Genomic DNA, 69,674 nt, shown 5'->3' with positions numbered 1-69,674 from the left:
TAAAATTCCACAGAAAGATACAAATAATTAGGTGTAAACAGGGAAAGACCTTCAGGGGATCCTCCAGAGAGGACAAAATCATCGATATGATCCAACTCCACCATCTCCACACTTATACCTGACAACCCCCGCATCCCCACTTTCTACCTCCTCCCGAAAATTCACAAACCGAACAATCCCGAGAGACCCATTGTGTCCAGCTACAATTCACCCACTGAACGCATGTCAGCCTTTCTAGACTCTCACCTCCAAGCCCTGCCCCCTTACCTCCGTGACATCACCCACAATTTACAATCTCCACCACCAAACACCATCCTCACCACAATTGATGTCACCTCCCTCTACACAAATATCCCCCATGCCACGGAATCATTCCTTAACAGCCGACACAAACCCCACAATCCCAGCACTCACTTCCTGATACAACTAGCCAACCTTGTACTTAACTGCAACAACTTCTGCTTCGGTGTCCAACATTACCTGCAGATACATGGCACAGCTATGGGTACCCGAATGGCCCCCCTCTTATGCCAACCTGTTCATGGGCAGGCTGGAACAGGAATTCCTTGACTCTCAACACTTGAAACCACTCCTCTGGCTAAGATTCATTGATGACATTTTCCTCCTCTGGAAACATGACAAGCCCTTCCTCACTACATTCCTAAACCAACTGAATGACTTCACTACCCTCAAATTCACCTGGTTCCACTCCAAAGACCAAGTGGCCTTCCTAGATGTGGACATCCACATCGCGGGAGACCACTTGGAAACTTCTATACACATCAAACCAACCAACCACCTCCAGTATCTCCACTATTCCAGCTTGCATCCCTACCACACCAAAAAAGCCATCCTATTTTCCCTAGCTCTCAGAGGCCAACGCCTCAACTCATCCTGCCAAAACTACAACCTACGCCTGCACCAAACCCTAACCAACCGTGGCTACCCCTCCACCCTCATCAACAAACAAAATCACAAGAGCCACCTCCCACAATTGCACCAAACAACCCAAAACCAACCCTCCAGCTCTGATCACCCAATCCCACCCTCGCTTACGAAAATCAAACGTTCCCTCCTTCCCATCCTGCACAGTGATCTTGACACCTGTCTGGATAAACATAGGGTCGTCTTTCATCGTCCCCCCAACATCAAGAACATCTTGGTCCAAGACACTCCCACCCCTTCCACACCACTCCCCCCAGCTCTCAGGTGCAATAAACCCAGGTGCAAGACCTGCCCCATACTCATCACCTCCCCACCCTCCTGATTCCCACCACTGCAGGGGAGTTCACCCTTCACCCCATGGGCACCTGCCACTCATCCAACCTCATCTTCACCCTCATCTCCCAAATCTCATCTTGTACCCCCCCCCCCCCCCACTCAGATACGTCTTTCCGCAGGCGATGGGAAAGGATCTATATATCAGGCATGCATGCCACTATACCCCCCGGATAACACTGGTGAAAGTACATTTGTCAACTATCAACTGTTTCTGGCAACACTATACGACGCTACAGTCAGTATTCTGTGCCCCTGCACTTCATGACGTGGTTTCATTCTTCTCTGATGACAGTGCGGACAATACCGCAAAATATCAAACTATTTCTTTTCATGTGTCAAGTGTTTACTGTCTCCTTCATCATTTGCCAGACCCTGTGGCCGAGTGGTTAGCACATCGTGCTGCGATGCCATGGGTCCTTGGTTCGAATCCTGCTTGGGCTTGGTTGTTTGTGAATGTCCATTCATCATTTCATCACTCATCCCCATCTTCGCAAATTAGCCAAGAGGCACCAAATGCGAAGTAAAATAAACTCAATCAATCATTCATCATTTGTGTTAGGAATTTGCCGATACCGATACAGTACCGATATAAAATTTGCCGATACCGATATTCTACCGATCAGATATAAAATTAGAAATGGTCCTTGAAGACCCTGAAATTTTCATTTATCTCTGTAATAAATGTATGTTTCGATCTGATTGCAATGCAAAAGAAATTGAATATTTAGACATTTACTTTTTCAGAAAGTAGGGCATGGAGATTATCCATAAAAAATACAACAAAATGGCAGAATTTTGCACTAAATTAGAAGATATTTATCGATATATCGGATCGGTAAAATAATCGGTAATTTTACCAATACACCGATATGCCTATATCAACCAATACCAATAGAGTACTGATTAATCGGTCCCATCCCTAATTTGTGTTTATCCTCTCTCTTGGCACTTTTTCTCATCCTATTCCTGTGTTTATTAAAATATAATATGATATATCAGTTCAAAATTGTAATTGGAATGAATATTAACATACATGATGTTTCAGTCGCTCTAGGCCCTGATGTTCCCTTATAATAGCTTTCAAACTAATGAAGGTAATTCAGTTTAATTTGATATGGACATACATGCCTTGCTGTGTGAGAAGCATGTCAACCTCGTAGCGAGCATTGAAAGTAGTTGCCATCAGCATCGAGGCATGCCTCTCCATGTTGCGGAAGGTATTCGTAATCGGCCTTTGATTCGCACAGGCATCACGTGAGTTGCACTATAGAGTAGGCCCGCCACACCTATAAACTTTCATAACGGTGTTTCTTATATACCAAGGCATGTCCATGTCAATTTTCGCTAAATTGCATCCATTAATTTGTAAGTTATAAGGGAAAAATCAGGGCAGAGAGAAAGTTAAACACCCGGTATAATCCATATGACCTGTGGTGCAACCACAAGGAAAAGAACCTTCTGCCAAAATCCTTTCTGCAACTTCCCCTCCATCAGTTCAACTCAGGCCTTACGGAAGCATCCTCCACTCTACCCCTTCCCTTCATGCAGGAGTCGTAGGTCTGCACAAGCTCTTTTGCCTGTGGTTCCACTATAGTTTATCTCATTACACATCAAAACCCATTGTAATTACCTGGTTAATTGGAGTGAACCAGTCATGTTCTTCAGGATTGGCAGAATACAGTGTGTCAGTAAATTTTACATCGGTATCTACAACATTATTTCACATATGCATAGCTGTAGTTAGGACTAAAATTAAATGGTGTGACTCAGTTGTTAGCATATGCAGATGATGTAGACTTACTGGGGGATGATGTGAATACAATTAAGAATAATGCTAAAATATTTTTCAAAACTGCTAAAGAGATAGGTTTGGAAGTTAACAAAGAGAAAACTAAATATATGCTTACAGGCCGAAACCAAGTGTTAGGTAATAATCAAAATCTAATTATTGATAACAACTCGTTTGAACCAATTTCCAAATTCAAATACTTAGGAGTAATATTAACAAATGAAAATTATATTAAAGAGGAAATAAAAAGTAGGCTTAATTCAGGAAATGCATGTTACTTCTCTCTTCATAAACTTTTGTCTTCTCGTTTAATATCTAAGAAACTAAAAGTTAAAATATACAAAACAGTAATTTTGCCTGTAGTATTATATGGATGTGAAACTTGGTCCCTTACATTGAAAGAGGAACATAAATTTAGAGTATTTGAAAATAAGATCCTTAGGAAAATCTTTGGACCTAAAAGGGATGAGGAGACAGGTGAGTGGAGAAGGTTACATAATTTAGAACTACATAATTTGTATTCATGTCCGGATATTATTAGAATAATTAAATCAAGAAGACTTAGGTGGGCAGGCCATGTGGCACGAATGGGAGAGGAAAGAGGAGTTTACAGGATTCTTGTTGGGAAAGCTGATGGTAAGAGACCTATAGGAAGGCCAAGACGAAGATGGAGGGACAACGTTGAGATGGACCTAAGGGAAATCAGTAGGGATGGAAAAGAGTATATAGAACTTGCTCAAGATAGGGAAAGATGGAAGGCCTGTGTTAAGAAGGCTAGGGAGTTAGTTAGTTATGCATAGCTGTAGTTAGGGGTATGAGGTTGCTAAATATTGTTCTTGCTCTGGGCCTAGAAATCAGTACTTTTTGTTCTGAAACTTATGAAAGGTAAGCAATATTGTATAACCTCATTCTTAAGGTGCAACTTCATGGTTTTGGCCATCACAACAATCTACTTCAGTGTTTTCTGTACTGGTTTTATTCTTGTCCTTTTTGGCATCTCTAAATATATGCGACTTTTTAGCACTTGACATTTTTTACAGTGCTAGGCAGCTGGCGAAATCTCCATCTCCAATCTCCATTTTTTTTTTTTGGAGAACCATGGGTAATATCGGTGGAGCCAGGGTCCATTCTTCCCAGGTCCTTGGTTATTTAGCAAAGCGTTATTTGCAGCTGGAGCATTGTAATGATTTAAGTAAATTACCTTAATTTATTTTATTTAATTTACCTTAAGGCGATCTCCTACCCCGGCGAAGGTTTGAGCAATTTTCCATGTAAGCTTATGGGCGTAACTTTAGTCACGATTATCTCGAGAACCAGTAGACAGATAATTTTCAAATTTTAACTGAACGCTGAGAAAGGATGTTTCTAGAGAACCACTGATCGATATTTTCATTTTCTGCATCAACGTCCCCATAATTAATTAATTCATTTTATTTGTGAAATATCAGACTTTTTTTCACTTTTCTTGCCAGGGCAACCCTGTTGCCGGCCGGCAGGTTCACTGCAGCTTCTCGCGGTCGCCTAATGACCTTGTAGAAAGAGGGTTTGGAACACGGCGGGTGGTTTCGCCCCAACACACAACAGGTTTAGAAGATGAAAAGAAAGCAACATGTCTTTTGGCTTTTAACTGGGTAGCTTTTAAATTATGGACTGGAAGTGGTGGCATGAAATTGGTGAAGTGTGTTCCGGACCAAGAAAAATATGAAGTTGGAATTTGGTCCGAGAGTTTGAGTCTGAGAGACAAATATGTTTCTAAAGCAGTGGCGTTTCCGTAACAGGGCTGGTTACTACATTATTTTTATTATTGTAAAACACACTATTCTTCCATTATAAATGTAGATAACGGACCATACTATATATGCATAAATAAATGTAGAGTTTGTTTTTAAATTTGTTTTATGCACAGAAAGGCTAGCCAGGGCTGGACCTACAGTTTAAAGTGGACTCCGAACCACAATGTGCCTGCACCGGGTATCGACCTCTGGATTCCTTGATTACAAGACGACGACGTAACCACTACGGCATCGGGAAGATCCGCGTATAAATAATACATGATTACATACGTATATACTAGAGATGGCAAACAATATAAAGTTCGGATTAACTGGAACCTGGATCTGATCCTAGAACCGAGTGTCCGTTGATTGACTGATTAATTTTGTTATTATTCGTTGCTTTCTGATACTTGGATAATTGCAACAATAATGAAGAATGCGTATTAGATGAAATTGTTGAACGGCAACTCACAAAAAAAACTTCTACGCCGTGGCCAGGATTCGAACCTAGGACACCCGGCATTTTAGCACGCTATGCTAATCACTTCGCACGCAGGTCGGCCCGACTGTCCGGATTTCGGGTTGTGGATGTATGAATTTTACATAATGGCTACATTAGAACCAATTAACTATTAAATCAATCATTTCGAAAGCTCTTATCACTAATGCAATGAAACATTTCATGCACAAAATACAAGTAGCCTATTTATGCCAGTATAATATTTTAATATTTCAATTCCATTGCAAACACTATAAAAAGATAAAGTTACCTGTGCGTACCACTGTGGCATGAAGGCACATTTAGAGGATGTGGGGATAGGGCCCCACACATTCTCGAACTGGACCATTTTGGAGGTGGTGATCAGCCCCATACTACTGCAGCTTTTAGCCCCCCCCCCCCCCAGGTACCCATTGATTTGAGGCTGGGGCAGCCCTAGAGCCACTTTATACGGGTACAAGGCTGGAAAAACTCCAACCTTAGATCACCTACCCGGAAATCAAACCCGGGTCTTTCGCATGGCAGTCAGATCCTTTTTATTTTCTTTTTATTAAAGTGAAGCCCCTAAGGGGCAGCTTTCCTCACACAAAACTCATCTCAATTGATGTCAAATCTCGACTTGTTCATTGAGTACAAACAATCACAAACATCCATGTCCGAACTGGGATTTGAACCCGGGACTCTGGCGTCACAGCGCGCTGCATTCACAGGTTCGCGACGGGGGTAGACAAAATAGACCACTTCGGCTCTTGCAAGACTTTAAAACATCAGAAATCCTTTTTCTCAACCTCGATCTGTTTTCTGCAGCTATTATTGTTTACTTCTGGCATTTTCCCTCCTACCACCAGATCGCCGGTTTCCAGCGGTGGAGAAACTGGAAGGGCCTGCCAGCTGGGGTCAAATTCCGAGAATCACCACCGAAGTATCATGTTTCTCCCGCCGAGTGCTTTCCAAAGGTTTGGAAGATGAATAAACGTAATCCGACACACACACAGAAACTAAAACTACAGACATATGTAAACTCGATGGTGCGACAGCTATGGGCCAGGGCCTGCCACATTGCCTTTTTAATTGGGTAACGCATGATCAGCCAGACCATCAAATTCATCGCCTCTGTTTTCTGGTTCCGACACCCATAAATATGTGTGTCACAGCCTACATGACATAGTTCGGTTGGAATTGAACAGTTTGTGTAATCTATAAAATTCGTTTTCAATTATTTACTTCATATAAATGTTCGTAAAATGGCAAAGGACAGTTTCATGGCTCTTTCCATACAATTCATTACACACTATAATACACAAATAAACAAACAAACACAATATACATATTGCAGACTACATGTCATAGTTCTGAGGGAACGAGTATGTGTAGTCTATAGAATTAATTTAATTCAGATAAAGGTTCGTAAAATGGCAAGAGTCAGTTTCATGGCTCTTTTTGAATAATTCATTACATACTATAACACAAATAAACACAAGCAAACACAAATATACATATTGCAGACTACATGTCATAGTTCTGATGGAATTTAACAGTTTGTGTAGTCTATAAAATTCATTTTAAATTATTTACTTCATATAGCTAAATGTTCGTAAAATGGCAATAGGCAGTTTCATGGCCCTTTCCGAACAATTTATTACACACTATAACACACAAATAAACATATTGAAGACTATATGTCCTAGTTCTGATGGAATTTAACAGCTTGTGTAGTCTATAAAATTCATTTTAAATTATTTACTTCATATAAATGTTCGTGAAATGGCAATAGGCAGTTCCGTGGGTCTTTCCGAACAATTCATTACACACTATAACACACAAACAAACACAAATATACATATTGCAGACTACATGTCATAGTTCTGATGGAATTTAACAGTTTGTGTAGTCTATAAAATTCATTTAAATTATTTACTTCATATAAATGTTCGTAAAATGGCAGTGGACCATGCCGTGAAATATGATCGCTCAACAGGACAGCGCATCTGGTATGGCCTCTAGGCCTAAACTATTTTTGGCGTGAATGACCGGCCGGGAATAAATGGTAGATGTCGATCTTTCCAAGAGAAAAAGCTCGGATTATCCTCATAAATTTTGTAGTATCAAATGAAAATATCGGTAGCAGTTGCTATATTGAGAGCGGCATGTTTGTCATGAACGTGGAAGACTAGGAAAGTGTTACATGGAATCTCGGTACATATCATAGTCACACGGAAAATCAGACCGAAGAGCGATCAATAGAGGGAAATCGTGATGAAAAGATTAGTATTAAAAGGGCTTCCAATTTGCATTTCAATACTAGATCTTTTCATCACAACTGCAGAACTATTATACCTATGCAGAATTAATCACTACGAAAATCTGTTTCAAATTTAAATCCTTCGAAATCATTCTTGCTACTTGTAATCAAATTCTACTATTCTTGAACCATGACCTTTTCTACTACAATCTAATAGTGTGTTTCTGTCATACACATATATTCAAGGTTCCAAGAGAAAATTGATAGCTGGGGGGTGTTGGTTGTGCCTTACGATAGCTGGTGCTATGTTTTAGCATAGGGACAACCGGACAGACATAACCATGGCCATAACGGTTAGGTACGTTACGTACATCGCTGTTATATATGTATTTCATGCGCAATAGGACATTCTGCTTGTCTTGACAAGACAGAAAACGCAATAAAAACAAATGCTACGACTTTTGGCGAGTAAAAATCATGTTGTACGACAGTTTGTTCGGACATAGTGAGATGTGTAAGAAGATGTACGTACTCCAGATTAGCTACTCGACGGAAGAACAGTGCTTCACGGAAAAACAACAACATGAAAACCCAATTTTACATCTTCTGAGAGAAGAAAATCTCGTAAATAATGATATTTCCTCGGGGTATATTGTATAATGCCTTACGTAATAAATAGAATTGTCGTATTCGTAGATAAACGTATTCTTGCATAGACATGGACTAGGGCAAAAAACTTCCAGGGGGTGAAAAATGAAGGTTACCAGTACGTCCTGAAGCATGAAACATATTTACGGATCATTTTGATTTCTTGTTATTTCGCGTCGCTTTTAATCCAGTTTTGGCTAATCGCGAAAATGAGGATGAGTGATGATATTGTGAAATTGATGAAGGCACAATCACAAAGTACATCCATGCTCAGGCCGGGATTCGAACCCAGGACCCATGGCGTCGTAGAGCACTGTGCCAACCACTCCGCCACGGTTGCAGGCCAATAACAGAAATATAAGTTAACACAGACATGCAGATACATAATACATAACACACTTATGGAGGTGTATGTATGTATGTGGAGTTAAAATAAATACAATTTCCGTATTTTATTTTCCACTTTACTGCTATTGTGTGATTATGCATACACGCGTATGTAATATTATTGTTAGTACGATATTTGGGGCATGAAAAGCTGCTTTTAAACAAATTTTTCAGTGTACCTCTTTTGAGAGTAATTTTTTTTAATTTAGTAAAACTATTTAGGTTTTGGCCTAAAGTTGGAATGTGTAACGAAACCATGCATATGCCATTTCTATTTAAATGCTTTGAGAATGTAACACTGTTAATTCAAGCTAAACGTTATATTATATGTGACTCAGATGTTTTACACTCTTGCAACCATGAAACATTGATTTAATTGCATTTTATGCATAGTAAAGCTAATCGGGACTGGGCCTACAGCTTAAAGTGGGATCCGAACTACTATGTGTCTCCACCGGTTATTAAACCAGGGACGCCTTGATTACAAGGCGATGAAGATAACAATGTGCCATCGGGGAGAATCCTCCACCACGGAACAAAACAATATATTGGTCGTTGTTGAAATATTTTTGAAATTGAAATTGATTTAGCGCAATTGATCTGTATTCTTGGGAATATGCCGCCGCCCGCAGCCCCTCCTTGCCGGAAGCACTGTTTGCAGCACAGTAATTTCATATTCCACACTAAACGAATATACACTATCTGCGATTATTCTGTTTCTATTCATCAAACGTTTGCTCCGAAACTTCCCGTCCACAATTTAGAAAAAGAAATACCAAGATTGATCTTGAGGGGTCTTTCCCCTGTTACATATACCCGAAACCGGTTGCATGCAGGTTGAATGCATCTGGGTTTTATTCTCTTGGGTCTCCCCCTCCTCCCGGATTATTAGGCGCTTCGCGCGTGAGGGGATAATGACGCAGACCGCCCCATCTAAATTCTTGGTGAGGAATATTTTTCCTTTCACTATCATAAAATTCAATATATTTTTCTAAAATATATGTATAAAAAGGACATCGTTGTGCAATGTGTGCGATGAGGCGGAGAGGAACATACTTGATTAGTAATTAATTCAACTCACTATAATTGGTTCCAAGATGAAGAAAAGGAATAATTTGGAGAAGGGGCAGATCAAGTAAATTATTCAGTAAATCTTAAAAAATGACTTTCAGTAATAGGAGAGTGTCGCAATAAAATACTTTATGGGAATTATGGCATGATCTAAGGGGGGGACGTGCTATTGGTCATGGATGGGGTGGGAGACTGATGTATACAATTGTTAGAAGTTCATTATCCAGATATTCATGAACTACTTAACCTGCGCTTTATTTTTGCCGAAATATTCTTGAAATGGACATTGTGTAATTTATTTCTCTTCTTGACATCTGAGATACTGGGGAATATGCTGCCCTCAACCCCTCCTTGAGAACAGCAATGCTTTACAGCATACTTTCGCCATCCCGGTACTTCGAGAAATTTCATACTCCAGACTAAGTGAATATATATCTGTGCTGATTCTATTCACATTCCTGAACACTTTCTTTCGTCCATTTTCAAGTTAGCCCTATAATTTCAAAAATACTCAGTTAAATCTTCCGAGAGCTTTCCTCCCCGGATATTTATACCTGAAGCAGATTTCTACAGCTCGAAAACATCTGGTGAGTTATCCTCGGGCCTCCCTCCCTTCTCCTCCCGGCTCATTAGTCGTGAACGAGGGTCCGTGAAGAGCCAGGCGACTGGGCTCTGCAGGGTTGCTGTGTCAAGAAAAGTGAAAATAGAGTAAAATGAATTAATTAATTTTCGGGACGTTGATGCAAAAAATGAAAATATTAATCAGTGGGTCTCTAGAAACATCCTTTCTCAGTGTTCAATCAAAATTTGGAAATTTTTTGTCGACTGGTTCTCGAGATAATCGTGACCAAAATACCGAAAACATCCCATAAGCTTACATAGAAAATGCTCAGACCTTCGCCGGGGTAGGAGATCGCCTTAAGTAAATTATATTTATTTCCCTTTGTAAGGGGTGCATCCAGAAAGTAAGTTCCGATTAGGCATAAAATAAAACTAGCATCTGTAGTAATTAGTATTTATTGCTTTAATAACAGTGACTCTCAACCTACTGTCCTCCGTGGCCATGCGGACTAAAGCGCTGTGCTTTGAACTCCCGACTGCAGGATGGCATGGGTTCGAGTATGCCTGGGTTCAGTCTCAGTGTTCTCAGCCTGTGTATAGGACCGGTGGCAACCCACCATCATGAGGATATTGGGGAGCTACGAGTGAGTAGCATAACCCAGTGACAGAAATCTCCTATAACGGCTGAGGGTTCGACGTGCTGACCCTACGTCACCACATTACTGGTTGAAGATCTCCACACCTCCACGTAGGATTGTGGTAGGCAGATGGGCCTAGGCCCTTCAAGGGCTGTCGAGCCACAGGTTTTTACATGGGTGAATCAAAAAGTAAGTTACCCCTCCTGTAAAAGACAAAAAAACACATTAGAGAGAAAAAAATATTGGATGAAAACGGATGAAGTTTTTTCGATGAGGTGTTTGAAGCACTTTTTGTATCGTGTGACCAGTTTTTCGATTCCTTGTGTGTAAAAATTTCATCCAATTTCTTTGAACCACTTTGAGACTGCTTTCTGCACTTCCTCATCTGACACGAAACACTGACCCCCTAGGTCTTGTTTGAGAGTAACAAAAAGGTGGTAATCACAGGGTGCCAAATCGAGGATATAGGGAGGGTGAGACCACACTTCCCACTTGGATTTCTGCAGTAAATCCTGCGAGACACCAGCTGTATGGGGGCAAGCGTAATGAAGAACAACAACCCCATCACTCAATCTTCCGGGCCTTCAATCTTTAATGTCTTTTCTCAGCTTCTTTAAAGTCTCACAGTATGTTGCAGCATTGATTGTTGTTCCTCGGAAACAACGCCTTCAGAATCTAAGAAAATCGTCAGCATGACCTTTCGAACCGTTAGATAGGTTTTGGCTTTTCTTGGTGGTGGCGAATCCTTGTCTCTCAATTCCATGGATGCCCTCTTTGTCTCGGAAGTGTATTGGTGCACCCAGGACTCATCTCCTGTGATGATTTTGCTGAGGTACAGCGGACCATCCATGGAATAACGCCGAAGAAATGACTGCAGCATCAAAACGTTTATTTTTGTGCCCGTCGGTTAACGAGCTTGGCACCCAGCGAGAGCACAGTTTACGATAACCCATCTGATTATGAATCAGCATAGATGCACTACCGTAGGATATGTTCAGTTGCAATATCTTCATGCGGCGGTTAGCAACAATAATTCCATTCACATGCTCCCACGTTGTCGATAGTGTTCACAGTTGAAGGCTGCCCGACATGTGGTTCGTCGTTCATGTTCGATCTTCCCTCTTCGAACATCTGGCACCATTTTGCGATCATTGGCTTGACATCTCATTCTCACCATACACCTCGACAATTTGGCGATGGATTTCACTCTAATTATTACTTTATGCCCACAAAAATCGGACAACAGAGCGCACCTCAATGTTGGATGCCACCTCAATACGATGCACCATACTCACACTGTGACTACTCGCATACTAAACCAGCTGAAGCACGGCTGCTTCTGGTGTGTGAAGAAAACATTCCAGACAGTGTTGCCACCAAGCGTGATTATTTTATCTCTCAGTACAGGAACACGGATCAGGTCTAACTTACTTTTTGATTCACCCTAGTATTTATTGTTATTTATTATCATAACCTACTTTTCTACATATTCACCACCATTGCTCAGGTACAGCGAGGAAGTCAATTTTGTATGTCTTGTGTTATAAGTAGGGAAACTTTAGGTAAATAAATGTTTTTTCTGCGATAAGATAGAGACCCTAATTTTTGCCAAAATTCTAATCATAGCCTTATATGTCAACACAGCAAATTTTATTTTACATAAAAACACATATTTTCCAGTTTTCCATATGTAAATACATATTTTGCGAATTTTCATTTTAAATACATAAAATCGCTCATTTACTTCAGCTACCTTGAAAGGAAAAATGTTTATTCTCCACACCTCTTTGATATCGCGAGTGCTAGGTTTCTTTTGTTTTTGAACACTTTCGCTGGCAGACTTCTGGCACCTCGCCTACGATCCTATTGGGAGAAAATAGCTGTAAGTAGCATGGGGCTGGCTACACGTAAGGATAGCGAGGCTTTTTAACGAAGCAATGCAGCTATTGTGGCCGGAAGGCATAAAATTTGACAATGTTCTTCTCGTGACAGATGCTGTAGTAGGCATGCAGTTAGCTACCCCAAAATGGTGCACGTTACATGTGTGGCTCATGCGTTGCATAGAATATGTGAAAACATAAGAGCTCTTTATCCCAATTTTGATAAACTGGTTTCAAATGGGAAGAAAGTTTTTATCAAGTCACCTAGAAGAATAGACATTTTTAAACAAAAATGTCCTGAGATTCCCCTTTCCCCTACTCCTGTAGTTACATGATGGGCCACTTGGTTGGATGCAGCTGTATATTATGCCCAGAACTTTCAAAAAATTGTATCTGTTGTAAATTAACTCGACAAAGAAGAATTCTGCAAGAACACTTGATGGACCCCTCCTTAAAAGTCAAATTGGCATACATCTGAACAAACATGTTCTTTCTCTCTAATTTCATATGAAAGCTTGAATCGTCTGCGAACACTTTTGCAGCTTCCGTGGGTGAAGTTCGTATAGTAGAAACGAAACTGAAAGAACTCACTGGATCTAACACACAATTCTAAATGTACAGAATATTTTGGAAAAAACCAAGGTTTTCAAACTTTGTGCCAAATTGCACGTGTTTTGGAAGGTGAAGTAGAGGAAGCTTTGGAAAACTTCAGCGTTAGTGATATTTCGTGCTTCAAATATGCAAGAATTTTTTCTTGTGATGTGGAGCGATCTTTCTCACAATATAAGATGCTTTTTAGAGATAATCGTCACAGATTTACAATGGAGAATTTGGGAAAAACTATGGTGATCCACTGCAATTCTTCCAAAAATTAGCTCGCTAAGAGGTAATCATTTAGAAACTGATTTCAGGTGTTTAAAATGCATGTAATAGTTTGTTTTTGTTACCAAATGTTTTTATTTTTGTCACATATTTTCAATATTTATGACACACAAAAAATAAATATTTCTGAGTTACCCTCACAGCACTGTAACTATACCATTAAGTCACATTATCACCACCTCTTCTTGCCCACATATGTATCAAACTCTGACAAACTAGCACCACTGAATTTTACTTTCTGGACTTGCCTCGTATATCCAATATCACATTGTATAGTGTGCATAGTAGTATGGAAGTAATATTTCCATGCAGTTGCACTGAGCAGATAGAATCTTGCCATTACAGGTTTGGATACGAATCTAGTTTTACTTTTCCCCATCAGCAGTTTCATCTAATCATTCTTTATTGTGTACAAGTGCACAAGGTAGAAATGTAATGGAAAGGATTTCAGAAAGTAAAATTTGGATGAAGGTAAACCAACAATGTGTGTTACAATTATATTTTTCTATTATTAAAGCTTGTTTGCAAATTGTCGTTAGTCTTGTGTAATGAAATATACGATTGCATTGACCATTGAATCCCCAAGTAAATATTTAATGTTTGCAGTGGGCTGAACAAATAATACATCACCAACTTCATTCACTTTATTTTGCTTGAAACAATTATTAGGAATAACATACGCATGATTTTTAATGATGCAGTGTACCAAACAAAGTGCACCTTTTCATGAATTTCATAAACTGTGGTCCCCACTAAAATACTCAAAATTATGTAATAAAATAGCAAGTTTATAATCTCAAAGGTGTGTATGATCACCTGGATAAGTAGCTTTTATATTCTAAGAGTGCCCAGCTTTGGTTGGTCTTCCTCTAAGGGACCTTTCAAGTCAAAGTGACAAACAACACTTTGAAACTAATCAGAAATGAATGCAAACTTTCATACAGGAGTTTTAGAGACTGAACGTGTCACTTCCCTGTGATTGGGACTGTCCTATTTTCTCAGTATGTATTTTGTCACATCAGTCTGCTTTGTGTGCATGTGCAGTGAGTGCCGACTGGAAGGAAAATTATATATTCCAGTGTTTGTAGTAACATTGCTTGTTACTTAGGTGTGAAATCCCTTAGTAACTTTGGTTTGAAAGATACCCAATAGAGGTTGAATTGCTAAGTGAATAACCTGCATCATTTACTGATATATCTAATTTTTTGGTGCTACTTCTACTCGGCTATTTTACAATGAAAACATTTACTGAGCCTCAGGTGCTTGTGTTTTTAAGTGTTACTCTTCATTATACAATTGGGGGGGGCTGTTTCTCCCACACAGTAATCTGTTCTGTTATGCACCTGAGGTTCCGAGTCGACGTAGCTGGTAAAACAAGGTTTTCCTTTTCATGTATCCATTCTTTTGAGTGATGGAAGCCTGGGAATTAGAAAACCACTAATGAAAGCAATTTCAGTAGTAAGTGGTACCATCTAGTGGACAAAAATTGTACTCATTGGCTTCGACCTGTAAGGGATAACTCTCACTAATGTGACAGGCGACATGTCTTGCTTGAGGATTTCATCAATGGAACGCAGGCTTGTGCAGCCTGCCATGCCTCTCCAGTGTGAAACACTGCTGATTGGCTTGTTCCCAAGCAATATGTCGCGTGTCGCTTCAGTGTGAATTGTCCCTAACGACTGCTCTTTGGTGATGTGAATCTGAACTACAGTCATCACAAAAAAAGTAGCACCACTGCATTTGTGCTCCCACTATGAATTGTGTGATCTTTCGGCAACTGGACAACATAGAAAACAATTTATTTTGTTCCGAACATGTGAACCAGACAAGAGCAAGGGTGAACCCGTGGTCATATACAGGGTTGATAAAAATCAAGATTTTTTATTAAATCATGCTAAACATGCATTTTTTATGAGTGGTGATATATATATTTGTGACTATTAAATTGACCGAAAACTGCTACCATCTGGTGGTTGAAAGCACTACTATAATGAACTCCAGTTTGATAACTACTTCAACGAAGTTTCATGATTTTCTGTATGAGAAGTACAAGACAATTCTGCACAGCTTTTCAGAGTAACCATTTGCAGTATTCCATGGGGCAGGAACAACTCAATGAATCACAAAGAGAACTAGTGTGGTTTCGTCAACATAAGATCAAGAAAGAATGCATTTTAAATATACAGGGTGTTACTAAAGTTAGTTTCCAACGCTTAGGAGGTGATTCTACAAGTGAAAATAAACACAAAAGTTCTTGTGACGAAATGCCGAAAACATTGAAGTCGTGGGGGTAGGGAAGTGTTTAGCGAGACGTGTTATCCACGGAAAGTGATATGTGCAGACTGACAACTAAGAAAAAAGCGAATATTCGTAGTGGACATCACCATTACGTAGAAAAACAAAGATGGTGGTGGTTCTGCGCTAGATTGCATATGTGTCGACATGTTCACTGTGTGCAGAGTGGAGGTGCCAAGGGAACCACATCACAGACGATGTTCAAACTGTCTGCCATTAACTTCCATGCAGAGATGACAATGCCGAATCAACGATTGTCTAGTGCGAGCAAAGAACCACGCGGTGTCTGCTATCATCGCTGCGGCGACATTAATGCGTGCAATGAGATCCTCGGCTGACACGACAGGTGTTTCGTATACGAGGCGTTTCATCTCTCCCCACAGAAAGAAGTCCAGGGGAGTAATGTCCGGCAATCTTGCTGGCGAAGGGCGTTCCACAAAGAAATGCGGTATGCTCTATTCAAAAAAGCACATGGCAGATATGTGAAGTTGTGGTGTTAAATGCTATCAGGGATCGTCCTGACACCAGTATGTGTGCTATAGCAAGTGCCCACAACACCTCCCATGTTAATGTGTGTGGCGTCCTATCCGAAGAGGGGATGTACCCTTTCAAACTCCAAAAGGTACAAGACCTTTTACCTCAGGACTTTGAACCACGTGTGGTGTTTTGCCAATGGTTTTTGCATCTCATTGAACCTATCCCGAATTTTGTGAACAGGGTGTTGTGGACCGATGAAGCAATGTTCACGAAAATGGGCATGTTCAATAGTAAAAACTGTTACGTTTGGGATTTTGCAAATCCACATGTAATTCTTGTGGTGCACCATCAGCACAGGTTTGCGGTTAGTGTGTGGTGTGGGATAGTGCATGACCATTTGATTGGGCCGTACATTTTCCCTGTTTGCCTGTGTGGTGGTACATATCATGCATTTCTTTGTGATGTTTTGCCTGAACTGTTGGAGGATGTGCCCTCGGCACTGAGGCAAGGACTATGGTCCCAACACGATGGTGCACCACCACATTTCGACCAAAATGTGTGTCACTTCCACAAGGGCTTGTTCCACAATTTGTGTATTGGTAGGGGTGGGCCTGTGCCGTGGCCAGCAAGATCGCCGGACATCACTCCCTGGACTTATTTCTATGTGGAGAGATGTAACGCCTTGTATACGAAACACCTGTCGTGTCAGCCGAGGATCTCGTTGCACACATTTATGTTGCTGCAGTGACGATAGCAGACATCGTGGGGTCGTTTGCTCATACCAGACAATAGTTGATTCGGCGTTGTCATCTCTGCCTGGAAGTTAATGGCAGACAGTTTGAACATCGTCTGTGATGTGGTTCCCTAAAGCTGGTCTAAGTGTTGTTTTGTCGTGTGTTCTATATATATAATAATAATAATAATAATAAAATCGTCTATTGGAGCAGGTGTGTTTTGGTCTCACTCAAGGGCTGCTCATACAACAGACTCTTGTCTGAGAGATGGAATACAATGCAAAGATGGAATAAAGAGTATGCATTGAAAATATGAAAAGGATTATATTGAAAACAATATGAAGGGTAGGGGTCTTTGGTAATATTTTGCAGAGAAGCCCAAAATGTGTAGATTTGGCACTGGTAGTAAGCCCTCATTTTGACATATTTGTCCTGCCTTTGACTATTCTCCTTTAAGCCGGCTTTAGACGAAAGCATTTCTATTAACATTTTTGCTAGCATAAATGCTACGTAAATGCTTCGAAAAAGCTTATTATATAAAGCACTTTACAGTTTTACACCAAAGCGTTCCCCAATTACAATGTATAATACATACAGCACGAAAGGCACGTCGAAATACACCGTCTATGGTGAGTGCACGGTGTTGCGTGTTTACAATCGAAAAAGCTAAAATATTCTTCCATACGTGTACAGTAAACGTTGTAAAGTGTGTATTTTATCAGCGCCATTCTTCTCTACCTAAAACCATTTAATCCGAAGCGATATTCCTCTCGGTTGAATAGTTATCGTATTTTAAACGTGTGAAGTGATACGTTGTTTACATCTCACGCAGTAGCCATTATGGGAACGAATGAGGCGAAAACTAGCAAATGGGTAGCCAGTCCAGCGTCAACTAGAACATTCCTACTGCAAACTAGTTCCGTGTGATTCAGGCTTTAGACTATACAGTGCTTTGTTTAGCAAATAGTCTTTTATAGCTAATGCGTGTCTGAGAGATATTCTCGCAGATAAACATTTGATTTCGCATTGAAATGGATGAAAACTACCATAGAATTCTATATTCCCGAACTTCAACAACGCTAAAGAAAATGATTTTCGTAAGTACTTTCTTATGTAAAAAGTAAGAAATCTGTTTCCACTATACGAAAGTGTTACCCAAAACAAGACAAAATTCGTAAATTTATTGCGGTTGGAAACTTTGACAAGCATCCTAATAACGATTTTTGTTCCGCCAAATATAGTGCACTTCGTAAAATAACTTGGTGACATGGCAAGGTAAATGTGAACATTTTGTAGGAATATGCATTGTAACTTTCAATGAGCTTAGATATTTGTGTACATAATGATATTTTATAACATTGGTTATTTTCTGAAAATAATCATGTGAAAAGCAAGGAAGTAGTGCCACTTAGTAATATTGCCAGACTTGTCCTTAGAATAATAACATAGCGAGTTCTATACGTGCGGGGAGGTCTCCGTGTTCTCCGAGCAAGGACAGCCTTTGAAAAGGGGCGAGAAACAGATTCTACTCAATATTTATGTAACGTTCTGTCAGTGGTATCCTCAGAAACCAGTAAAATAAGTGGTTAAGGTGGTATCCCAGTGTCAGTGGTTTTAAGGGTTATGAGAGAGAGAATGACCGGGAAAGTAACAATGTATGCGACTCCATATTCGTCTGATGTTTTGAGAGCGGGTTCTCAAGAGGCTCTTATATAAATGAATAGGTGCGGCGAACAATGAGTGTAATAGCAATTGATTGCGGTCATGAATCAGCTGGCGCGGAGTGATACATCGAATCGGTGAGACGGTTTGCTTACAGAAGATGGTCTCAGTGTGTGTTGGTTATTTACACTTTACATAAAGCTGCATGATTTTTGAGTACGAACTCGTGTTTTAAGTTTGTGAACCACCGCTGTTTTGCGAAAAGATGATATGTACAGGATGCGTCGTGAAGTTACATGGTGTGGAAAATGTAGTCGCTTTTGTAATTGAGCATCGAATTGTGAAGAAAGAAGTGGAATGTCCAAAATGTGGGAGTGCATGTAAGCTGCACATTGGACGTGATGGAAGGTGGATATATTTGTGTACGAAGAGAATCCAGGGACGTGGTAAAATGAGGTACAAAAGAATTCCGTGTGGATTCAAACGTTCTGCAAGACTGGGCACTTTTATAGGACAAAGTACTCTGACTGTAGAGAAAATCATAAGATTTTGTATACTGTGGCTTATTTTGCCTAACCCAAGATTAGGTATCATAAAATTCGAACTGAACATTAGTGGTCCAACAGTTGTGGACTGGTCAAAGCACTGTAGGCAAGTGTGTGAGAAATGGGTAATTAAAAATTCAAGACCAATAGGAGGTCATGGAGTTATTGTCGAAGTAGATGAAGCGAAGTTCGGCAAAGCCAGAAAATGTGTGAATGGAAGGGGAAGTCCAGTTCAGGGACAGTGGGTGTTTGGAGGAATTGAAAGGGGAAACCGTAAACGTTTCTTCATGGTTCCTGTAGAAAACCGAAACGAAGAAACTTTGCTGCAACTCATACACCAATTCATACTTCCAGGGACAACTATAATATCAGATTGCTGGAAAGCATATATTAACTTACAGGGAGCAGGCTACAGACACCTGAGAGTTAACCATAGGGTGGAGTTTGTGGACACACCAGCAAGTGGACGTGTTCATCATCAGAACTTGCAACGAATGCAGGGCGACGAAATTCCAATCCACATACATACACAAAACATACAGAGAGTTTGGCGTAATGTCCGGCATTCCATTCCAATTTTTGGAGGCAGGAAATATCACTTCTCAGGCTATATATCCGAGTACATCTTCAAGAGAAACTTTCCACTGGAGAATAGAGTGCACGAATTTTTTATGCAAGCAGGTAGCATGCATTACATGTAAATACGGAAGTTTGAGAGATGTAATGAAAGTGAAAAAATGCTATGATGAAGTACTGAACTTTGAAATAGGCATCATGTACTTAAAGTGAAACAGCACCTGTTATGTGAAATATTGAATGATGTATAAAATAAAATAAAAAAACAAGCAGAATATATGTTATCCTGACATGAATTATCTTGAATTTATGTTAATGTAACCCAACCTACTGAAATGTGCATGATTTGTGATGTTGAATAATAGCACGTACCCTTTTTTTCTATGTTAACCTAACCTAACGAAGTTAATGTAACTAATGCAACCCCTTTTTTTTAACTTTGTTAACGTAACTGACAAAAGTAGTTATTTTTCGGTTAGGAAGGTTGGAAACACTGCATACCCACTGATGATAGACAACGCTAGTCAAGATTTGCCCACCATATCGAGTGTAACACAAGTGAAATAGGAACAAACAATAATTACTCGATATGTGCAAAATTGAAATTATTTTTGTGAAAAAAGCGAAGTCCCACCTTTAGCAATTCATACTAGGTAAGTACAAATGTGAAAATTAACGAATTTGAAACGTCTCCCGGGGATCGGAATTTTAATCAAAATTTTAACAGCTTACCTAACCTAACCTTACTGGAAATGGTTTGTGGGGCTACCCGTGCATAATGTACTGATTAGAAGGCCAAAATTAGTTAATATACCAAATATTAATGAAATTCGAGATCCTTTCTTACCCTAACATTACCGGAAATGTTTCGTGGGGATACCAGTTAAATGTTTTGCCAATGAGCACATATTGTAACAAAATATAAGATTTGTAGCACTAGCTTCCTCACTGCGCAAGATGCCATTTTTCTAGAAGAACGCTCGAACACCATTGCCAAACTTACCTCTATTCAAAGTCCGCATTCTGGCAACGCTGTAGACAGAGCAACAAATGCCGAACGTCACTTGTTCATATCATGAAACATGGTTCTTAAGTTTCTGTATGGAGAATGATTGCGGTAATGAAGAACATAATTTTGCAACATATATAGGGCATAGTCCATATCAATTCAGGCAGGCAAAGAAAAAAAATCTTACCTTCATAGTCTCAGATGTTATTGAATTTAACATATGTTAAAATTCAGTTTTTGGTTTGTTCAAAAAAATTCCTGGCCCGAGGTAAAGGCCACCAAAGATGGCACCTCGGGCATCATTTCTAACGTGCGATTGTCGGCAAAATATTAAAATGCTCTATCTCTGGAAGGGTTTCAAGATATTTTGTTGCTGTTTCTTGTATTTGAAAGAGAATAAGTTTCTGATTAAAATGATAACCTCCATTTGGAAATATGTGTCAAAGCTCTCTTGCTGTAGCCTTCTGAATTTTTTTTTGAAAAGTCAAAAATGCCAATCCCAAAAATTTTGATTTTTTTTTACTGTTGATCAGTACCATGACATTCATTAAAATTTTAGTAACTTCTAAACATCTGAAATTCCTTTTATTTTATTGTTTTGCACCTTGGTACTTACGTATGCTGCATTGCTAAGGATTGTTGAAGGTTGGATTTCGTTTTTTTTCACGACAATAGTATCAATTTTCCACATATCGAATAATTATTGTTCGTTGGTTTTTCAGTTGCGTTACACACAATATGGCTGGCAAATCTTGACCAGCGTTGTCTATGATCAGTGGTGTGCAGTGTTTCCAACCTTCTTCACCAAAAAAATACCTACTTTCGTGTTACTGATTTTGTATTCTTTTCCGGGTTCGAAAATCCCACGGATAGCCCCACATATCATTCATAAATAACCCCACGAACCGTGCAAGGTTCGGTTAGTTGTGGGTGCCCCAGTTCCTATTTGTTTAACAGGAAGGCATCACCCATTATCAAAGGAAGATACTGATGCAGTTGAACACATTTTTAGTTAATTGAATTGCTAATTTCAGTTATAAGCAGAGTGCACAGAAGTGGTATGCTTTGAAACATGTAATATGTTTTGGAACTTGGACATATATTTTGGAGGCTTTAATATGTTTTGAAAGCTGTGTCTGTTACTTATCTTTATGAAGAATTACAATGCCATGTCAAATAAGACTAGATTTTGATTTCATGAGACCAATATGTGAGAATGTGGTAATGGAAACTGGTTTAATGTATGGCAAAATTTTCAATTGTTTATGAAACCTGTTAAACTCAAAAGTGGAAGTTCTCCTTTTCAGAGAATGTAGTACTGATTAACAGTAAAAAAAACAACATAATTTTTGGGATTGGCATTTTTGAAAAAAATATTATTTTTCAAAAAAAAAATCAGAAGGCTACAGCAAGAGAATTTGGACACATATTTCCAAACTGAGGTTATCATTTAAATCTGAAACTTATTCTCTTTCAAATACAAAAAACAGCAACAAAATATCTTGAACCGTTCCAGAGGTAGAGCATTTTAATATTTTGCCGAAAATCACACGTGAGAAATGATGACCTGTATCTCGGGTCAGGAATTTTTTTTGGACAAGACAAAAAAATACGTGTATCTTACTTTCTCCTGAATTTTAACGTATGTTAAATTCAATTACATCTGAGACTATGAAGGTACCCCCCTGAATTGATATGGACTATGACATAGACGTAAGTGTACAATTTTTACACATTGCCCTCAAATCTTAACTTCAGATACATTGCCAGGACTGCATATTTAGTGAGTATAAGAAGTAGGAAAGAAATTGGAGACATTCTCTGTATTGTACATTCTTGCCTAAGAAAGTGTGGGGCCCTGATTCCACACCCCCTATACCATGGCGTGGTGCAAAGGACAGGGGAGCACTTTACTTTTGTGGTGTAGGCTAATATATAATTTAAAGTTGCGTTGAGATGGACCTAAAGGAAATCGGTAGAGATGGAAAAGAGTATATAGAACTTGCTCAGGATAGGGACAGATGAAAGGCCTGTGTTGCTGCAGCCATGAACCTTCGGGTTTAAGAAGGCTGGAGAGTTAGTTAGTTAGTTCATTTTCTGGGTGTTTGGCATGTCCCCTCTTCCCCCATGGTCATTACTAGTGTGGTGTTTAAGATATTTCCATGTGGAGGATTCTGCTGACTAGAGACAGCATGAGATAATGCTTTTATACTAGGGTGACCAGATTTTCTGAAACTAAAAGTAGGACATCCATGGAAGCGTTCGGGCAATTTTGCAGCTATAACCGGTATCAGTTCGTTATATCGGAGACACTTTAAAATTGGATATTTTGTGTTTCGTATGGTTCGTACTTACCAATTGTGTATTGCGGAACATATTTGAAGGTGCCATTAAGGTTTTCACTCGATTAGAAACATCTTTTACACTAAAATAAGCCATTTATCGAAGTTTTTTTACGGAACACACGTTATGGTACGAGCCCCACAAACCATTCACGCATAGCCACAAAAAACATTGGGGATCGTATAACGATCCATGAATAGCCCCACGGACCATTCACAGAAGGTTAGGTTAGGTTCAGTTAGGTTAGGCAAACTGTAGTTAAAAAACGGCATTGTTACATTTTCGCTTAAATTGAAGCAACGGAAATTGATTTCCGGCTGAAATAGATTGAAAGATGAAAGAACTTCGACAATGCTACAGAAACCGATTTCCGTAAGTAGTTTCTCCTGTAAATTTGAAGAAAAGTGTCCTATATAATGAACTGTTACCCTATAACCAAAAGAGCACATGGTAAGTGCACCCCTCCCCCCCCCTCTTTGATAAAGTAAAGGACATGCTGCTTACATGTTTTCTGAAATATTACACAATTCTCTTTAATCTGTTTTCTTGATTTCATTTGATTTGTGTTATTTAATGTTGGCTTTCTGTTACTTTTGGCTAATTGCAACAACGAATATGAGTGATGATATAATTAAATTCATGAATGGACACTCGCAAAGTACATCAATGCCCAGGCTGTTATTCGACACCAGGATATCTGACATCATAGATTTCAACCACTCTTCCCTTCCCCTATATTTCCCTTTTAATTTCTCTCTTTTTTCGTTCCTCCTTTTGTTTTATCTTTTTGATTTTACAGATTAACCTTCCTGTCTCTCTCGTTCTGTCTGTCTTTTTGTGTTTTCTTACTTTCTTACCATAAAACATCCATACATAGTGAAGTAATATTAAAATATTAATCAATGCTGAGAATATATTTGTCTCTTGCTGCAGCTGTAGTAATCATCTCATCAATGCACCAAACATCAAATCCCCAGAATTGGGTTATTTTCAATTTTCAAAGCACCCCTTCTACTTTAGTCCACTCAGTACCTTGCATATGATATCACGAACAGACTGCATGCAATATCTGCTTGTAAGCAATAAATATAACCTTTACAGTAAGACGAAGAATGCGAGTGAAGCGAGCATGAAAATTGGCAGTTGTACTTACTAGAAAATATATTCTGTTATTTATTATTATGATACACATCATTCTATCATTTTTATAGCAGTATTGCCACTGTAACCTATTTTTACTACAGTGTTTGAGAATGATGTGTGCATATATAAGTGGCAAGTTAATTCACATTTGATATCAGAGTATTACCATTAGTGTGGAAATCAAATCTGACATATTTTTCAATTAACATATTTTTTATTTGTTATTATATTAACATATTTTTCTTGAAGGTAAATAGCTGTTGGCCGGATTATATTGATGAATGCCATTTGGTTATCTGGATATCAGAATTATTTATATATCAATGAAATAAATTACGTGGATATCATCTGCAATATCAAGACATTTATCATCTAGATTATTCATATTGCCATTATCTAGTAATAGACGTGGTCTTTTTAAACCTCATACGCAAGTAACCTTTCTTGTCGATTTTTTTTTTTTTTTTACACTGTTACCAATTGTATATTGCGGAACGTAGTTCGAGGTGCCATTATGCTTTTTACACGAAAACAAACACAATTTTTCACATTCTGAGTGCTTTTTTATTCCTTTCTTCGCTTCCGGAACACACAATATGGCGGGCACATCTTGACTCACGTTGTGGGTATGCAGTGTTTCAACCTTCTTCACCGAAAGATACCTACTATCGTGTTCGTCACCGGTGGAAATTATACGTTATGCACGGGTAGCTGACGAATAGCCCCATGAACCATTCACGGATAGCCCCACGAACCATTTCCGATAAGGTTAGGTTAGGTTTGCTTACGTTAGGCAAGCATGGTAAAAAAAAGGGGGGGTTGAAACACTGACAGGGGCTTACGTCATCAAACATATACAGCATCCGGTTGTCTTAGGGCAAGCAAATGAAAGCAATGGCAATTGTGCGTCGGTGAGATATTTCTCTTGAAAAATACATGATTTCCCAGTCAAATATATTTCACGATGAAAGGAAATACCTCAACGAACGTTGTAAACCTTGGAGAAACTCATTTCTGTAAGTAGTTTCTTGTGTAAAATTGAAGAAATGTGTCTCCGATGTATGAAACTGTTACCTGAAATCATAAGAATTACTAGTTAACTTGCTTCTTAAGTCCCAGAAGCTTAACACGAGTTCCATTAGCTTGTTAATTCCGAAAATGTATTAGGTGGGCAAGTGCCCCTGCCAAGTTACACCTAAGTAGTCCGTTACTCCTTGAATACGAGACAATTGCAATTACCATTACTATATATCTAACGCCCATTATTGTGTACATAATTTCATGGTCAATTCTTGTCACCAAACTGATCAGGAGAATTAATTAAATATCGATTCTTCTGTATTTTCAGTCATGATATATTATAAATATGTTTAGTTTGCTACAAAACTACCAACTTGACAATGCATGCTGACACCAAAAAATATGGTAAGACTTCGATAGCGTCCCAACACCTCTCACTCGTTTATTTCGTCATTTTTAACATTCGTACCTATTCTGCATTGTGAAAGATTCTTCAAGGTGCTATTTTGCTTTTTTCATGAAAGAAAGTTAAATTTTTGACATAAAGAGTAATTATTAAACCATTGACGTTAGCCCCACAAACCATTAACGTTAGCCCCAAAAACCATTAACGTTAGCCCCAAAAACCATTGGTGTTAGCCCCAAAAACCATCCATGGGTAGCCCCACAAACCATCCACGGGTAGCCCCAAAAACCATTGACGTTAGCCCCACGAACCATCACGGGGACGAGGTATGCCTACGAGGTTAGGTTAGGTTCCATTAGCACTCATTTCGTTCAATTTAGCATATACGGACAACATCGGTTTTTCTCGATGAAAGAAAATACCAACAAGAACTTCTAAATGCTACAGAAACTCATTTCGGTAAGTAGTTTCTTGTGTAAAAATGAAGAAATCCGTTGGGACGCTGTCGAAGTTTTACCTATTTCCAACAAAGGATACCACCTTCAACTTGTCCATGTGTTTTAATTCAGTGATGAAAGATTATGTATGTGTAACTTTATCACTAGATACATCAAGCCATGGCCATCTAATTTTCAATTTGTTTCATTTGTTAAATTGTTAGTCATGGGCAACCAACAATCAAGAGGAACTCACCATTTTACTACTTCTGCCTTCTCCTGTAAGTGCACTTTCAAATTTTCAGAACCGATCTTTTGATCATAGTCTTCACCACCATCAGCTTCATCAGATTTTGTTAATTTTGAACGCAGATTTCAGGTATTGCAGTGTCTGGAACTTGTAATCCTAACTTTTTTTCACTAACATTCTAGCTTCATTGTTCTAAAAAGAAACTCCACTGTTCTTTAAAAAAGGATTTCGTAAAGGGCTATCGTGCTTGCGTCAAAAATTCCATGTAGGCTCTCTTTGTGTACTATTGTTGCACTCACACAAATACAGAAGTTCTGTGATGACAAATATGAGTCACATGACAACTCATTTATAACTTTCCCATTCATTGGGGTGTTATTTTTCTGCCAAATTCCATGGACAAAGAAAAGGGAAGAGGGGAGGTGGTCTTCAACCCTGGTCACTTGTTTGACATGCATGCACACACATACACATTATACATATATATTCACTTGTTTTATCAACAAGAATTATGAAGAATAGAAGAAGAATATATACATAATGCTCAATTGGCAGTTTCAGTTTTTCAACCCGAAACCAAAACTCAAATATTAATTTTTTGACAGGATTTGGACCATCTCACAGTTAGCAGTGAAATTATGCTGCATGAAACACATTGACTTGAGTGTAAATGGAGAAGTTTAAGACCTAATTTTCTGAAGCATCTTCTACCTTCCGTAACTTGGTAAATAAATACATATTTGTTTGTTCTAACAGTTTTAAACAACTAGTTGCCACCAAGATAAAAAGTGTTGAGAAATTAATGTTGGATGGATATATCATGGATGCTAATTGTTGTATCTTTCATGTTCTCATATAGTGTCTTAACTATCTTTTCAGGGCACCTTCAAGAAAGTTATAAAATAATATAAAACTGCCCAAAAATGAAGCTTTTCTCAAGAATTCATAGTAATCAATCCCTGAATTTCCTGAAAGATGCAATTGATCAGTATTATCTGCATTCTCTGACATCCATCTCACACTCCTGCTTGTTTCACATGTTGCCAAACTGGAATTGCAGCCCGTCACAGCTGAATAAGATGAAACTCTCGCCGTCAGTGTATAATAGATGGCATGCAAAACAAATCTGCAGTACAAGTGTCAAGTGTGTGGCAGTGAATGGAGTTTTGAAAGACTGGGTGTTGAAGTTAAGTGAGGAAGGAATTGATGAAGCTCAGGAATCTGTAGAACATATTCTTGCTCATGTTTTTGGCAGCAAAAGTGTAAGTTATGTTGTCATTTATTTGTTAATTATTTCAGTCATAAGTGCCATTTTTTCATGATTTTGGGAGTGGTATTTTTGATTGTAAGAAACCAGCATGTGTAGTACACAGGAGCAGTTCAAGGTAAAATTTTCCCAGACAATGTGGATTATTTGCAGCTCCCTCCCTTACCTTATATCCTGCTGCCCCCTAACTCTCTTCAATGAAAACTTTGACCATATTACGATTCGGCACGCACAGAAATTTTAGCAAAAAATGCAGGCTCAACCAGGACTCGAACCCGTGTCTCTGACATACCATGCCATTTCTCTACCAGCTGAGCTATTTGTTGCTGGTTTATTGTGTGGAGTTGCCTCAGTGTCAACATAATCAATGTTTCAAAGACAACAGATCCCCTTGTGGTGGCACTGGCAGCGACAACTTCACACAGGTAAAACAGCGACAGCAAGAAATCAGAAGAAGCTAGTAGCTCAGTTGGTAGAGAAATGGCACAGTATGCCAGAGACCCAGGTTCAAGTCCTGGTCAAGCCTGCATTTTTTGCTGAAATTTTTAACTTGACCATCTCATATATTTATGGTTTTAATTACGAAAAATAATAGCTTTATTTTTAAAAAATACTTTAAGTGTTACTGTTAAAGAAAACTTTTATTGCAGGTATGTATGTATTTAATACCTACATAATGCTATCAGAATAACAGAACTCTCTTGGTTGAAATTGTTACATGATTTTGCAATATACGTGTATTTATTATGTTTTGCAGCAGTAACTTGAATTAATTCGTGCCTCTACAAATCCAACTCTTTTTAAAACACATCCTTAGCACTACTCAAGGGGGCAGTCACCTGGGTCAGCTGGCCCTAAACCACCCCTTGGGATGCCCAAGCATTGCTTGGCAAATTCTCCATGACTATTTTAATTAATTTTTCTCTTGCATCCTATGTGGTTTTAGGGAATAGATTTTCATGTGTGCTGGTGCACAGGTTGTCAGCAGTTTATTGGGAAGTTTGTTTCAATTCTTGAAGCTCTCATTTCGTAAAGCAAAGAGAATAAACACAGTGATGGTCTTTAGCTTTGTAATACTAATGCATTTCACTCTGCACCTAAGTTTCTGTAATCAATTATGAAAGACTTGTAATGATGATGATAGAGCTGCAGTGCTTGTACAATAATTCTTTCCATTTGGTACTCTAACTGAAATTAATGGAATGTCTTGTGCAATATGAAAGAACAGTTTGTTTCAGGGTAAGATGGAATAAAAAGAATAACGACTTCTTATCATTAACACTAGAACAGGCATGCTAGCATTTGTTACACTATTAGTCGCGCAGGTTACATATGTAGCCAGTGACTTTCTTTTTTTAAAAGTCAGCAATTAATGAAAAAAACAGTTTCGTGACAATTTTTAGTCCTTTTGAACAGGTTGTATGGTGATTTCAACTACTTTCTTCTGAAAAATGAGAGTTTTGTTCCATATGCATGATTTTTTTTTTTTAAAAAAAAGTTCCTTCAGTTTTGAAGTCCGGTAAAAAAAATATGATGAAAGGTACTTAAACGGTTTTCACATATTTATTACATAATTTTGTTAGCATCAATTTAGTAAAGACAATTGTGCCCAAAGATGTATAATAAAACACAAATATTATGTAATCATCGTAATGTGATATATTACACTTGTTGGATATTGGGATCAAAGGAAGAACATTGTATAAAAATGACTTTTTTGTAGTCCAAAGTATGAAATTTAAGTTCAAGCTCTGTGAGAAAACACAAAAATAACATTTTAGAAAGTAATTTAAATATAAGATTTGCATGTAAAGAACAGTAGCTTAGTCGAAACTAAAGTCTTATTTTCATGTATGAATGCAAGGTAAGCACACTGTGTCAGAATAACAAAGAATGCCCGAATTTCAACTTCAACTGTGTTTCTTTCATCCCTATTAAGAGAAGACCATCCCTTCCCTAGATCAATATAGAGTAAAAATTAGTACAAGGGGCGATAATTTTCGAAATGTTACTATGAAGAAAAATTTCAAAATAATCCAGTTCAAACTGTTGTTTCCTTGCTTCCCTTTTGCCCCGGCTAGCGCAAAACCATGACACGAATAGGCGCACGGGCTACAGATGTAGGCCAGACCCTAACAACATAGGGTTCTTAACACTTAGAAGTGTTTAAGCACACTTAACACCTAGGAGAGGAGGTAGCAAGGTACCGAGAGCCATGCCCCCGTCACACCAAATGGCATTGCGTGGCAATGAAAACATATTGGTTGGCCTACATATGTAGCCCGCATGTCACTTATGTGCCTTATTTTGGAATGTCATGTTAGGAATGCATTGAAGAAAATAAAGTTATCTTTTTTTGCTCCAAGGTGATCACCTTATTATTTCACTGGGACAATAAATAAGTGCTTGTGAATGCATTCTGTTTGTCAGCATGCATTGTAGAACTGGGAAATAGGATAATGACATAATACTGAAACACTGATTTAATTAGTAAAAATGCTCGACTACCCAATGCTCCTCCAATATGGCAAGCTACTTGTTTTCAGTGCTCCAGCTAAGCTAGCTGACACCCAGGATGAACAAAGGTTCTACATAAATAAGAGACAGTGTAAAAATGAAAAACAGCGTCAATTAATTGTATGATATTTGATGAGAGAGGCAACATCGTAAGTCACCTGAATGTCAACCTCTGTTCCACATAGTACATGCTGGATTAGACGTAGGGAAAACTAAGAATAATCAAGAGTCAGCTTTTTTATTTCTTTCTTGTTGGTGGAAATACGAACTAAGAAAGCCGTGAATCCAACTAACATAAACTACACATTTAAATTGTATGATCTTAAAACATTTGATTTAGTAATTAATACAGGATTCGTTTAAAAATAATTATTTCTTGTGCGGTAGTGGCCTTCCCAAAGGAGTCTCGGTAACAGTATGGTATAGTGAAAACACATTTCTTCAAATTTACAGGAGAAACTACTTACGGAACTGAGTTTCTGTAGACTTTTGGAAGCTCGTGGAAGTGTTTTCTCCCTTCGTTCAACTTATTCAGCCGGTAAATCATGTATTTTTCGACATTAATGTATCTCCGATGCACGATAGCTCTTGCGACCATTACCGTTGACTATGTGAATCAAATGTTCCGTGCGTTTGATTATGTAACCCCCCTGTTAGTGTAGCAACCACGCGGTAGTTTTATAAGATGACGTGTGAGCATTTTTCTTTTCAAATTTAATTTTCTGTTTGCCTAACCTAACTGAACCTAACCTAACCTTCCGTGAATGGTTTGTGGATCAATTTTCGCTTAAAAACCTTCTGTAAATAGTTTGTGCGGCATTTGTCGGTTAATAAGTTTGGAAACACTGCATATCAGCTGACGATAGACAACGTGAGGCAAGATTTGCCCGCGAATTAGCAACAAACAATAAATACTTGTAATGTAAAAAATGATGCTTTTTTCAGTGAAAAAAGCAAAATCCCACGTTCAAATATGTTCCGCTATGCATAACAGGTAAGTACAAATGTAAATAATTAGGAAATAAACAAGTGAAATATGTTTTCACTATACCATACTGTTACCGAAGTCTCAACTGGTAGCAGCATGGAATACATTCTAATATATGGTTGAATGTACCGTATTGCTGCAGATTTTGAAATTCAGCTAGCAACAGTGCAAGAGTTTATACCAACCCCTTACCATTAAAAATAACAACTCTAACGTTGCATAAAAGGGTCCCGGGTTCGAATCCCGCTTGGGCTTGGTTGTTTGTGACTGTCCTTCATCAATTTCATCATTTCATAACTCATCCCCATCTTCGCAAATTAGCCAAGAGGCTGTAAAAAGGCACTCAGCACACAAAGACAAAACACACAAAATTATACTCTCCATAGTGCCAGTCGCCAGAGCCTCGTTTGTCTGCAAAATTCAGTCCAGGGTGTACTGCGTGGAAGTGAGGTAATGATACATGTGATAAAGAAAACACATAAACCATAAGAAAGACATTCTGTATTTGTTATTTAATAAAAGGTAATGAAAATAAGCGAACTCAAGATATCTAAGAAAAAAATAATAAATAAGTAAATAAACTGAATTTGAGAATTCAGCCACCAGGTGAAACTTTTTGGGTGATATGGCGACTGAGTGCCCTGTATTTGTCTGCACTGGACTGCATTTTGTAGACTATCAAGGCTCTGGCTTGTAACCAGTATAATCCTTTGTAGGGTGTATATTGTGTCCATGTGTGTTTATGATCATCCTGTCATCCATTTCATCTTGTCACCCTTCATCCTCACCTTCACGATGAGCTAGGGTGACCATAATATTTCTCCCAAGGAGAACAGTTTACCGTTTTTCTTCTGAGAAATTGGTTAGGCCTAAATATAAAATTATTGTTATTATTTATTAAAGGATGTATCGCATAAGTGATACATCACAGACAATAAATGAAATATGATCCTCCGTTGTCAAGAGTTATTATTATTATAATCTTGGTATGATTTACATAGTATTTTCGTCCTTTGTGATCACTAGGGCCCGGGACTTTGTTATAACATATTTTTTATTTGGCATCAGATCGAGATCTTTACATATCTGATGAAAATCAGCCGAAATAGACAAACTTGATAAGGCATATTTTGACATATTTTACCAATTTCGTGTTTTTACAACATATTCTTCAATTTTCTCGTAATAAGACATATTTCTGTATAATTTCGTAATTGTCTTGCATATAATCGGTTATTTTATAATGTATTTATTTTTATTTAATAATTTGTACCTTTAGCACAACGGATAGTTCATATTATCAATGGCAGGATAAGGAAATTACGAACTAAGAAATTAAAGCAGATGTCATCTTTTTACCAACTAGTACAGTTCAAAAATACCCCATTTTTATAGCGAGCTGCCAATTATGCTTTACTTTCCACAAAGGTGATAATTGCAGTGAACCTCACAATATAACAATATATTGTCAGTATTTTCCCACTACATTGTATGGTTAAAGGGTCTGACTTCATTTAATACCCCAACCCCCTTCATAGTCTATTTTCCCTGGAAGATACTGACATCCCGTATAATGAGACATTCGAAAGTACTGTTGTGCATATTTTTGGCTTTACTGGGGATACTTCTGAATTTTTCTGACATATTTTTAATTTTTCATGACATATTTTTCCATTTTTATAACATAATTACATACATATTTTAAAGTTTTATAGGACATAAAGTCCCGGGCCCTACTGATCACCCTTTAATGTTAGTCCCATGCTGAAGCTGAGTAATGCCAGAGGTGTTTAGCAGAATCTTCTTGAGTCAGATCTATTCTTCATCAATCGTATATAATTCTCCCCGAAAACCTTACCCTACATATCAAACACACAAGTCTAGATTTTTCTTTCGAATTTGTGTCAAGACGCAGGAACTTTAAATTCTTTTTGCAATCCCATAAAGACACTGCATGCTTATTTTGCTCTACAAAGATCGGAACACATACAAAACAGTGCATCTTTTTAGCATGAAATGTGCCTCAAAGTTAGACTTCGTTTTCAAGATAGCTCCTAGACTTTTATAAAATGGGACAAATAGTGTATTTTTAATAATATGGACGGAACAACCTGGACACGCCTCTGAAACGGGACTGTCCCGGTCAAAATGGGGCATATGGTCACCCTACGTTTAGCCAAAAGTGGCAGAAAAGCGGAGTACAATAAAACAAATGAAATCAAAAATATTATATTATCCAATGCTTCCATTTTTTGCATGCAGAATGTTTTTTGCGTGTAATTATATTTCATCGCATGTCTATCGTTGACTTATATATGCCTTGTATTTGAATAGTTATCACTGAGGGTAATTTCAGTTTTTTCTTTGTAGAAAGCAGATGTGCACAAACATACAAATAGGACACTAACAGAGGAGGAGCTGAACACTGTGAACAGGCTGTGTGAATGCAGAATGGCAAGGTAACTTTTGTGCTTTTGTAAAATGAAATGCAAACACATGGTTAATACAGGGTGTCCCACGAACGGCGCAACTGGGAATTAAGAGTGACGTTACTTTGTAACCGAAACCTGTACATACATAAGTCATACACCAAATGTTAGCCCTGTCCAAGTAGATATTTTTAAACATAGAAACAACAAACGGGGTGCAGTGTTGTTCATGCAGTGTTGCCAAATGTAAGTGAAAGTGTAAATTTATTTTTCCACAAAGCATGGAAAATTGCATGTCAAACATTCGTACGGAAATTTGGACGTCAATTTCCACCTTGGGTAGGTGGACTATTTCGCCATCTATAGTTCAGAGAAGAAAACCGATCGTTTTCGCGTATAGTCAATCCTGAAATGCCTCGTAAAGGCGTACCGGTCCAAATGGGTGTTTTAAAAACATTATGAGGTACAGTGGCAACACTGTTGATGTTTGAAGGCAACAAAAGGTGTGTTTAGTGATGGTCTATGACATGGAAATACTGGAAACAGGAAAAAAAGGAAATGAAAATTGAGTGATGGTGTATGACATGGAAATACTGGAAACAGGAAAAAAAGGAAATGAAAATTGAGTGATGGTCTATGACATGGAAATACTGGAAACAGGAAAAAAAGGAAATGAAAATTGAGTGATGGTCTATGACAGGGGTTTCCAACTAGCGGCCCGCGGGCCGCATGCGGCCCCCGTTGCCTTTTTTGCGGCCCGCGAAGCCAGATTGCAAAAAAACATTAATGTAATTTATTTTTATTAAAATACGTTCTATTTTTACTGAAGGAACGAAAGCTCTGTGAAGAAAGACAATATCACAGGTAGAATTGATTTGGCAGTCAATAATGATCATGAGAAGAATCTAAAGTGGCGTAACTTTCTCTTCACACCATGCATTCCATCCCTTCGCTATGTGGAATGAACTCCACAGTTTCCGCAAATGCTTCATTCACTCTTTGTGTTTAGAAACAAACTTCAGAGCGGCGCTATAGAGATTAGGGGTGGCCAGATCCGGATCCGGTTGGTTCCGGATCCTAAAATTTTTCGGATCCGGATCTGCGGATCCGGAATTTTCAGATCCGGATCCGGATCCAGAACTTTCGGATCTGGATCCGGATCCGTTTTGCCATCCCACATGCGCTTCTTTGGAAAGTAAGAATGTGCTTATAACATATTGTTACCTGCTAATATACATATATATATAATATACATACACACACATACACACACACATATATATGTATGTATATATATATATATATGTGTGTGTGTGTGTGTGTGTTTGTGTGTGCTCGCGTGCGCGATTTGTAATTAATTAATACACTTACTTACTAGGGAGGTCTAAGTCTCCCCCTCCGATTTCCATGAAACTTGGCAGGTGTATAGAGCCCCCCCCCTCAAATGTCAAGATGAGGAGAAATTGAAGTGGGGATCTGACCCCGAAACCACGTAAATATGGCATAGGAAGAGACAGGGGGCATACGGCCTCTCTATACACCTGTCAAATTTCATGGGAATCGGAGGGGGACACAGGGGTCAGATGATTCCCACGGCAATTTGTCCTAATCTTGACATTTGAGGCGGGTTTTGCCCCCTAAAACAGTATTTTAGCCGAAACAAAAAAACACGTATTTCTTCCTTTGGGCCCCTCTGTACACCTGCGAAGTTTCATGAAAATCGGAGGGGAACACTGGGGTCAGATCCTTACTTCAATTTGTCCTCATCTTGACATTTGAGGGGATTTTGCCCCCTGAAACAGTTTTTAGCTCAAACAAAAAACACGTAATTCTTCCTTCGGGCCCCTCTATACACCTGCCACGTTTCATGGAAATCGGAGGGGAACTCAGGGGTCAGATCCCCACTTCAATTTGTCCTCATCTTGACATTTGAGAGGAGGTTGCCCCCTAGAACAAATTTTTTGCCGAAACAAAAAAATACGTATTTCTTCATTTGGGCCCGTTTATACACACACCTACCAAGTATCATGGAAATCGGAAGGGGACACAGGGGTCCGATCCTTACTTCAATTTGTCCTCATCTTGACATTTGAGGGGATTTTGCCCCCTGAAACAGTTTTTAGCTCAAACAAAAAAACACGTAATTCTTCCTTCGGGCCCCTCTATACACCTGCCACGTTTCATGGAAATCGGAGGGGAACTCAGGGGTCAGATCCCCACTTCAATTTGTCCTCATCTTGACATTTGAGAGGAGGTTGCCCCCTAGAACAAATTTTTTGCCGAAACAAAAAAATACGTATTTCTTCATTTGGGCCCGTTTATACACACACCTGCCAAGTTTCATGGAAATCTGAGGGGGACACAGGGGTCACATCCCCACTTCAATTTGTCCTCATCTTGACATTTGAGGGGGTTTTGCCCCCTAAAACCGTTTTTTAGCTGAAACAAAAAAAACACGTATTTCTTCATTTGGGCCCGTTTATACACACACCTGCCAAGTATCATGGAAATCGGAGGGGGACACAGGGTCAGATCCTCACTTCAATTTGTCTTTATCTTGACATTTGAGGGGGTTTTGCCCCCTAAAACCGTTTTTTATCTGAAACAAAAAAACACGTATTTCTTCCATTGGGCTCCACTATACACCTGCCAAGTTTCATGGAAATCGGAAAGACACAGGGGTCAGATCCTCACTTCAATTTGTCCTCATCTTGACATTTGAGGGGGTTTTGCCCCCTAAAACCGTTTTTTAGCTGAAACAAAAAAACACCTAATTCTTCCTTTGGGCCCCACTATACTGCCAAGTTTCATGGAAATCGGAGGGGGACACTTAGATAACCTCCCTTGTTAGTCTTACACTTTGTAATTATATAACACTGCATATATTATAATGTTTTATTTTAATTTGTAAAACTGTAACTGTAGAACAATTGTATAATTTTTGTATAACATTTCTATCTTGTTATATGTGTTAAAGGTTTCATCCTGGAATAGAATGTCTCACATTTATGTGTGTTTTCATTTCCAATACATTCGAATGAATACATATTCGTTTCAATGGCATTTACAAAATCACTTCGGACATTTGTGCATGAGTGTGTTAGCCGATGCGTAGCAAAGTATTTTAGGAACAACACTTGAAAAAAATTCTTGTAGGACTAAGGTGTGGTAATATTATAATGGGATTGAGATACGAAACTCTCGGATCCGGATCCGGATTTTCGGATCCGGATCCAGATCCGAAACTTTCGGACCTGGATCCGAAATTTTTGGATCCGGATCCGAAACTTTCAGACCCGGATCCGGATCCAGATCCGAAACTTTCAGACCCGGATCCGGAACTCTCGGATCCGGATCCAGATCCGGAACTTTCGGATCCGGATCCAGATCCGAAACTTTTGGATCCGGATTTTTCGGATCCGTTTGGCCATCCCTAATAGAGATCTGTTTCACTACGCACTACAAGGCGCTGTACTACGCACGAAGTACGAAGAGATTTCCAGTGTTCCAACTCGGATGGTACTGCGACTGATTGTTCAAGTTTGTGCAAATATCGAAATGAGCAATATCTTCAAAAAATGTAAGATTGAAAATGAAAATAGCTTCTCTCCAATTTAAATTGCGTGATTTGCAAGGCGATGTAGTTCCTTCAAACTAGGCAAGAAAAGGGGCCAGAGTTTTTCAAATACCTTTCAAACGAAAGCTTTCCAAACCTTCGTAGTTTTGGGCAAAGAATGACATCGATGTTCGGCAGCACATACACGTGTGAAAGTGTTTCTTCTTCAATGAAGTTCATCAAGAATCGCGACAGAAGCCGACTCGCAGATTCTTCACCTTCTGAGACTTTCAAGTACAGAAATTGAAGTGGACATTCCAACTTCAATAAAAGAAGCACATCGACCACAATTTTCACATTGAACACTTACTATGAAGGATTCTTATTTGTATGGTGTGTTTTTCATTTCTTTCAATTCATCCATAAGTATTGGGTTTTTGTGAAATAAATTGTAATTATACAATTTTGATTTGTGATTCCATTGTTTTTATTGCTTCATTTTAGAAATTTAGGTCATGCGAAAGTACTACATTTTCAGTTCAGTACTTACAATTTTTGTAATTTTTAGTCCCCCCCCTCCCCCCGAAAAAATTCGGCCCGCCAATCAACTGCTGGATATAATTTTGGCCCTCGGACCTTTTGAAGTTGGAAACCACTGGTCTATGACATGGAAATACTGGAAACAGGAAAAAAAGAAAATGAAAATTTTCTTTTTTTCCTGTTTCCAGTATTTCCATGTCATAGACCATCACTAAACACACCTTTTGTTGCCTTCAAACATCAACAGTGTTGCCACTGTACCTCATAATTTTTTTAAAACACCCATTTGGACCGGTACGCCTTTACGAGGCATTTCAGGATTGGCTATACGCGAAAACGATCGGTTTTCTTCTCTGAACTATAGATGGCGAAATAGTCCACCTACCCAAGGTGGAAATTGACGTCCAAATTTCCGTACGAATGTTTGACATGCAATTTTCCATGCTTTGTGGAAAAATAAATTTACACTTTCACTTACATTTGGCAACACTGCATGAACAACACTGCACCCCGTTTGTTGTTTCTATGTTTAAAAATATCTACTTGGACAGGGCTAACATTTGGTGTATGACTTATGTATGTACAGGTTACGGTTACAAAGTAACGTCACTCTTAATTCCCAGTTGTGCCGTTCGTGGGACACCCTGTACTTTATGGCACGTTATCTTTCAATTTGGCACACAATTTGGAGATGTACTGCGTAGAAATTTCAGTGGGTTGAACCAGGACTTAGTATGCCTGAGACCCAGGTTCAAGTCTTGGTGAATCCTTCAAATTTATACCTTTAACTTGTAAGAATGTATGTATGAGTAAAATTTACCCAGCTGATTTTGAAATATATATTTTTGATCACCTCTGATGAGTGTCGGGACCTGAATTTTCTCTTTGTTCTGTTCGCAGGGCCATAGAAACACTGCCTGGTAAATTTCACCCAACACACGTTCATTTGTTTCAGTTTGGAATATCAACATGTTCTTTTTTTCTCATTTTTATCAATTGTGCGTTTCAGTGCAAATTTTCAAAATTAATAAAATTAGATTAATCAATGAAGGTATTACTATTTATGTGATTTAAAACAATTGAAATTCAGACTTAAGTAGTAATTGTTGGAACATAATAGTTTATTTTAGATTTTTATTGTTATTATTGATTATAGAGATAAAGTTGAGCTGGACCTAAAGGAGATTGGTAGGGATGGAAAAAATTGGATTGATCTTGCCCAGGATAGGGACATATGGAAGGTCTGTGTTGCTGCATCCATAAACGTTTGGGTTTCTCATTCAGTGATAGAACCTAGTAAAATTACATATTTTTAAATAACTACCATATTTACTCATGTATAGTGCACACTTTTTTCCAAAACTTTTGCCCCCAAAAACTGTGGTGCGTATTATGCATGGAATAATTTGCACAGCCAACATGAAACCGTACAGGGTTGTTCCATGATTTTGTGACGCATTGATTTTTCATGTTTACGGAACCCTATCATGTTACATATCGTTGTAAAGCTTAAATCCTGCAGTTTCTGTATATGGCAACAGTATTACATTCAAGATGGCGACACTAATGTGAAATGCAGTTGAAATAACCTCATCACAAAATGAAGGAACGTTCTGATTTTTATGATAGTTTGGATGAAAGAAAAGATAAGGAAAAAGTAATAATAATTATAATGTATTACTGGCCAAATAATATGCTATATATGGAGAGTGTAAATGCCTTAATGGAAGAAATCTTTTTCTGCTAACTGCTAGTTTGAAGGTCCTCAATGTGTTTCGTATAAATGTTACTTTTAATCACTAAAAAAGTATATATTTTGAAGTTTTATTTGGAAAAGTAAAGAAGGAATGAGCAAAACCACATATAAAATTTTGAAAATCATGCCCCACAATTTTTCACTTTGTAATGTGATGTTCTGCGACACCAAGAAAAGCAATTATTGTTTACACAAGAGGATTTTCTCCTCTTGGTCCACATAGCAACAGGTGACTCAACGAATAGATATGATGTCATTCACTCTTGATCGGCATAGCAACAGCTTTACGACCTACAACTATGAAAGCCATTTCTTGAAACTAGATTGTACTGTGCATTATATACGAGATATAATTGTTTGTCATTTTTCCCCATCAAAAATCAGGGTGTGCATTACACACACACTTAAATACGGTATTTGTACTAAATTTCAACCCTTTAGTAAATACATGCATTTCGTCTATATGATGCGAATATTTACATGAGTATGGGTGAGTGGTGGTGGTTCAAATTTAATATTTAGTGTATGATAACCTCCCCTGCTTATATGCCTCTATGAATGGGTCATTTCCAGGGGCACATTTTTCAAATATGCCATGATGTAGAGAGGAGAATGATAGTTAAATATGTTGATTTATTTTCCAGAATGCCGGTGCAGTACATAATTGGGGAATGGGATTTCCGTGACCTTCAGCTCAAGTTGGTTCCTCCCGTGTTCATTCCTCGGCCGGAGACTGAGCAGCTTGTTGACATTGTGTCTCAGCATCTGCAGCCCGGCTTCCATATCCTGGATGTAGGGTGTGGCTCAGGTGCCATAAGCATAGCATTGCTTAAAATGCATCCTCAGGTATCTAGGTATAGAATTTTATGTCAATAATAATAGTTATAAACTGAATTTGCTGTTTTAAAAGCTTTATGCTGTGAAAACTCTGTAGTAAATTCAGTAACATTCAGCACAACCTGGTTCGTATTTTATGGCATCTAGATGTTGATGTTCAACAACTAGGCTCGTTTATAACATGAATTGAGACAACAGATATGGTCAATTTGCAAGAAAAATTACCATTCAACATAACATTTAAATGATTTTAAAATATGGAAATTGATTGGAGACATTATATATACGAGGGGGTATCAAAAAGTTTGTGCAATCACCTGGAAGGAAACAACTTTGGACAAGTACAAAATCATGGTGGTATTAGTCCTTCTCCACATAGTTGCCATGCTGAGTGACACATTTCTGCCAGCGGTCTTTCACCTTGTGTAAGCCGTTTTTATAGAACACTGCATTTTGGGCCTCAATCCACTGTTCCACCTCAGAAATGACATCATCCCTCGTGTCAAAGTGGCGTCTTTTTTGAGTGGACGCTTCATTTCCGGAAAGAGGAAGAAGTCACTCGGTGTCAGGTCTGGGGAATGTGGAGGGTGGGGCAAAATTTCGTATCATAATTGAACTGTTTTCGAAATGGATGCATGGGCAGAATGGGCTGGTGCGTTGTCTGCCAATAGCAGCAGTCCTTTTGTGAGCTTTCGTCGCCTTTTCACCTTCAATTTTTGAAGTAACCGAGCTAGGAGATCACAATAATAGTCACTTGTGATTGTGTGACCCTGTGGCAGGTAGTCCAACAGGATGACTCCCTCACAGTCCCAGAAAACTGACAGCATCACGTTAGCGACTTACCTTTGCACTTTTGCCTTTATGGGGGGCGGTGAGGAGCTGAGTTTCCACTGTTTGCTCATCATCTTTGTTTCTGGGTCATAAAGGTAGATCCAGCTTTCATCCATTGTAACCAGTCTGCTGAGAAAATCCTCTTCATCCAGCTCAAAGCAGCCTAACATCTCTAGTGCTGCTTCCTCTCTAGTCCTCTTCTGGAAAGGGGGGAGAAATCGTGGCACCCACTGTGCCGACACTTTATGAAGGTGCAGCTGGTGATGGATGATATTCCAGATGGACCCATAATTAACACCGATTACAGCCATCACACTTTCAATGGTGATGCTCCTGTTTTCCATTATCATCTTCTCCACTTACTCCATCAATGTGTCATCATTTGTGAAGGGCGGTCTCCCTGTCCTAGGGGCATCGGAAATTACCATGTGACCGGTTTGGAACTGCCGTTTCCACTTGAAAACCATCTCATAGGATGGGCTTTCCTCCCCGTACACTACTTTCATCTCATCGTGAATTTGCTTCGCTGCTTTCAACTGGAGATGCAGGAATTTGATGAAGCTCCGTGCCTCAATTTTGTCAATCATGACACCTTCCTTTATTCGCCTGTTAAAAAAGGATAGCAATAAACATCCAAAACAGACAAAAATTTGTGTGCTTAACCTAGAAGGACCATTGTACAATACACATATCCGAGGGGGTTTATAGTTTGTTTCCTTCCAGGTGATTGCACGAACTTTTTGATACGCCCCTCGTACATGTAACAGGGTTGAGACAATACATTTCCGGCATTTTGGTCTTCCATGGGTACTTTTGCAGAATCTAATTATCCTGAAAATTTTGCAAAATTCAAAGTTATGTGCAAAAAACTTGATTTTACGAGTAGTAACATGCTTTCTTAAATACTTTTTTTTGCATATAAAAATGGTGTCATCGCCAAAACTTGAACGTAGATGCCCAACTAAAAATTTAACAACTAGCCATTAAGCCTTCGTATATGTTCATATATCTTATTACTGGAATCTGCCATTGTCATTGGTTTTATGAATAGCTATGATTCATCTACCTTCTCTTTTTTTTTAACTTCCTATAGGCAGTTTCTTTATCAAGATAATAAGCTAGTGTTATGCATCTTCATGAAATGTTTCTCATTGTGTATTGGGCCAACATAATTTTGTACTCTAAAATTAAAATCAAAAGCTGCAATGGCCTAGTTGTTAGGGCATCTGACTGCCACCCAGGAGACCCAGGTTCGATTCCCAGGCTAGGTGATCTTAGGTTGGAATTTTTCTGGCCATGTCCCTGCACAAATTGGCTCTGGCACTCATCCAGCCTCAAATCAATGGGTACCTTTGGGATAAAGGCAGCTGGAGCATGATGCTGATACATCACCTCCAAAATGGGCGAGATCGAGAATGTGTGGGACCCCACCCCCACATCCCCTAAATGTGCTTTCATGGCACGGGGATCTTTACCTTTACTCTAAAATTAAAATCAGTGCATCAAAAGTGCACACCAACAACTTGTTATTACTTATTGTACATGTAGAAAATTAATATTTGTTGGTTGACTTCTGTTCAATTCTTTTGTTTCAGGTGAGATGCACTGCCATAGACCAAAGCAGTGTGGCCTGCAACATAACAAAGCAAAACGCTTCCCTGCACGGAGTATTGGACAGGTTAGAAGTAATCAAAGCCAAACTGACTGCCGAGGGCTTGGAAGGAGTGAGCAGGCGAGAGTTCGATTTGATTGTGAGCAACCCTCCGTACGTTCCTAGGAAGGACATGTTCAATTTACAACCTGAAATCATGATGTAAGTACAACATTTCATCATTCTGTAAGGTTCTGAAAAAAGAACCACATGGTGCCTGAACTGTTACTTTAGTTCTGAACAGATCGTAAAGTACAAGTAGCGATAGAATAGAAGAGAGGAGTAGAATGGGTCTTTATTTAAGGCAGGCATGGTGATAATCCTTTCAGGCCATCTTATCTAACTTCACAGAGATTTACATACTCTTACATGTCTTAACATGTTCAATAGCATGGATTTTCAGAATATTCATGATTCTCATATGAACTCTAAATAAATTTTCTCATAGTTTTCCAGAATCCTCATATTTTTTCAGCATGCTCAATATTCAGTATATTACTATTTTAAATTCAATTTACAATGTCCTCTATTTCTCCTCATAATTATACCATCCTCACCTTTTTTATTATTATTATTAGAGATGGGCAGTGGCGTGGCGTGACTTTTTAAAAAGTGTTACCGGCTATCAGTACGACAATTATGCCTGCTAGACGTTATTACATGCCCCTTCCCCCCACTTTCGGTAAAGAAAACATGTCTTCGAGCTAGATATTTGTTCATTTCGTTCTTGTTTTGCAATCAGCCCAGTGATTTAGCCACAAACACTCCTAGAAAGAACTACCACTCATGAGACGGTTACCACAAAAATCCAATGAATAGTGGTAGACCCTTGTCAATTCTTCATCCCATTCCAGTTCACCTGTTCATTCATCTGTTTTCGTATTTTCTTATATTCTTCCCGTTATTTTTATTTCTGGGATTCGAAGGTAGGATCTATACTTTTGTTCAAGCCTATGAATAGCATCTATTTGTGGCAAATCGCAAAGCAAACTAAAATCACGTTGGAAGTAAAGTGGTCAATGGATGACATTTGTAACGGAACCACTTGACACGACACGCTGTCCTTTGCCAAACTTTCGTGGGAAAGTAAACAGAAATGGGTCCACTCTTTGCACAGAAGACGAGTGTTTGTTGGTCTTTCGCAGCCGAAGTGAGAGAGAAGTGTTTGACATGGGCAAGCGCCGCTGCCCTCTCCCATCTCACATGGCCGTTTAATAGGATATCGCAGTAGATACATACTGCGTCAATGAAAAGTGACCACAAGCGTATTTGGCTACCACACCTCCGACGTCTCTCGCAGGACGTAACCGACACCTAGATATTAGCTATTATAGACCCTACACCAACATTGGATTGAGTTGGTGTTTTAAGTCCACTTTATGCACAGTAAGGCTAATCGGGACTGGGCCTACAGTTTAAAGTGGGGTCCGAACCACGATGTGCCTCTACCAGGTATCGAACCTGGGAACAATTGATTACAAGGCGACGACGGCACCACTGCCTACACTAACATTTTCGCGATTCAACATAATGAGATGCAATACTATACGAAGGCACAGTTCTAATTCCTTTATTCAATATAATTATTTATTTCATTATCTTCATTAATCATAATGTCATATAATATGTTATTCCTTATAGCCAAGTTTGTTAAATAAATTCTAATATTGGGTTCCGCTGCAGGACCGGAACATTTTTTCTCGCACAATTTAAATTCGGTCCAAGTTGCGAATTGTTTCATTGATAAAGGTTCCTGGACCGTATTTAAATTGTTCCTTAAAAATGGTTCCTGGACCTTATTTAAATTGGTGCGGGAAAAAAGGTTCCTGGGCGGAATTGAAATTCTTTCGTAAAAAAGGTTCCTGGGGACCGAATCCGGAAAAAATGTTCCTGTACCGTATTTAAATTGATCCGGAAAAAGGTTCCTGGACCGTATTTAAAGTCATCCGGAAAGAAAGTTCCTGGACCGAATTGAAATACTGTAACGATAATGGTATAAGATTGATTACTTTTGCAACCTCAAAGAATTTAATTGTGAAAAGTACCACTTTTAAACATAAAGATATCCATAAATAACCTGGTCTTCTCCAGATGGTAAAACTCATAATCAGATAGATCATATTCTCATTGATAAGAGAAGGCATACTAGTATAATTGACGTTCGTACACATAGAGGTGCTGACTGTGCCAGTGACCATTATTTAGTAACTGCTAAATTAAGAGAAAGACTCTCAGTGATAAATCATAAGCAACAAAATCTAAAAGTTCTAAAATTTGATACAGGAAAGTTTACTGATGAAAGAATTAAGAAAGATTACCAAATTAAACTGTCAAATAGATTTTATGTTTTGCAGGATTTAAATGATGATGAAAATATAAATGAAACAGACGTAAATAAGAATTGGGAGCACATACGTAATGCAATAGAATCAGCAGCTAAAGAAAGTATAGGATACCATAAACCGAGAAAAAGTAAGCCATGGTTTGATAATGAATGTCATAATCTAATAGAAATAAGAAATCAGGCTAGACTTAGGTGGTTAAATAACTCTGAGGATACAAATCTAAACAATTATAATAGAATAAAGCGAGAAGTTAACCGCACGTTTAGAAGTAAAAAAAGAAATTACTTGAAAAGCAAAATTAACGAAATTGAAACAAACACCAAAAATAAAAATATCAGAGATTTATATAAAGGTGTAAATGAGTTTAGAAAGGGGTGGCAACCTAAAGTAAACTTGATAAAAGATAAAGACGGTGATTTTCTAGCTGACCCAAGTGATATTCTAAATAGATGGAAGAACTACTTTAATGACCTTTTAAGTGTCCATGTAGGAGATAAATCAGAAGTAAATGAAGTCTACACAGCAGAACCTTTAGTTCCAGAACCTAACTTGACTGAAGTTAAGATGCTATTAAAAGGCTAAAGAATAACAAAGCACCTGGCATTGATTTAATACCAGCTGAGTTAATTAAATATGGTGGAAATTCATTAACATGTCAAATTCATAAATTGATTTCTTTAATATGGAATAAAGAAGAAATCCCTCAACAGTGGAAAGAATCCATAATTGTTCCTGTGTTTAAAAAGGTGATAAAATGAACTGCAATAATTACCGTGGCATTTCTCTACTCTCAACAACATACAAAATATTGTCTAACATTCTTTTAACAAGACTAACACCATATGCTAATGAAATTATAGGTGATTATCAATGTGGATTTAAACGTAACAGATCAACTACGGATCAAATTTTTCACATTAGACAGACACTTGAAAAAAAGTGGGAATATAATCAAAATATCCATCAGCTATTCATTGATTTCAAAAAAGCATATGATTCGGTCAAAAGCGATAAATTATATAATATATTAGTAGAGTTTGGAATACCTAAGAAGCTTGTTAGTATGATAAAAATATGCACCAGTGAAACAGAAAGTAGAATTTGTGTGGGTAGTAATATGTCTGACAAATTTACAATTCATGGTGGGTTAAAACAAGGAGATGCATTATCTCCATTGCTCTTTAATTTTGCCTTAGAATATGCTGTTAGGAAGGTAAAAGAAACTAAAGGACTAAAATTAAATGGTGTGACTCAATTGTTAGCATATGCAGATGATGTAGACTTACTGGGGGATGATGTGAATACAATTAAGAATAATGCTAAAATATTTTTCAAAACTGCTAAAGAGATAGGTTTGGAAGTTAACAAAGAGAAAACTAAATATATGCTTACAGGCCGAAACCAAGTGTTAGGTAATAATCAAAATCTAATTATTGATAACAACTTGTTTGAACCAGTTTCCAAATTCAAATACTTAGGAGTAATATTAACAAATGAAAATCATATTAAAGAGGAAATAAAAAGTAGGCTTAATTCAGGAAATGCATGTTACTTCTCTCTTCATAAACTTTTGTCTTCTCGTTTAATATCTAAGAAACTAAAAGTTAAAATATACAAAACAGTAATTTTGCCTGTAGTATTATATGGATGTGAAACTTGGTCCCTTACATTGAAAGAGGAACATAAATTGAGAGTATTTGAAAATAAGATCCTTAGGAAAATATTTGGACCTAAAAGGGATGAGGAGACAGGTGAGTAGAGAAGGTTACATAGATCTATTATATAGATCTTTGCTCAAGATAGGGAAAGATGGAAGGCCTGTGTTGCTGCAGCCATGAACCTTCGGGTTTAAGAAGGCTAGAGAGTTAGTTAGTTAGTAGTTATTCCAGTTCACCTGCTGGAACACCTGGAAAGGAATGCTCCAGATAAAAAACATTCTAATAATCTTGTGTCTGGAGGGGAGTGATTTATATATATATATTCCTGTCTTGTACCTTATTTCATTTGTGTTTGGTACAGTGTCTGAAGAAGACCTTGCTAGAAGGTTTAAACGTAATGTTTAGTTTATGTTTTGAAATAAAATGAATTCTGCCTTGGTCAGCGTATTTAGTTTTTGATTAACATAAATATAACCATATGAGTATATTATTTTATTTTGAGTGTGGCACTCCTTTACTGCTGTGATGTGTGGAAGACAGTGCCACATATATCTCACACCCAATGATACCCAACTGGTGCTCTTGTATTAGATTTCCTAACCCTCTAATCTAGCCATTCCCACAGCTATCATTGCTTCCCGTAGCGTGCCTATAACCAGTACCTTTCCATTTATTGGCCTCTGTAAGAGATTGTTGACATTAAATGTCACATTCTTTGTACTTGTAGATATGAAGACCTTCGGGCATTGGATGGAGGGGCCGATGGTCTCGGTGTGATAAAACCTTTGCTGAAGTTGGCTTCAGAATGGTTGGTCAAGCACGGGAAAATACTTTTGGAAGTGGATCCATCTCATCCACAATTGCTATGCGAGTGGTTGAGGAGTGAGCCAGCTCTACAATTGCAGCTTGTGCAATCTCTGAAAGATTTCAGTGGAAAGGAACGCTTCGTCGAAATTCACAAAGTGGATGTAGCAAGGTAGCATTTGAAGTGGCCAGGTATTTAACACGTTGTAAGGTATGGACAGGCGAGATGGAAATTGTATCCCTCTAAAATCAATTGTCTGCGATGACCTGAGCTACAAGTTGTGCTCATACCCTTGCCAAGTATGGTATGAAGGAGCTAAGAAGTAGTGGTCAGCATCATGCTCTCTACCTTTTTGTGCTAGGCACTCAGCTGTGTGTAGGCTGAACTAGAGAGTAAACACCTTAATTATAAATGTACCAATAATAATGCCATGGAATTCTTTAAAAATTTAAAAAATAATGGAAAAACAAAAGAGGTTCAAGAAAAGTTAAACTTATTTTCATTCAAGCACAAAGATTTCTAGTTTTCCCTTGGCATTAATTTTTTTGTTCAAAATTCCATGATATTATTATTGGTTTAACCCTGGTTTCTTTACAGATGTACACCCAACAGCGAAAGAAACAGTAGGCGAATTGTCCATCACCATTTTCATAAAAAGTAATTAAAATAGCCATGGACAATTTGCCTACCATTATCTTTGCTGTTGACTGTATAGTGGGATGCATGAGTATTGCTTGACAAATTGTCCATGGCTATTTTCATTAATTTTTCTCTTGCATTAATGCATTTTTCGTACACTGTGCAGAGGTGGTTTATAATACTGTTTCAATTTTTGAAGCGCTCAGTGCTTAAAACAATAGAGAATAAACATAGTGATGGACAACTTGCTTGGTAATACTTATGCATCTCTCTACAATATATACATATTGCACACTGCTGGCTAAGCTTCAATCTTTTCATTAGCATCTGGAAAAATCTGAATTTTCAAATCAGTTCTTGCATAAATATAACTTGTATGCTACAGATTTGGCAGAATGTATGAAATCGATAGGCAAATAAATTTAATTTTTCATGATTTTACACTGTATTATTATATATATTTATGTAAGAAATTAGGAAGATTTGTTTTGCCAACATGAATGGGAAAGCCTGAATATCTGTAAACACTTTTTTAGTTTCAATCCTGAAAATGCAAAACATGTCATGTTCTTTAACCTTTTGGAGCCCAATGCCATTTTCACATGTAACCAACCCCCTTGATGCCAGAGCCGATTTTGAGCAAAATGCAGAGTATCAATTAAATGAGTGTAGATCGGAGGCTAATTGTCCTAGAGAGATGAGTGATATATTGTTGTACGCGAAGTGAACCAGAGATTCAGACTATATAAAATTTATGCAAATTCGGCATATATGTGGTAGGGGGGGAGAACTGAAAATTCCAAATTTTCGAGAAAAAATGGGAATTCCCCTCCCTCCAAGAAAAAAGTACATGACAGTGTCGACATGCACATGGAAATGATCGCTGACATGTAAGGAACACAAAAATATTTGCATTATTATCGTATGACCAATGTAACGCAAGTTGTATCCTTAAAAGGAATGGTCAGTACGCCACTGATTCAAGCTTCAAGCTTCAAAATGTAGCTGTACCTTGAAATGACTAGCTCAGAGGCTAATTGGCCTAGAGAGATGAATGATATACCGTTATATGTGGAATGAATCACAGATTCACACGATATAAAATTTATGCACATTCGGCATATATATGAAGGGGAAATCCCCCCAAAAATCATTATTTTTTTTTACATTATTAAGACAGTTTCAACAACCCCTCTTCCCCCTCCCCTGCTTGCTCCCACACGGAAAACATTTCCTTTTGACCTCAGGTACCGATATACAAACTTCCTTCCAATGCAGTTTCCAGGAGTGAAGGAAACGCATTGCTTTTAAACAACAAAGCCGGCCGGCCTTCCTTTGTCGGAAAAAAATTTCCCTTGGAAAAAGACTCAAAAAAGAAGTCTCGTCTCCTTTTCTCGCCATTTTCATGAAAAGAAAAAACGTGCAACAATCATTTCTGATAAATACATCTGGTAACAACAATATGAAAAAAGAAAATTAAATTCTAGCCAAAAATAGCGAAGTTATAATGTAAAAACTACAACCTTGACAGAGCATCTCGATCAAGACGATCGGGCTCCTAAAGGTTAATAGAGTTTGAATAGTGCACAAAAAGTTCATTTCAGGATTAAATTATATCAATTATAAGTGTGTTCAACTGTATAAATGTTACTGCAAATCATCATAAGAGAACCAGAGGAATATAAACTCCAGAAATGCAGTTTTCACTTGTTTAAATAATTTCCTCTGAAGAGCTCTCTTTGGGGTCAGCAACATGTCTCCACTTCTAATCCTTAGTAGTAAGGTGGACGGACGTTCCTCTGGTTCTCACACGATGAAAAGTACTACTCTGCTTTAACAGTTTTCATGTTTCAAAATTGTAGATAGTGTTTGGAGTTATATATACAAGAACAAGACACTTGGTGAAGGGATATATGGGATCTTTGCCAAAACTTTAGACGTTTGTCCATAACACAACTTATTCTATGATGGGTATACGGACAAGGAAAAACATATGATGTAATTGAAAAATGTTTAATTCAAATAAAAATCATCCGCATAAACACTGCTTTCTGAATAATACAAACGAACTGAAACAAGAACAAAAGAGCCTAAGCCTGGGGTCCTGCAGCACCACCTTGTGGTTGGGGCAGCTTCTCGTCGAGGAACTTGTAGTGCAGATCCATGCAATCATCTTCGCTGATTTTCTCCCAGCCGGTGCTCTTCATGTGATACACTGCAAAGACAAAAAAATTTAATGGCTGTTCCCTCCAAAAACATGACTGAAATTGGGATATATATTTGTGCCAAACCTAAATAGCATGGAACAAGTGATAGCTGTCTGAAAGATCCAAACAGCAGTTTTGCAGTATGGTATTTTTGAAAGTGCAAATTAAATGAGCAACATGACCACAGCATGAAACACGCATCACTGCAGGTGTGACGACTTGACTTCTGCACTTGTTTATGTTTGAAACCATGGGAAGTCCAAAATCAGTCAAGGTCCAGTCAAGCCGTAACTAAAAGACACCGAAATTTGGATGCAATTCAAATCAGCACTTTTTACAGCTTAATTCAAATCTATTTCAACTCCTAACAAGCACGAAGGATTACATGTCTTTGTAGAAACTCCACGCTTTTACAAGTGGTAGAAATGCAACAGTGCACACTAAAGCCATTTAAAAGGCCTCAAGTATAAACATATATATACAAAAATATCGTAAAACAACAGGTTTTAAAATGTACCAATGTAGCTTGTAGGCCATAGTTTGGGTGGCCATCTAAATAAATGAGTAAAACTGGCTTTTTTCTTGTACTAACAAAATGGGAGAAGAACGTGGAATGCTATAAACCAGGGTTTGCAACCCACCTGGGTTTTTTTTGGGTTTAATTGGGTTTTGTCGAGCTTTTATAGATAAAATATATAATTCTTTGCCCGGCACACCAACTAGCAGACCACACAACAAACTGCTAAACCATAGTAATGTTTATTTTTTATCCTTTATTCTGTTATGATTTCCTGGTTACTTCTGTGGATAGTAAGTTTGTATGTTTGAATTCATATTAGCAGATGCTATCAATAATGGATACATTATGACTTTTGTCAGAAGCATCAAGAGATCAATTGCAGGTGTGTACTATTAACTTCAGTCACAAGCATAATAAAATAGCGATAGTATACATAGTATTCCCCAATAGTATATCGAAAGAAACTGACTTCAGATCTGAGTTCAGTGACTTTTTAGTTCATATGGCGACTGAAAGCAACGTATTTTCATTTGCGTAGCTTTCTTCATTTAACAATTCACACTAGCGCCTCAACGATAGTATTTACAGAGAAACTGACTTCAAATCTGAGTTCAGTGACTTTTATTTACAGCTTAATATAGGCCTATGTAATTTCTTAATGAAGATTAAACGTTTGTATTGATGTACTGAGCTCTGATATTTCGTTCTACTTCATTTCAATATTAGAAGTGTTGTGCATTTTAGATAGCAAAATTAATCTAATCTCGAGTTATAATGACAGTCGTGATCGCATTCTAAGAATCTAAAATGCAATCTTCATTAGTATACGCCTCTATGGCGTTCTTTCATTTCAGAAATCACTGAAATACCAATGTTAATGAAAAAACCCACTGGGTTTTAAAATGTTTTTTTTCAAGTGGGCCCAACCCGAACTTCGCTAACCCTGCTATAAACTTCATTAGCTCCACTAGTAAGGATAGCAATATCCTAGGATATTGTCTACTAACCTCGGACGATACCACCACTGTATGCATCACGGTGAGTTGCATGGCAGATGGACCTTCGCCCCAGGTCATAAGCTGCTTCATCGGTCATGTCCCAGCTGTACCCTGAATCTAGGACTCCAAATGCATAGACAGAGCCAGACCCAACAGAAAATACATTCCCTTTGGTGCGAGTACCTTCGCTATCGACGTAATACAATCCAGGACCCTGAAATAAGGAAACATACATGAACGTACCATTCTTACGAAGTTCATTTACAAACCCCATTACCATGCAGTTTTTACATAGAGGCAGGATTTATTTAGTCATGTGTAAATTAGGTCTGAAAACTAGAATTTTCTGATCTTGCATATATGTTGCTTCATATCCTCCAAAATGCAACAGTTTGCAGCCATTTCTAAAATATTTAGATTTTTATCATTTTCAGATATATGAATGGAAAATATCATAAGGAAATTGGCATATGTATTCGTGAAACTGTTTAATTATTTTAAATTTTCTTTCCATATTACAACTGAAATCATAAATAATTGTCTACATTTTAAACAGATGTCAATGGTCAATTTGAAATCTGTAAAAGAGTACATAAATATAGGGAGAAAATATGAGCTGCCTTCATTCATTTTTTAAAACAAAGAAGTAGGTCTTATTCATAATATAATTCCTATGACTGGCTTCATTAACAATCTGATCTAAAACACTCAGCTGTCTAACAAAGGTTCGAAATAATCTACACAGTTATTTTTAGTGGTTTTTATTTCTATTATATCTGCAACATTTCATCCTGGTTTCCCGGAACTTTTTCAAGCTACACCAAGATAAATATACAACACAACCTCACATAGCTAGTCACTTTACACTTCTAAGCCATGTGAGGTTGTGTTGTGTGTGTATATATCTCTTGGTGTAGCTTGAAAAAGTTCTGGGAAACCAGGACGAAATGTCACAGGTAAAATAAAATGAAAACCACTAAAATAAGTGTTAGATTATTTTGCATCCACGAAAAGTGGTTATGTGAACCTTTAAGAACCTAACAAAGGTTTAAAGTTCTTTCACAAATATAAAAAAATGGACAATAATAGTCACTTACCCTCTTGTCCCACCCAGCAATCATTATTCCCATTGAAAGACCCATGCCTTTATAGTTGTACACCATATTGGCCATTAGTTTAGATGCAGCTGCAACTGAGATCCGCTCACGATTGCGGAGTTCATACATACGGCACTGCTTTGCAAGCACCCGATCCCAATAAACACAGTCAGCAGCTCCTCCTGCTAGAGTTCCCAACAAATAGTCATTGATTTCGACAATTTTCTTCATTGTTTGTGATCCTGCAAGCAAAAAAGTGAAGAATGAGAAAAATTCATGGAACTTTCTGCTTAGCTTAGAAATAACTACACGTCACACTAGTAACATTTAATTTCTATAAAATGTAATTTTTAACAATTACTTACCAATGAACTGACCACCAGTTGCTCGAGAATCCACAGCCAATACAACACCACCATTATACTTGAAGCCTAATGTGGTGGTTCCATGATCAAAGTGAATCTTGAACTCCTTGTTGCAACCATCAGATGAGAAACCTTTCAGAGCTTCTGCTGGCTGCAAAAGAGAAAACACAATTTCAATGAAGCCCACGTTCTAGTCTTACTTACATACTGTTACTACATTTTTTTTTCTCTACATGAAAGATTAAATCAGTGTCTGTGTTACACCCCATCACATGAAGATGCAAAATTCATGCATTACTTGTGAGACATTAACAGAGATTGGCGTAGTAATCCTGTCAGCTTGGATGAGTGTGTGGCCATTTGGGAGGGGGAAAATAGTGTTGATGGTAAGTTAGACAGACAAATGCGAAAATCAGAATATTGTCACAGAAAAACGGTACAAGTCTATGAACATGTTTTCTTGAAACAAAAGCTGTAAGGTAAGGAACTTCAGAGCAATTTTACAATACCGGACACTTCCCCAATTTCGTTCATATTTCGCATACTCAATAATTTAGGGCTCCTAATCACGAATCTGCAGTTAAAATTTGGCGCTCAAGTGTCAAATTTGCAAAAAAAGGGGGTCTGTGATCACAACCGACAACGCACAATTGCTCATTATTTACAGCAAGATTTTGAGTTTCCAATACTTAAAAAATGAAATATATATTCCTGATATTACTATGACCCCAAATTTTAACAATGTTTGCCTAACCTAACCTTACCGTGAATGGTTTGTGGGGCTATGCGTGAATGGTTCGTGGGGCTACCGGAGCATCGTTCTAGGGGTTTAAGGCTAATTGTGACCAGGCACCGTCAAAAAATGTCAGTTTCGTAGCACTTGAGCAACAAATTTTAACTACACAATCATGATCAAGTGTCCTAAATTATTGAGTATACAAAATATGAACGAATGCCCCATATTATTAATATGTACCCAACTGAAAGTGACTAAAAAATAGCCTTTTTCAAAGCAAAACTTACAAAAGAAAGGACTTTACTTCCTACCTTTGGTAAACGTTCGGCATATCGGAGAGACATTAAAATCAGATATTTTTGTGTTTCGACTGGTTCGTACTTACCAATTGTGTATTGCGGAACATAGTTCAAGGTGCCATTCTGCTTTTTACACAAAAACAAAGACAATTTTTCATATACAGAGTGATTTTTTTGATCCCTTTCTTCGCTTCTGTAACACACATTATGGTGGGCACATTTTGACTTAAGTTCTGGGTATGCAGTGTTTCCAACCTTCTTCACTGAAAAATACCTACAATCGTGTTAGTCACGTGTGGAAATTTTACATTATGCACGGGTAGCTGCCGGATATCCCCACGAACCATTTCCGATAAGGTTAGGTTTGGTTAGGCAAGCATAGTTAAAAAAAGGGGGGGGTTGGAAACACTGAGAGGGGGTTACGTCATCAAACGTATGGAGCTTCCAGTTCACGTAGGAAAGCAATGGAAATTTTGAGTCTGTGAGATATTTATGTTGCAAAATACATGATTTCCCGGTCAAATAGATTCCACGATGAAAGAAAATACCTCGACGAATGTTATAAACCTTACAGAAACTCATTTCCGTAAGTAGTTTCTTGTGTAAAAATGAAGAAATGTGTCTCCGATATACCGAACTTTTACCCTACCTTCAAAGATGCCATCTTCCTCACCACACAGATTACTGAACAAGTGAACGCTCTCAACGTCACATCTTCATATCATCAAACATAGTTTCCATGCTTGTATACGGAGAACGATCGCTGAAATTGAAAAGCTTATTTTACAATTTCTACACGTCACCCCCACATGTTAACCTCAGATACTTCATCGGAACTATGTATTTCGTGAGTATAAGAAGTAGGATAGAAATTACGGATGCGTCCCATACTGTAAAATTTTAACGGAACTTCAAACATGAGAGATGATAACCCAAATTATAATGAGACAAGCATATGCATTGTTAAGCTAATAACTAGGGCTCGGATAATTATGCATTTTGAATATGCAAATGCATATATAAGGATTTTTAACTAAAAATGCATATTTGTATGAAAATAAGTTAATGTGCATATTTTTGTACCCACAAGCAAAACCGAGCACACACTGTATTTTTCTTCTCCTCACTTTTCTTCTTGTTATCTTTGCTCAGTTTTTCTTTTCCTTTTTCCTGGATTGTATGAAATGTAGCAAGATCGTCTTGCCTGAAAGATTCCATTCGTCGATTAGAAAACAAAGGGTCACAACTTCAAACAACCATCAACATTATAGAAGACTTTAAAAGAGGTCCTCGCCCAGGTTGAAGATCCTGTGTATGTATAGAAATTGGATGTAGTATTGAAAAAGAACAGTGGGTATGCAACAATGGTGAAAGTTTGGCAAATTCTGCATACAAATGGACAACGTGTGGATGATCTGGAAATTGATGCGTCAAACTTTGTTGCCTTAAAATGCAGTCCACTTGTATCTTGCGAAGTGGAACGTGTGTTTTCTGAATATACGACTATTGGGTAAGAGTGTGATCTCCGCTGAACGGTTTCTTCATTTTTACAGAAGAAACTACTTACGGAAATGAGTTTCTGTAGCATTCTGAAAGTTCGTGGAGGTATTTTCTTCCATCGTGGAATCTATTCGACCGGGAATTCATGTATTTTTGAAGATATCTCTCCGACGCACAATGACCGTTGCTTCCTCTACGTGGGCTGGATGTACCGTAAGTTTCATCACGTAACCCCCTATCAGTGTTTCCAACCACGCCGTTGTTTTGCAAGATGTGAAGGTGAATTTTTTTTCTTTTTCAAAGCTGTATCACATTGTTTTACGACCAAAATTTTAACTATGCTTGCCTGACTTAACCAAACCTAACCTTGCTGGAAATGGTTCGTGGGACTATCCGTAAATGGTTTTTGAGGCTATTCAGGTATTTTTTGGTTACGAAGGTTGGAAACACTGCATACCCACATGATCCACGACGCGACTCAAGCTGTACCCTCCATATTGTGTGCGAAAAAACGAAGAACAATAATTACTGTTAACGTGAAAATTGAAATTATTTTCGTGAAAAAAGCAAAATGCCACCTTAAAGAATATTTCGCAATGCGGAATAGGTAAGTACGAATGTTAGAAGTGATGAAATAAATGAGTGAGAGGTGTTCGGTGGAGATTGCACTAAGAAGAGAGGGAATTGCAAGTTCGAAAATTTGAGACATCATGTGGTTATCAAATGCAATCATGAACTTGATCTGTAATGTATTGTGTTTCATTTACCTCAGAACCATATTAATTGAAAAAAAAAATGTGTAGCGAATCAGCATTCAGAATAATGCATATTCATTGCCGGGTATGTATCTTTCATAGTTTGTAATATACAGCATTTATAAATTAAACGGGTTTGTAAAGTGCATTTTTTAGTGCATATTTTGTGTTTGGTAATACTTCCGTATAGTGGAGACGGATTTCTTATTTTTCACAAAGAATGTACTTACGAAAATCATTTTCTGTAGCGTTGTTGTGGTTCGGGAATGTAGTTTTAATCCTTTTCAACGCCAATTCATGTTTTCTTATGGGAAAATATCTCTCCGACACGGAATTACTATTGCTGCCATTTGCTTTCTGCACGTGAACACTATGTTCCGTGTTTTAGATGACGTAACACCCAATAAGTGTTGCAAACCATGCCGTGTTTTCGCAAGAAGCTGACTTTTGTAGGATGCGTCGTGAAGTTTTTTAACTATGTTTGCCTAACCTAACCTTACCGGAAATGGTTTGTGGGGCTAACAATGTATTAGTCTAATTTCCAATCCACCCACCAAATTAGGTATTTTTCGGTGAATAAGGTTGAAACACTGCATTCACACTCCAAATCGACAAAACACTGCCACATTGCGCGATGAACCAGTGCGCTATCGCCATTTTGCGTGTTAGAGAACCGAGAAAAGGAAGAACAGTAAGTACTCGTAAATGTAAGAAATAGAGGTACTAATTTACTATTCCACAAACAGATTTCTTCATTTTTACACAAGAAACTACTTGTGTTGCGTCGATTTCACGGTGTCCAACCACGCCATTGTTTTCCGAAAAGATAACGTGTCGTGGATGCATGGCGAAATTCATACCGGGTGTGGAAGATCCACTGGATTTTGTAATTGGGTACTTGAAAAACGGGTAGCCCCAAAAACCATTCACGCATAGCCCTACGAAACATTTCCGGCAAGGTTAGGTTAGGCAAGCATAGTTAAAATTTTGTTCGTAACATAATGGGAAGCAGCTTCTAAAAAAAATTCACTTGAGTATTTTTTGGGTTAGGAAGGTTGGAAACACTGTATCGACAAAGCATGACGCGCGATGATCTGCGAGGGTGTAGTACGCACCATACTGCTTCTTACGGCAACGAAACATCGCAAATCAAGAAGTACTCGTAATGTGTAATATTGAGATTAGTTTAATCAAAAAAACGTGAATACACCTTCAAGAATGTTCCGCGAAGCAGATAGGTAAGTACGAATGTTAAAAGTGACGAAACGAAGAAGTTACGTGTGTTTGTGGAATAGTAAATTTTTACTGAAATGGGACATTACTTCCGTTAGAAATTCATTATTACACCTAAAGAATTGTACGTTAGCAATGTAAAAAAGTGCGAAATAAATGATTTGTAGGTGTCTTCACAAACTCGATGACAAAGCAACATCTAAAAAAGATATATATTTCAAATACATGTAGGTACTTACATTAGAAAATGGTGGCCTTGCCAATTGGTTATTATTATCAAAGTTTCCACAGTAGAGATCTAAATCGTCTGTACGAAAATCATTATTATTCCTAAAATTTGACAAACCACAAAGTTGTTCAAGAGCCATGATAGCAGCAGTTTGGTGACTTCCAATGGTACCAGATTCGGCCGGCAACAAATAATTTTTACTTCCGTTTCAAAGAGAAGTAAACTGTCCATGAACGTATGATGGTTCTTCTATCGAAGTAGTTTCATTTTCCAAAGACCTTTATTGCATAAATGATAAATTAGTTGTATCACTGTTATAGGAGGAACGCAGAAAATGCATTCACCTTGCCTTTTAAAACCCACTGCCAATAAATTGTTTCTGATCATGGTCGACTTATATAAACTGAATAGCTAAAGTTGACAATGGGTTACTTCCATTAATCCCCTACGGTAAACCACAGCAATGTAATTTTTGTTAACAATTTATATGTAATATGATTTTCGTATACTCTATATATGTATTGTTATTTTTATATATGCTTTTTAGTTTCTTTGTATTAATATTTACAAGCTAATTATGAAAATTTTGTCTTGGTGCTTCGGTGATTGTCAATTCTCCGGAACAATGGTTTCGTCCGTTTCGTGATCCTTCTGATGGAAGAAGCAAAGCATGGCACTGTTTTGTATAGGAATGTAGAAAAAAGGGAAAAATGCCAACAGATACTCGACGTATACAAGGGCCTGAAAGCTCTACTGCTTATCAATTGTATGTGAAGAAACAAGCAAAGGAAAGCAAGAATGAACTTCTTACAAAAGGCAATCGCCAGGATGGAAGAACTAATTCTGAACCACGGTCAATGTGTAAGATAGAAGTAAATTCTTCGTTTTCTTTTCATTTTTAGCCGTTATATTTAAATGAACCGCTTTCAATTGTAAGGTAATTTTATAGAATCATGTGCAGCATTGCACTAAGTACTTATAAAATTTCGGAAATGCACAAGTTTGAGGGAAAGTGCTCTTCTTTCGAGTATGTATGTCTTTGCCTGATCATTGTTTTGTTTTCAAAAAACGTATGGAATAAGAGAGTTATCGGGTAAGCACGTCGAATCGACGAAAGTACTTCGAGATGGCAGATTTTTACTTGCATAAGCCATACTTTGGGATCAAATATCTCTGTTATTTGTGTTTGGTGGCTGACGAACTAATCACCATTATGCCACCTTCTCAAGCAGTACCATAAATGAATGTTCATCTCATTGTATCTTTTAGATTTGGAAACTGGTGTGGTGAGCCAAGCAAAAGGTTCTGCTTATGTGGAGTTGAATGACACCAAAGTTTTGTGTTCAGTCTACAATCCGAGGGAGATGCCAAGGAAAGCCGAGTATAGCACAAATGGCGAGATATATTGCGAGTTTAAATTTGCTCCCTTCTCTTGCAAGAAGAGAAGAAGCCACATGACAGACGCTGAGGAGAGAGATTATGGTGTGATACTGCGAAGAGCTTTGGAACCTGCAGTGTGTCTGGTAAGTGAGGACTGATAAGAGGATGCTGTTAATACCTAACCTTTATCTCTAATTTCCAAGTACATGTCATATGAATGGTGTTTTTGTTTTTCTGAAATGAAATTTGTGGAATGTTTCTCTATGCTTGTTTCACATTGTGCCTAGAAATCATTTACTGTTGTCTAACTGGCCTGGTGCAGTGGCACACAAATGCAAGGGCCAGGAATAGAGCTCTTAGCATTTAGTTTTGGTGTTTGTTGCAGGCTGGGTGTGCCCCACACCAGATTACTGTCTAACTGCAAAATAAAATGTAAGCAATGGTATCTTGTGTCGAGGGTCTCAAGAGTGACAGACAACACTGATTTGATGACATTTCCAAGTACTGCAAAATGAAAAACCATTGAGACAGAGTGAAAAAAATATGGAGCATTTCTTTCAGCCATAAAGCAAGGGTGTATACCAAATTTCATCGAAATCTGAATTGATGGGTGTCAAGATCATAGTTTTTGCATTGATTTGATGTGGAATGACCCCCTACGGACCATACACGGATAGCCTTACAAACCTTTTCTGATAAGGTTATGTTAGGTTTGGTTATGTTAGGCAAGCATAGTATATATAAAAAAAATAAGGTGGTTGAACCACTAACAGGGGATTTGTCATCAAACATTCACAGCATTTTGTTGTCGTAGGGCAAGCAAATGGAAGCAATGGTAATTGTGCGTCGATGAGCTATTTCTCTTGAAAAATACATGATTTCCCGGTCACATATATTCCGCGATGAAAGAAAATACCTCGACGAACGTTGTAAAGCTTGAAGAAACTCATTTCCGTAAGTAGTTTCTTGTGTAAAATTGAAGATATGTGTCTCCGATGTATGAAACTGTTACCCTGCAAATCATTTAGGGCCAGATGTAGTTTTAAAATGTGGGTTAATGGTTTTGCAGAATTAAATTCTGTTTTCTGTATTCCATATTTTTATTATTGTTATGAAATCATCATTCCACTACAACATGATACATGAGCAAGTGAGGCAGGTTTGGTTGTGTTTCCTTAGCATTTTCTTCTCATATGCAAACAACAATCTATATTCATGTTGAGGGGAATAAACAATGCGGTTGATAATATAAGACATAAGCGAGTTACTAAAGATATATTCGCAAAATTTACTTGTAAATGTTCTATTAATTTCGGTGCCCTCTCACCATCCACTTGGGAACTCGATGCTTTACTGTAAGGTTGACTTCCATTTCCGGTTGTTTCCTCGACTACCGCTGGTGTAGCCATTTCGTCTGCTGCGCGTGATGGGTTTGAGCTGTTGTAATAGCGGGAGCCAAACATGATGAGCCTGACCGCTGTTGATATTCAGCTCGTGCGGAAAGTGCATAATTGGATGTGTCTCTTTGATTTTGGTGTTGATTAGGGTGTGCCTAACTGAAACTTTTTGGATCCTGTGTTTATTGAACTTGAGGTGCCTTGCTATAGATCGACCACAAGGAAAAAAACCTTGGGACGAAAAGTCCCCGTGCAGCTTTCCCTTCTTCCCTTCACCTCGGGCCATAAGGAAGCATGGTCCACTCTCCCCCTCCCCTTCTCGCGGGAGAACGGTGCACAGGGGTCGCGGGTCTGCGCAGGTTGTTTTGCTTGTGGTTCCACTATAGTCTGGTAGTGGGTTGGGATTTTTTGCGTCCGGTAAGTAAGTTTCGGGGATATATCTTTAGTAACTCGCTTACGTCTTATATAACAATCTATATTTAAGCCAAAGAAGTAACAGTCCCATTCAGGGAGGCAGGCAACTTCAAGTCATCTTGCACATTTAGCATCCGGCGATTCAGCTGAGACAATCTTAAGCCGGAAGTTAGTAGTGACGTGTTTCCTCTCAGATATATATCTTGCAGTTGTCTGGCTTGCCGAACACGGCAATCATTTCCCCTCAAATATGCTTGAATGAGTAAGTTAAATGTGCAGCGTTTCTGGAGTTCTATTTTTTTCTTTTACATGTATACAGCACTTTCAATATGCATCTTAAAAGCTACAAATACTTATTCTGCAAACTTGAAACTTTAATTACCACTCATTTCCCTTTATTTTCTCTCTAATAAGTATGATTGGTAAATTTTAGGAAGGTAAAGACTACAAACAAGATACATTGAATGGAACGAATTGAATTGTTTGCATGGCCTTACCTTGTTCAACCTATTAATGTAGATTGAATTTGGTTATTTTATGCCCTATTTCTGCCTAATTGTGACAATGATGACAAGTGTGGCTGGGTTTCTAACCTGCAACCCCTGGTGTTGAAGCTTTCTGTGATAACCACTCTGTCACTAAGTTTGCCTACAGCGCCTTGAATAACATAGTGTGGAAAACGACCCAAGAAACTGGTTCCTGAGACGGATGACAACATAGATGGCAGTCTATGCTGCTGCTAATTTTCTTATGAAACTTAGTTAGTTTTTGGAATATATTGTGTAGAAAATTGTTTGTCTTGAAAGGCAGTACGGGAATTGATGGAAACAGTTGTATTTGTGGAGTGATTTGCGGTCACGAAATGGCATTAATTTGGAAAGAAAAGTAAAATTAATAAATTAATAGCATGCGGCACACAAGAAGAAACATCGCATTATGATTCCGGACGTCAGGTGTTGGATTGTGTACTAGAGTTTATTTTTCTATGTTGTTAGAATATAAATAGTATCCTGAGAGATATTTCATACCGAGCCGACAAACCACAAGTGTTGCTTGGAAGTGAGAAGTCCGTAATCAATTCAGCCTTTCAAACTGTAGGGCTCCCAGCTCTGACTGCACCATTTCCTCAAGAAGATTTTACACCAAAGCAACATGGGTCCTTTGGTCCGAGCAACTTTCATACCGAAGTGGCACGTGACATATGTCGCTTGGAAAAGAGCCAATCCAGAGCAACATTTCACATCGTAGCGGCATGATGGGCAGCACAGGCCAGCGTTCGGTTGGTGAAATTCTCAAGCGATAAGTGTTGGTTGGGTGTGCAATCTCCCTAAAGCATGTGCGAACAACAAACCACGGCAACATGTTGCAAGCCATTGTAGAAAAGGCCCAGTTTGAGGGACACAAGCAACAAAGGGACACGTGTGGCTTATCGTGTTGCCAAGATCTAATGTCCTAAAGATTGAAATTTATCTCTATTGTACTCCATATTACCGCAGCCACATATTGTGTATGCTTATTTTACAGTTGGCATGCAGTAAGCACAATTGTGGGTCCCAACATGGGCAAGGGTGATCTGCGTGTGTCTCCTCATCAATTTCATCATATCATCACTCATCCTTATATTTGTGATTAGTTAAAAAGTGGCAGAAATGGAAGAAAAGAAACCAAATCAGTCAATTACAGTTCAGGGGATGTAGTATTTTGTAATTAGGCACACAATTGGAGATCTTGGGTTGAAAAAGATGTTTCAAAAACTTTTGTATTTTTGCATGATCATATTTTTTTTATTTATTTATTTATTTATTCTAACCATGCTGCATGAAGAGTATGTGGGTCCTGATGTCACCAAAGTTTGTAAAGAAGGACTCTTGTAAAATGCAGTATGTAATGTCTTCTTTTGTTTTTAGAATAAAACTGGTAGAAACAGTAGAACAACATTAAAAAAAATGTAAATCTTCTCCAAATGTTGGAACTGGAAAGCACATGTGCCACTCTAAATTGTAACTTTTCTTCTTTTCAGCATGAATTCCCAAATTTCCAAGTTGATGTGTATGTGCTGGTCCTTGAAAATGATGGGGGAGCCTTGGCTGCTGCCATCACATGTGCTGGATTAGCAGTGGCCGACGCAAGCATTCCCATGTTTGACCTTGTCATAGGAGCTTCAATGGTAAATTGCAACATTTATACGAGGGCTGGGACATAAGTCATGGCAGCTATATTTGTTCTCAAACTTAAATGGTGGTACCACAATATGATTGTATGTCCTGGAGAACATGTAGATTGCGGACACGTCATCGTGATGAATGCTTATTGTACAGAGGGCAGTGGTAAATCATTGTTGAGTCAACCACTGTGCCATGGCATAACAAAATATTCGTTCTTCAGGGAAGAAATGCCACAGGGAGCTGGTGAAATCTGTAGGGAATATTGTCCTACTGTAGTATGCACCTCTTTTGATGCTGGAAAACTTGTATAGTGTCAGACTGTAAGCACATGTGCCATGATGTTCTCTTTCAGGATGTTTGGTTAGCTTCTGTATCCTATACCTGGTACACATGATCTGACCTGTTCATACATTCCACAATACCATACACTGCTCCCTTCCATTTACATGTCTCGGATATTCATGCTGGTACTGCATTCTCGTGGAAAAATAATAGAAGTGCTGACTTATGTCCCAACCCTCGTACTTGAGCCATTATACTTCACTTAATCAAGCTGGGTTTCCACTAACCTGGAGAGTCAGGGAAATTTGGTGATTTTTTTCACTTGCCTCCATGGGTGTCGGGAGGGGTGAGGTCAGTGGCCCCCCACCGGGAAATTGACATCGTTCATTTAAAGATACAAGAAAACCAAAAGCTTGTTACTCTTGTTGTTAAGAACAGAAATAAAGTTCATTTAGTTAGTATTTGGCATTGGATTGACAACATTGAGTGAAAAATACAGGAACAACATTATATTCTACCATTTCATTCAAAGAACATATGGTTTCGCAGTTTTCAAAACTCTAATAATTGCAGTTGTAGGCGAGAGGTCACACAACAAACTTTATGAAAAAAAATCCCTAACATTTAAAGTCCTTTCTTCAACAAGTGCAAAAGTTAATATCAAAATGCATGTCAGATACTATCTGCATAAAATGCAAAAGAAAAAATGGAAAATAGTTGTGCTGGTATTGACGCATTTGGTGGATCGAGTGTCCCCATTAACATAATAATTATAATAAAATTTGTTTTTATTAGTTTATAATATTTATTATTGTATAATGACATTTATAGCTGTGGTAATAGTACCTAGTTATTTTTTCTACTATTCAACTTTTATCATTTGCCCGAGCCCCTCTGCAAACATTTCTGGCGATGCCCATGCTTGCCTCATTAATGCCCTTTTGCGCCAACGTCAATTTATTCGCGAGTAAGGGTAAACTCAGAGTTAACCCACGAATCTGCTGATTATCTGTTGCACCAACGGAAATGCCGGGTAAGCTGGGAGTTTGGTTTGAGTTGCTGTTTTAAGTCCACTTTATGCACAGTAAGGCTAACCGGGACTGGACCTACAGTTTAAAGTGGGATCCGAACCACTTGTGCCTCCACCGGGTATCGAACCCGGGACCCCTTGAGTAAGCTGGGAGTAAAAGGAGGGTAAACTTTACCCTCCGAGATCGGTGAGTAAAAGCGGAGTTAACCCACGTGCAGCAGAGTAATGGCTGCCATCCGCAACCGGCAATGTATCGCTTCAGAATTTCAAAACTAAATAAATGTTAAATAGGAAGTCAGATTCAAACTGTGCATCTCAAATGTGAGAAATATATAGTAAGTTACTATGTATATACTTTGGGAGATGTTTACTGTACATATTCTGCAGTACATAGTTTGCAAAATTGCCCATGCAATACAAGCATAAACATACTCCCAAAAACCCATAGTGATGTAAACATTAGCAAAACGGTCATGAACGCTATGTGGAAATAGATGCCTACATATAAAAATCTATTACAAACATAACTCTAACACTGCTTACTATGATTGCAAGCTACACTAATACTATATCAACATTTATTCATGTAAATATGTTTCCCCCCCCCCCCCCATCTTTATTCCATGCTTGAAATTTCCGTATGCCTGTTGCTTGTCACTGTTTAGGATACCAATGTCCAAGTACTGTTACTTCTGTCCTTTCCTTGTTTCCTTCCACACCATGTGTACAAGCCCGCCAACCACGCCTTCTCGAAAAGAGTAACCAATCATGCACTTCCATCTGTATGACGTTTAGGCACTTGCTTTGAGGCTAGCTTCTCTCCTAGGGTAAATCCAGAGTTTCGTGACTTGCTAAGTCCATGGCAGCTTACACGTTGGTGCAACAGAAGATGATCGTTACTCGAGGATTACCCTGACCCACGTATCTTTTTACTCCCGAGTTATTACAACGTTGGTGCAAACAGGCATGGGATGCTAATAAGGCCACAGTCCATTTTTTTTCTTCAACAGGCTTGTTGGTTGTATCTATTTTGAGCAAAAAATATTGTCACGGTGTTCCTGAACCCAGGAGTAGAAAATGATAGTAATGTCAGTATAAGTTCATTTTTAATCTTGAAATATATATACAGGGTCTCACAAAACTTTTTCAACAACGCTTGGGTGCTGGTAGATATCATAAAAACAAGTAACTTTTCCCTTTAAAGTTTACCTCGAAAGCGCTTAGTTTCTGCGCTATAAGCGCTTAAAATCTATCCTGTACATATGCAACCCAACACAGCAAACTCTTGCTGTGCCATAACTACCAGGGGTGCGTGGCAGGGTTGCCACTAGCGTTCCTCGTTAAGAGAGACGACTTGAAAAGAACAACTTGGAAGTCTTGCCTGAGCAAAATCCAAAACATTAATGGTACTTGCGATGTAAGAAGCATTGACAGTATTCATGAACTGACCAAGACAAATAATGGGCAGACTGAAATTCAAGATTACTCATTCTAAAATTTCTTCATAATTGATTGATTGATTTGGTTTATTTTAATTTGCCTTTCTGCCACCTTTAACTAATCGCGAAGATGAGGATGATATGATGAAATAACAAATGACACCAATGTCTAGGCCAGAATTTAAACCCGAGACACCTTGCACCGTAGCGAGCTGTGCTAACCACATCACCACAGAGTGTTTCGTGTATCATGCAATATCACCAATTGCAAGGGACACGTGACATAGGGGAAATCCACGAAATGTACAAAATGAAAACATGCTTAGTATAAAAATGGAAACATGGTAAAATAATGAAAGTATGTCTTATCTTTGTAAAATTATAGCTTGGTATTCAGTTTTTTAAAAAGAAAAACTCTGTGGCTATGTTAGATGTCAGATAATTTTTTGTTGATAGAATCCATGTTTCACTTTTAAAATACTAATTTATTGATAGGCTGTAATTATTTTTTTCAGTAATTAGTCAGTGGTTAATTTTTTTTATATTTTGGTCTATTAAATCAGTAATTTGGCACCTTTGACTATTTTCCACCCCCTGTTAACCCCTACAAATCCCAGATTAATAAACAGCTCCCGAAAACTATTCCCCAGAGATGCTCATGAAACTACCTGCTGGCTTCGACATGACACTCGAGTACGTAAGCTGGCTGTCTACATGGTACTTTCAAAAACTGACCAGAAAATGGGAAATTCTCTCCCTTGAAGCTTTGAAATTTCGAGATTTTAAAAAAGTACTTTCATCTGCAGGGAATCTTCTACTGCCACATAGCTCAGTACTGTAGCAAGCAATGTCAAAAACTGAGTTCCGAAAAGGAACTACACTGCATTATTTGGACAAGACAGCTAAACACTAAGAAATAAATGCGTTCAAATGTTGATCAACTGTACCCATTGAGAATTATGTCAAATTTGTTTTTAAGTGATTAATTTTGATGTTTTATGTAACATAAAATGTGTTTCAGTGTGCAGAAACCACAAATAACCGAGAAATTTTATTCCAAACTATGGCCCACGTAAGTAAAAACTCCTAACTTCTGAGGGCTTGCACTGTTGTTTTTTTGTAAGAACTAATTGTATGTACACTCATGTAGTGAAAAAACAAGTGCAAATGATAAACTCCAACAAACTTATTAGCACTCCTAACCTAACAGAAATGTCAGTATTGATTTACTTTATTCTACAGTGCATTTTAAATTAAATAGTTAATGTTTATCATAAATTTATTGACTTTTGTCATTTATATTTTGTGTTTATGAAGCACCAGGCAATGTCTTATCTTATGTTGTTTTGGATTGTCATCTTGGGTGCTATATTCACTTGTGTGAAGCCTTCAAGCTGGGCTGCTTCGGGCTAAGATACTTTACCTGACAATAGCACGTCTCCACCAGCTAAAAAAACAACAGAAATCAATTGAACAACATAATCTTCATTAAACATGCAAAATTTTTAGCGGGCGTACAGGGGGTCAATGGTATCCATGATGTAAGCGTTACAAGAAAATATATAATGGATTTCATATGAAATGAGGAAGTAAATTAGCAGTGTGAACCATTAAAACAACTGTAACATTAACATGGGAATATTTTTTTTAAGAAATGGAGAAATGCCTGGAATATGACATAAAATTAATAAGTTCTAACAAACGTAGTACATGAAGTAACTTGAACTGATATCTGTGGCAGAGTGGTTAGCACAGCATGCATGACACAGGGGTTCCCTCGTTTGAATCCTGGCCTAGGCATGGATGTTTTTTGAGAGTGTCGCTTCATCACTTGAAGCATATCGCTCAACCTCATCATCGAGATTAGCCAAAAGTAACAAAAATTAAATGAAGCAACTTATTGCAGAAATATTGCTGAAATCACTGCTTAAATATCACCTTAAGATGTTGACTATAATTGACGAGGTACTCTTCTGTCCTTAAAAAATGCAATGATACCAGATTCCAAGGATTGTATCTTTCTGATTTCAGGCGATACATAAAGACACTACACTGGTCGATCCTTCAGCATCAGAAGAGACCTATTGCAACCTTGCACCACCATCAAAGGAATCTTCAAAGCATGGCTCAATTACACTCGGTTACCTTCCGTCATTGGAGCAGATCTCGGAGATCGTTCAGCAGGGACAGATGCCCATAGAGACAGTGGCAGACAGTGTGAAGGTGCTGACCGACATCTGCCAACAGACATATCCACTAGTGCAAAGATGTTTACTGACATCTGTGAGAAGGGCACTGAAGGTGAAAAAGAAAAATGCAAAATGGACTGCAGAGAAGAAGAAAAATGTAAAAGAGAAGTCGTCAAAATAACTGTTCAGTGCTTTTTTATATACTTTGGGAGCCCAATGTATTTTTAAGTACCTTTTGTGCATTTTGTATGTACAGCAGTTGTATTATGTGAAGTATCAAACATTGAAACGTGAGATAATATATACATGAAATATAATGCAAGTGCAAATATATTTTAGTGGGTAATTATGAAGGTTGCAACCTCTTTTTCTCGCAAGTTATTCTATTTGTACTTGTATGAAATAGCATAAAGACAGATACATTTTTAACATTCATGTGGGGTTATCTTTTTTAGTAATTTCGGTGTGAAGTTGCTATAATCTCATGATACGTTATCGTGTGTAATAATAGAAAATGTTTTTGAAAGAAATGTCTGTAAATCATAACATTTATTTAGTTCTGAGTCCTCTTCTATCTTATGTGACACGCATAACTTCATGGGGAAATTTCTTTTTGAACTTCGTAAAGTATTTTTGCTTTCTGTTTGCAATGCATGTGTGAATTGGAATTAAAATACATAAGCACATAGTATTAAGTCGCCATGGGATTTAAACTGTGAATCTTATATTTTCATAATTAATAATTAACAATTCTATTTTATGTTATTAAAAAAAGTAAGTACTGAACATGAAAGGTTTATGGAATATTCAAGTTTGGCATAAGCATGCAAAGCAGATAAGAAATACAGTCCCTTCATTTTGTTGTTGGGCCGCTTGAACGTAGCCTGTGGTAATTACTTGGAACTGTGCCACTTGCCGGTGAAATCAGATGTTCGTATCCTGTCAACTCAATCCCATGTGGTAGCTATTTAAGCCAGGGTTTCATCAACTTTCTTTTCGGCAAACACACTGCACAAGAGCTAACTGGTGAATAGGACCCAAATAGTTATGCATTTTGCACATGGCATATC

General features: G+C 38.1%; 3 protein-coding genes across 4 annotated transcripts; 2 read left to right on the top strand and 1 right to left on the bottom strand.

Moving 5' to 3' along the window:
* Positions 1-17,919: 17,919 nt before the first annotated feature.
* On the top strand, positions 17,920-48,897 carry LOC145980447 (MTRF1L release factor glutamine methyltransferase-like). 2 transcript variants are annotated; one of them, XM_083113543.1, is made up of 6 exons: positions 17,920-18,256; positions 27,430-27,812; positions 33,693-33,781; positions 40,248-40,449; positions 42,867-43,084; positions 47,653-48,897. In XM_083113543.1, exons 2-6 carry the CDS (start codon positions 27,474-27,476, stop codon positions 47,903-47,905), a joined length of 1,101 nt encoding a protein of 366 aa, XP_082969669.1. In that variant the 5' UTR covers positions 17,920-18,256; positions 27,430-27,473; the 3' UTR covers positions 47,906-48,897. The 2 variants fall into 2 exon arrangements, with proteins under 2 accessions (XP_082969669.1, XP_082969670.1); XM_083113544.1 differs by lacking the exon at positions 17,920-18,256 and adding an exon at positions 18,301-18,434.
* A 1,469-nt stretch (positions 48,898-50,366) lies between these two features.
* On the bottom strand, positions 50,367-58,487 carry Prosbeta5 (Proteasome beta5 subunit). The gene is made up of 5 exons (XM_083113450.1): positions 58,319-58,487; positions 53,557-53,707; positions 53,192-53,433; positions 52,104-52,308; positions 50,367-50,584 (listed from the first exon to the last, which is right to left on the bottom strand). The coding sequence occupies exons 1-5, from the start codon at positions 58,445-58,447 to the stop codon at positions 50,460-50,462; spliced, it is 852 nt and encodes a 283-aa protein (XP_082969576.1). The 5' UTR covers positions 58,448-58,487; the 3' UTR covers positions 50,367-50,459.
* A 450-nt stretch (positions 58,488-58,937) lies between these two features.
* On the top strand, positions 58,938-68,951 carry LOC145980413 (exosome complex component MTR3-like). Its single transcript, XM_083113489.1, has 4 exons — positions 58,938-59,169; positions 59,578-59,831; positions 63,520-63,666; positions 68,447-68,951. Exons 1-4 carry the CDS (start codon positions 59,019-59,021, stop codon positions 68,783-68,785), a joined length of 891 nt encoding a protein of 296 aa, XP_082969615.1. The 5' UTR covers positions 58,938-59,018; the 3' UTR covers positions 68,786-68,951.
* Positions 68,952-69,674: the final 723 nt, after the last annotated feature.

The sequence above is a fragment of the Lepisma saccharinum genome, chromosome 27, assembly GCF_977018435.1.
Source record: "Lepisma saccharinum chromosome 27, izLepSacc3.1, whole genome shotgun sequence".
Classification (NCBI taxonomy): domain Eukaryota; kingdom Metazoa; phylum Arthropoda; class Insecta; order Zygentoma; family Lepismatidae; genus Lepisma; species Lepisma saccharinum.
This window is presented reverse-complemented; position numbering and strand designations above follow the sequence as displayed.

What these genes read in the sequence shown, in the direction of transcription:
- LOC145980447 (XM_083113543.1), top strand. Translation starts at nt 27,474, where the DNA reads ATGAAGCTTTTCTCAAGAATTCATAGTAATCAATCCCTGAATTTCCTG. An exon ending in ATGTTTTTGGCAGCAAAAGT is followed by an intron (nt 27,813 to 33,692) that starts GTAAGTTATGTT and finishes TTTTCTTTGTAG; the next exon opens with AAAGCAGATGTGCACAAACA. An exon ending in TTACAACCTGAAATCATGAT is followed by an intron (nt 43,085 to 47,652) that starts GTAAGTACAACA and finishes TTGTACTTGTAG; the next exon opens with ATATGAAGACCTTCGGGCAT.
- Prosbeta5 (XM_083113450.1), bottom strand. Translation starts at nt 58,447, where the DNA reads ATGGCTCTTGAACAACTTTGTGGTTTGTCAAATTTTAGGAATAATAAT. An exon ending in CAAGGCCACCATTTTCTAAT is followed by an intron (nt 53,708 to 58,318) that starts GTAAGTACCTAC and finishes TCTCTTTTGCAG; the next exon opens with CCAGCAGAAGCTCTGAAAGG. An exon ending in CAGTGGTGGTATCGTCCGAG is followed by an intron (nt 50,585 to 52,103) that starts GTTAGTAGACAA and finishes TTGTCTTTGCAG; the next exon opens with TGTATCACATGAAGAGCACC.
- LOC145980413 (XM_083113489.1), top strand. Translation starts at nt 59,019, where the DNA reads ATGCCAACAGATACTCGACGTATACAAGGGCCTGAAAGCTCTACTGCT. An exon ending in TTCTGAACCACGGTCAATGT is followed by an intron (nt 59,170 to 59,577) that starts GTAAGATAGAAG and finishes TGTATCTTTTAG; the next exon opens with ATTTGGAAACTGGTGTGGTG. An exon ending in TGGAACCTGCAGTGTGTCTG is followed by an intron (nt 59,832 to 63,519) that starts GTAAGTGAGGAC and finishes TCTTCTTTTCAG; the next exon opens with CATGAATTCCCAAATTTCCA.